This window comes from Amphiura filiformis, chromosome 10 (genome assembly GCF_039555335.1).
Source record: "Amphiura filiformis chromosome 10, Afil_fr2py, whole genome shotgun sequence".
Classification (NCBI taxonomy): Eukaryota; Metazoa; Echinodermata; class Ophiuroidea; order Amphilepidida; family Amphiuridae; genus Amphiura; species Amphiura filiformis.
Genome location: NC_092637.1, coordinates 39514842 through 39578112, shown reverse-complemented (window position 1 = coordinate 39578112; position 63271 = coordinate 39514842). Strand labels below are relative to the sequence as shown.

The 63271-nt window shown below is 38.5% G+C and overlaps 1 protein-coding gene across 1 annotated transcript; it reads right to left on the bottom strand.

Moving 5' to 3' along the window:
- Positions 1-37262: 37262 nt before the first annotated feature.
- Positions 37263-54296, bottom strand: LOC140162833 (monocarboxylate transporter 12-B-like). Its single transcript, XM_072186144.1, has 7 exons — positions 53900-54296; positions 48514-48690; positions 47733-47855; positions 46815-47230; positions 45662-45884; positions 42505-42648; positions 37263-41319 (listed from the first exon to the last, which is right to left on the bottom strand). The coding sequence occupies exons 1-7, from the start codon at positions 54237-54239 to the stop codon at positions 40988-40990; spliced, it is 1755 nt and encodes a 584-aa protein (XP_072042245.1). The 5' UTR covers positions 54240-54296; the 3' UTR covers positions 37263-40987.
- Between the last annotated feature and the right edge of the window lie 8975 nt (positions 54297-63271).

The following is a 63271-nucleotide window of genomic DNA, read 5'->3' as shown; positions in this document are numbered from 1 at the left end:
GTGTAAAGGAGGCGCGCGGAGCGTGTAAAAATTTTGCATAGATTGTACGCACATTTCGACTGCGAAGTTAAAGAATGCGCGCGCAGCGCGCGAAAATTTTAAGTCACCAGCCCTAAATAATTCTATAACCCCCTATTTTGGGTGTTAACAAAATTATAACCCCCTATTTTTGGTCTGAAAATTCTATGATCCCCAGTATATTTGTGACCCCCCCCCCCCTTCCGAAGAAAATGCCAGCCCCCTAATATCGCTTTAAACTTTCAGATCGGAACTAATGACATGTATTAGGCCGTATAAAATTAATGTTTTGGTTCTCGTCCAGAGGATTTTCATGAATTGATGAGGGAGGGAGGTGTTTTTTTTTTTGTTTTTTTTTTTCAATGTAAAATTAATAGCATTGTCAGTAGTTTTCGGTCTTCTCCAACAGTGCTCGAGGAAACGATGAGGCCCTTTTTTTTTTTTTTTTTTTTTTTTTTAGGGATAAACCCTCCTAGATTACCACAAAAAGACTTGGAAGTGATGCTTGTTCTCTAATTAACTTATTTATATGTATGAAGATTTCATAAATCATTCCAAAGTCTAAAAAAATTGAAAAATCTAAAAAAAAAAAAAAAAATCGGACAAATCCCAGAAATTGAGGAGGGAGGGGACGAGAACCAAAATATTAATTTTACACGGCCTTAGAAAGAAAAAATTCGCCGCTACATGATGAAGTAAAAATTTAGAGAAAATAATGTAAAACATTCTAGAGTAGAAAGATGCAATGAATCGGGATGAGATTCTAAATGCTATCTTCAGTAGATAGGCCTATAGCGAAAAAATCCTAAAACGCGCACGTTACTCTGCCCGAATTAAAAATCGGCATTCGGCCTATAGGCCTATGCCGCGTTATTTAAAAAAAAAAGGAGAAAAAAAAGAGGTAAAAATAGAGAAACAGGCATATGATAATCTCTGCTTAATAAGTGCCGTTTTAAATTTTGGTCAGCTTCGTCATTTTTACATTTCTTTATAGTAGTCCAGTCAACGTGGGTTTTGACTCACCACTAATTGCAACAGAATTTTTTTCACTCCTATGAATGTCAGAGATGTCCCCTGAACAGCATACAAAAAGTATACTAAAATAGGCCTATACTTGGTGGAAAGGTAGCTTTTGGCGGGAAAAGGTCATACAGGGGTCAAATTTTTAAATTGTTCCAACCATTTTAAAAACTATACCACATTATTCCTCTAGTCATAAGGATTCAGAAAAAATATAGTTTGCCATAGGGCCTACCTGTGATGTACGGTTCTTGAGTTATAGTCGAAAAGGTCAAAGGTCAAATGTTGGGTTCAACAGAGGTCAAAAAACTAAAAATTGTCTGATTTAAACCAAAATGGTCTCAAATTGTTCGGCTTGCAAACATAATTCATTTAAATAATATTTGCACTGTTTAGGTTGTTTAATTACATGCGTAACATCGAAAACTAGGTCGGGGTCAATAGAGTTCAATGGTCAATGACCTCTTTTACCCTGCTACCTAGGTAACGAAGCATCCAAGATATGGCAAACTATTCTTATTTTGGAGTGTTTTTAAAGGACGAACACATTGAGACCATTTTTAAGGAAATCGGAGCATTTTTTCGAAGTTGACCCACATGGAGCCCAAAATTTGACCTTTGACCTTTTTGCTTATAAATTGAGAATGGTACATCACAGATATGACAAACTATACTTTTTCTGAATCCCTAAGACTAGAGGAATGCTTTGGTATAGTTTTTAAAAAGATTAAAGCAATTTTGAAATTTGACCCCTGTATGACATTTTCCCGACAAAAACTACCTTTCCACCAAGTATATTTTAGTATATTTTTGGTATGATGTTCAGGGGACATCTCTAAAATGTATAAAAGTGAAAAAAATTCTGTTGCAATTTGTGGTGGGTGACACCACTAATTTGTTTAGATTGACTGGACTATAGCTCTGCAGTCGGCCCAATGCCGATTTTTCTCTGAGCGCGCAACCCCGTTCAATGCAGTTTTGCCATTTCGCGCCGTACTGAATCATCATCTACAACGCGTGCTAGACAATGTTTTTTTTTTTGGTTTTTTTAAATATTATTATTATTATTTTTTTTTTTTTTTTTTTTGCTTGCTTTCTTCTGAAGATAGCAATTTTGGTCAGCTTCGTCATTTTAACATTTCTTTATAGCTTTGCATTCGGCCTAGTGCCGATTTTTATAGGCCTACTAAAAGAAAATGTGGCGAGACATGCCGTAATTTGCTCGTTTCTGGTGCCGGTGTCTATAGAGCTCCTGCATTGACTTTTACATTGGTAATATTAAAATCGAAATATCTCAAGAACCGAATACTGTATGACACTGAAACAAACTTTGAAATAAAGCTTTTACATTTCTCTATCTGTTTTATGTCATTTTGGTGTTTGTCGGAGTGTGATCAACTGCAGATAGCTCACCCGGGATAGCTCAAATTTAAATGCCCGTTGGTTGTCGTTTTTGTCTGCTGAACGAGTCTATTTTGTACATACCACAGAAAAGCTTTCCAGAGACTTTACGTGCTAAATAGGGGGTCACGCGTTTTGGCCATAAGACGAGTTACGTCCAACTTTGATGAACGTTTGGACAGTATTTATTTTGGGACATTAGAGCACATCAGACATATCGAATTGCATTCTGAATACGAAGAATGTCCTTCTGATATCAAATAATTTTGATTTTTTTGAAATTCGCAGGCGGATTTAGTGGTAGGCCTATAGGCCTATATGAACCCAAAAGCGATATTTTATAGAATCATGTAACTGCTATCTTCTGAAGATCAAATTAAAATGTCAAATGTTGCTACATTTTGTTTTGCTTTATAATTTTAATTGCATGTGGTTTTTTCTTCTAGGCCTACCTACTGAATACTAGTAGGCTATAATAGGCCTATAGCTGAAATAAAATGCAGGCCTATATTTTCATTGTCCCCTGCGCGAGATATAGGGCCTATGTTTTCGAATCGAATTAGGCCTACTGGTGATGATCTACTGAGAATCAAATTAAAATTGCAAATGTTGCGACATTTTGTTTTGGTTTAATTTGGGACTAGGCCTATAGCCTATGCGTTAATTTGGGACTATATGAGATTCTAAATGCTAGGCCTATCAGTAGATATAGCGAAAAAAATCCTAAAACGCGCACGGTTACTCTGCGCGAATAACAAAAATCGGCATTCGGCCTATATGCCGCGCTATTTAAAATTTTTTTTTTTAAGGGGGGAGGTAAAAATAGAGAAACAGGCAGATGCGGAAAGTGATGAGTCTGTAATTATCGCTTTAAACTTTCTGATCGGGACTGATGTATTAGAAAGAAAAAACTCGCCGCTGAAGTAAAAATTTAGAGAAAATAATGTAAAACATTACTTCTAGAGTAGAAAGATGCAATGAATCGGGATGAGATTCTAAATGCTATCTATTTATTAGGCCTGCAATGCTATCTTCAGAAGATAGCCGTTTGCGGGGGCGTTCCGAGAAAATGATGCAGATCGTAAATGATGCATGCCGTAGGCCTAATATCGCTTTAAACTTTCAGATCGGAACTAATGACATGTATTAGAAAGAAAAAATTCGCCGCTACATGATGAAGTAAAAATTTAGAGAAAATAATGTAAAACATTCTAGAGTAGAAAGATGCAATGAATCGGGATGAGATTCTAAATGCTATCTTCAGTAGATAGGCCCTATAGCGAAAAAATCCTAAAACTCGCACGGTTACTCTGCCCGAATTTAAAAATCGGCATTCGGCCTATATGCCGCGCTATTTAAAAAAAAAGGGAGAAAAAAAGAGGTAAAAATAGAGAAACAGGCAGATGATAATCTCTGCTTTATAGGCCCTAAGTGCCGTTTAAAATTTTGGTCAGCTTCGTTAATTTTACATTTCTTTATAGCTCGGCAGTCGACATGCCGATTTTTCTCTGAGCGCGTAACCCCGTTCAATGCAGTTTTACCGTTTCGCGCCGTACTGAATCATCATCTACAACGCGTGCTAGGCAATGTTTTTTTTTTTTTTTGATTTTAATATTATTATTTTTTTTTTTTTTTGCTTGCTTTCTTCTGAAGATAGCAATTTTGGTCAGCTTCGTCATTTTAATATTTCTTTATAGCTTTGCATTCGGCCTGGTGCCGATTTTTATACTAAAAGAAAATGTGGCGGCGAGACATCTGGTGCCGGTGTCTATAGACCCTCCCTCGGGTCCGTGGAGAACGACTGGTAATGTAGATTACATAGCATGGAATCAGCGCTCAATGGACTTTCGCGTTCACTTATAATACGAGTATATTTCTATATTGCTGCATGGTTGACTGTGGTGGGTGTAATTTAGTGGCGTCGATTTGTGGATGAAGAGGAATGGGTTTTGGCATTGAAGAAAATAAGGGGGGGAGTTGGCATTTTTTTCATAGGGCATTACGTAATTATTTATTGTTACATTATCCAGAGATGGAACCGAACCGAGACTGGGGGCCAGTCTAGTGTCTATAGAGCTCCTGCATTGATTTACATGGGTAATTAAAATTGAAATATCTCAAGAACCGAATACTGTATGACACTGAAACAAACTTTGAAATAAAGCTTTTACATTTCTCTATCTGTTTTATGTCATTTTGGTGTTTGTCGGATAAGTGTGATTTTGCTATCAACTGCAGATAGCTCAAATTTAAATGCCCGTTGGTTGTCGTTTTTGTCTGCTGAACGAGATAAAGGGTGATACCACAGAAAAGCTTTCCAGAGACTTTACGTGCTAAATAGGGGTCACGCGTTTTGGCCATAAGACGAGTTACGTCCAACTTTGAAATATATATTTGATATCATCTTAACTAGAACAAAATTCTGCATAACATTTCTGAAAATGACTACACATTTTAGGTACGACTAATTTTTCAGAAAATTAGTGCTAGCCTATATTAAAAGGTCACATTTTCCTGTGTTTACATCCGATGGCTAACCGCTTTCTGACCTCGTTTGTTCATGCGCATATAATCGTAAATATCACTCAAATTTTCGCATTTTCTTTACAAATTTGTAGAGATCACATTCACAAGTTCTATAGTAAAACACGATTTTCAACACTAAAATTGTTAATATTGTACCGATTTTCTAGAATTTTTATGCCGAGTTTGGGACTATAGGCGTGATAAACTTTTACCGGAAACCGCTTCGCAGGCGGATTTAGTGGTAGGGCCTATATGAACCCAAAAGCGATATTTTATAGAATCATGTAACTGCTATCTTCTGAAGATCAAATTAAAATGTCAAATGTTGCTACATTTTGTTTTGCTTTATAATTTTAATTGCATGTGGTTTTTTCTTCTACCTACTGAATACTAGTAGGCTATAGGCCTATAGCTGAAATAAAATGCAGGCCTATGTTTTCATTGTCCCCTGCGCGAGATATATGTTTTCGAATCGAATTAGGCCTACTGGTGATGATCTACTGAGAATCAAATTAAAATTGCAAATGTTGCGATATTTTGTTTTGGTTTAATTTGGGACTAGGCCTATATATTTGGGACTAGGCCTATATGAGATTCTAAATGCTAGGCCTATATCAGTAGATATAGCGAAAAAATCCTAAAACGCGCACGGTTACTCTGCGCGAATAACAAAAATCGGCATTCGGCCTATATGCCGCGCTATTAAAAAAAAAAAAAAAGGGGGAGGTAAAATAGAGAAACAGGCAGATGCGGAAAGTGATGAGTCTGTAATTATCGCTTTAAACTTTCTGATCGGGACTGATGTATTAGAAAGAAAAAACTCGCCGCTACATGATGAAGTAAAAATTTAGAGAAAATAATGTAAAACATTAGGCCTACTTCTAGAGTAGAAAGATGCAATGAATCGGGATGAGATTCTAAATGCTATTTATTTATTAGGCCTGCAATGCTATCTTCAGAAGATAGCCGTTTGCGGGGGCGTTCCGAGAAAATGATGCAGATCGTAAATGATGCATGCCGTAGGCCTAAGCTTGCACAGGCTCGCGCGTGTTCACAGAAGATGATGCATGTCGCAACGGGTGATTTGCAAATCGCACCGTAAATGGTATCTTGGGTAGATAAAAAAACAAAAAAAACAATCAAACAGACAGACAAACAAACATGAAATATAAAAAATACACCAAATGATCTTTCTCGGCATTCGGCCTATATGCCAAGCTATAAGAAAAAAGGGGGCAAAAAAAGAGGTAAAAATTCGCCGCTAGGCCTACATAATGAAGTAAAAATTTAGAGAAAATAATGTAAAACATTGCTTCTAGAGTAGAAAGATGCAATGAATCGGGATGAGATTCTAAATGCTATTTATTAGGCCTGCAATGCTATCTTCAGAAGATAGCCTTTTACGGGCGCGTTCCGAGAAAATGATGCAGATCGTAAATGATGCATGCCGTAAGCACAGGCTCGCGCGTGTTCACAGAAGATGCAAAGATGCATGTCGCAACGGGTGATTTGCAAATCGCACCGTAAATGGTATCTTGCGTAGATAAAAACAAACAAACAAACAAACAAACAGACAACAAACAAAAAAACAAACATGAAATATAAAAAAAAATATACCAAATGATCTTTCTCGGCATTCGGCCTATATGCCAAACTATAAGAAAAAAGGGGGCAAAAAAGAGGCAAAAATAGAGAAACAGTCAGATGCGGAAAGTGATGAGTCTGTAATATCGCTTTAAACTTTCAGATCGGAACTAATGTATTACAAAGAAAAAATTCGCTGCTACATGATGAAGTAAAAATTTAGAGAAAATAATGTAAAACATTACTTCTAGAGTAGAAAGATGCAATGAATCGTGATGAGATTCTAAATGCTATCTTCAGTAGATATAGCGAAAAATTCCTAAAACTCGCGCGGTTACTCTGCCCGAATTAAAAATCGGCATTCGGCCTATATGCAACGATATATAAAAAAAAGGAGAAAAAAAGAGGTAAAAATAGAGAAACAGGCAGATGATAATCTCTGCTTTATAAGTGCCGTTTAAAATTTTGGTCAGCTTCGCTATTTTTACATTTCTTTATAGCTCGGCAGTCGGCATGCCGATTTTTCTCTGAGCGCGTAACCCCGTTCAATGCAGTTTTACCGTTTCGCGCCGTACTGAATCATCATCTACAACGCGTGCTAGGCAATGTTTTTTTAATGTTTTTTTAAATATTATTATTTTTATTTTTTTGCTTGCTTTCTTTTGAAGATAGCAATTTTGGTCAGCTTCGTCATTTTAATATTTCTTTATAGCTTTGCATTCGGCCTAGTGCCGATTTTTATACTAAAAGAAAATGTGGCGGCGAGACATGCCGTAATTTGCTCGATTCTGGTGCCGGTGTCTATAGAGCTCCTGCATTGATTTACAAGGGTAATATTAAAATTGAAATATCTCAAGAACCGAATACTGTATGACACTGAAACAAACTTTGAAATAAAGCTTTTACATTTCTCTATCTGTTTTATGTCATTTTGGTGTTTGTCGGATAAGTGTGATTTTGCTATCAACTGCAGATAGCTCAAATTTAAATGCCCGTTGGTTGTCGTTTTTGTTTGCTGAACGAGATAAAGGGTACATACCACAGAAAAGCTTTCCAGAGACTTTACGTGCTAAATAGGGGTCACGCGTTTTGGCCATAAGACGAGTTACGTCCAACTTTGAAATATATATTTGATATCATCTTAACTAGAACAAAATTCTGCATAACATTTCTGAAAATGACTACACATTTTAGGTACGACTAATTTTTCAGAAAATTAGTGCTATGAAAATTAGTGCTATATAAAAAGGTCACATTTTCCTGTGTTTACATCCGACGGCTAACCGCTTTCTGACCTCGTTTGTTCATGCGCATATAATCGTAAATATCACTCAAATTTTCGCATTTTCTTTACAAATTTGTAGAGATCACATTCACAAGTTCTATAGTAAAACACGATTTTCAACACTAAAATTGTTAATATTGTACCGATTTTCTAGAATTTTTATGCAAAGTTTGGGACTAGGCCTATAGGCGTGATAAACTTTTACCGGAAACCGCTTCGCAGGCGGATTTAGTGGTATATGAACCCAAAAGCGATATTTTAGAGAATCATGTTACTGCTTGCTATCTTCTGAAGATCAAATTAAAATGTCAAATGTTGCTACATTTTGTTTTGCTTTATAATTTTAATTGCATGTGGTTTTTTCTTCTACCCAGCAAACACAAAAACGTTTTAAAAACGTTTTAAATAAGTTATATTTTGGCTTTTGGTTTAGGTAAAAACGTTTTAATAACATTAAAATGTCGGGTTATATAAAGGTCATGATAACATTTTAAAACGTTTTGTATGAAAACACACTACAACAATATTTTTAAATGTTTTCAAAAAATGTTATTGTAAACTATTTTTGCAAACATTTTTGCCAAATATTGTGTCAATACTTAAATAACATTATGTTAAAATATTTGAACCAAGTAAACACAGAAATGTTCTTAAAATGGTTTTTTCAAAACCTTTTAATAACATTTAAATGTCGGGTTATATAAAGGTCATGAAAACGTTTTTAAAACGTTATTGAAAATATTTTGGGCAAACATTTTTCGCAAAATATTTTTTCAACCCCAAAATAACATTCTGTTTATAATGTTTTGTATCAAGTTTTCAAGAATGTTTTTGGAATGTTATTAAAACGTTTTTATACCCTTTATATTACCCGACATTTAAACGTTTTCTGTAAAACATTTTGTTTGCTGAGCAGTAGATTATCAAAAAAATGTTTTTTAAGGTTATGAAAACGTTTAATACTCTTAATATACCCTTTATATAACCCGACATTTAAACGTTTTCTGACAACCTTTTATAACCTTTTGCGAATGATGTCGAAAACGTTTTGTGTTTGCTGGGAGGCTATATAGCCGAAATAAAATGCAGGCCTATGTTTTCATTGTCCCCTGCGCGAGATATATGTTTTCGAATCGAATTAGGCCTACTGGTGATGATCTACTGAGAATCAAATTAAAATTGCAAATGTTGCGACATTTTGTTTTGGTTTAATTTGGGACTATATGCGTTAATTTGGGACTATATGAGATTCTAAATGCTAGGCCTATATCAGTAGATATAGCGAAAAAATCCTAAAACGCGCACGGTTACTCTGCGCGAATAACAAAAATCGGCATTCGGCCTATATGCCGCGCTATTTAAAAAAAAAAAAAAGGGGGAGGAGGTAAAAAATAGAGAAACAGGCAGATGCGGAAAGTGATGAGTCTGTAATATCGCTTTAAACTTTCTGATCGGGACTGATGTATTAGAAAGAAAAACTCGCCGCTACATGATGAAGTAAAAATTTAGAGAAAATAATGTAAAACATTTATTTATTAGGCCTGCAATGCTATCTTCAGAAGATAGCCGTTTGCGGGCGCGTTCCGAGAAAATGATGCAGATCGTAAATGATGCATGCCGTAAGCACAGGCTCGCGCGTGTTCACAGAAGATGATGCATGTCGCAACGGGTGATTTGCAAATCGCACCGTAAATGGTATCTTGGGTAGATAAAAAAAACCCAAAAAAACAGACAGACAGACAAACAAACATGAAATATAAAAAAAATATACCAAATGATCTTTCTCGGCATTCGGCCTATATGCCAAGCTATAAGAAAAAAAAAAAAAAAAAGAGGTAAAAATTCGCCGCTACATAATGAAGTAAAAATTTAGAGAAAATAATGTAAAACATTACTTCTAGAGTAGAAAGATGCAATGAATCGGGATGAGATTCTAAATGCTATTTATTTATTAGGCCTGCAATGCTATCTTCAGAAGATAGCCGTTTGCGGGCGCGTTCCGAGAAAATGATGCAGATCGTAAATGATGCATGCCGTAAGCACAGGCTCGCGCGTGTTCACAGAAGATGATGCATGTCGCAACGGGTGATTTGCAAATCACACCGTAAATGGTATCTTGGGTAGATAAAAAACAACAACAAAACAAACAAACAAACAAACAAACAAACAAACAAACAATAAATAAATAAATAAATAAATACATTTAAAATAGACTTGGTGATTTATTAAAGCATTATTTACAATATTGTTTCATGCAAGCCAGCCGAAGCCGACCTACACTCGTCAGAATATGCTTATCACTGGAAACTGATTTCTATTTCTAGCGCGGAATGCTCACGCCGCGAAGTGGCGACGGCGAGCGCGAAGCGCGATCACCGAGCGTAAAACGCGCGGAGCTAGTGCTAGATCTTTAGACAGTTTAATTGGCATACATTTACAGTCAAAAAATGGTTACATAACATAATATAAGCAATTCAAGTTCATGAAGACAGTCAATACTTGATATATTGATCAGTTGTAGTTGATCAAGAGATGCTTCTTCCTGTGTCTACAAGTGTTTATTAGCTCATTCCTTTTGTTCAGTGAAGAGAGATGGGGTTTAAATATGATGCAGTATTTTTCCTCTAGACAAAGTCTGCATAGTTTGTTGGTAGTTGAATAGGCCTTAGCCCGACTGATTAATTTCCATTCAGTTGAATAAGGTATTTTCTTATCCTTTAATTTCCAAATGTACTCGCTTAATGTTGTTGAATGCCTTTTGTCACTGTTATTAAAGTCACTCTTATGGCAACTAAAGCGTGTTTTGAACGAGTTAGCGGTTAGTCCAATATATGTTTCATGATGTGAATTGTCAAGTCGAGTTACCGTCGCCTGGTAAATTATACTGGAAGCTAAACAATTGCCTTGGAGGGACAGTCAAGTTTCACTCTACAGTTGCAAGTTTTTCCATCTGGTTCCTTGGGTTCTGCTTTGCGCAAAATTGATCTGTTGTGTGAAGTTATGATTTGTTTTACATTGGTCATGCAACAATAACTCAGTTTGACAGTATTTCTGTTTAAGAGTTTGTGCAGTTTATGTCCAGGGGGGAAACATCTGTAAATAAATAAATAAATAAATAAATAAATAAATAAATAAATAAATAAATAAATAAATAAATAAATAAATATTTAAAAAAATAAAAATAAGTAAATAAATAAATAACTTTAGGAATAAATCACAGAATTACAGGAATAATTAGGAATAAATAAATCAAAATATAAATAAATACATAAATTTAGGAATAGGGATAAATAAATGAGTTAATGAATTAATTATTAATCTTGACTGACATTCACTGATCTTGACAAATCTAAATATTGTGTTATTTCTACATAACACCAAAGGATATGAGCTAGGAAAGTCAAATATTATTGCGGGCCAAAGAGCCTGAAAAATGGTAAAAACAGGCCGTGATTAGCGCCCCCACCCCCATCATATGAATTGGAAGATGCATCAATATGGGTGGCCGTTTAATTTCACACATGGCCAACCCAGTTTTCTTTGTCTCTAAAATTCACAAAATTAATCATATTTCTTCACTTAATTTGTCAATAAATGTTGATGACACATTTTCTGGTATTTTAACATTTTTAAGTTTAAAGGAAGGTGACCTGATATAGGCCTATTTGGAAAATCAAATTCTTTAAAACTGACCTATAACATAAAATGTCGTCCCTTTCAAACATTCATGCATAAAGAACATGTAAATGTTCCTTGTAAATGTGACTAATTCCTTATTGAATTACTAACATTTTATACAGCATGATTTTGGTAGTCTACAGTGTTTTTATTAATGATAATCATCATGATCTGATGATCATGTAATAAATTGATATTAAATGTGAGATCCTATTTTTCTCATTAACATATTGAAATTAGGAGTTCCAAATCGGTGTATTTCAGAAGATATGATTAAAAAACTGTTGAATTAGTTTAAAATATGGTATAGGCCTACCACATTTGAGACTAATTCGACAGTTTTTTGATGATTTCTCCGGAAATATAGGCCTACCAATTTGGAACGCCTAATTTCAGCATATGTTAATGAGAAAAATATGAGCTTTCACCTGATACCAAAATCAGCATTTTGATGGGGTAAAGTGAGGGGATGAGGTTGTCAATCAGGTTACCCACATTTAAATGCCGGACATTTATACGATTGGAATGGATATGTTTGTAACTCTAGCTTATTTTTCTAACTATTTTCAACATCATTTTGTCACCTAGAAATTCTCCAATGCAAAGTTTTAAAATGGCTGCCATTGGATTTAGGTCCTTTTGGAACAAAAAACTAATTTTCTTCATTAGTTCATATTTATTATTTTCTTCTTCGCACGTGGGAGGTTAAAGAGATTTGCAGTTATTTTTTAAAGATAACCAAAATGTTGTTTTTAATTTTCTAGTGGTCCAATGCAAATGTTATCAAATTGGCAAGGTTACTTGCTGCTCTTAGGAATATCTGTAAATGAATTTTACACAGCAGCCTTTGGAGTTATCGCCTTTTTTGGAACCAAACTCTTCATGCTATATACTTGCTGATAAGGATGTGGGTGACATATGTGATGCGATCAAGCAAAATCAGTCGGAACTCGGCAATAATAAATTTTCAGTTTCTTACATGATAGTAAAACGCATTTACACAGCTGTATTTTGCAGAAAACCCCATTGCAATCGAACAACAAGTTCCAAAGATAGGCCTATGAGCAATTAAAGAGTTTCGAAAACAAGAGGAAACAAAAGGAAATGTTGCCTTTGTTTGGCTATATCTCAAAATCAATATTTGTGAGTTCCGACTGATTTTGCTTGATCGCATCACATATGTGTACATCCATATCAAAAGGATGCACTTGTCGGCTGCTACATGATTGTGTCTCATTTCACCTAACAACTGGGAATAAATACCAGACTCAAGTGGAGGTCACTTCAAATCATCCCCAAGTGACATGGTTATGGAATGTTCGCTGTATTAATGAGCCATGTGACTTGGGGATAGTATAAAGTGACCCCCACTTGAAATGAGTCTGGTATTTATTCCCAGTTGTTAGCTGAAATGAGACACATGTAGCAGCCGACAAGTGCATATCCTTTTGATATATGTGGTATCGTATACTAGCCTATCTAAGCCTACTGCTGATAAGGGTGTGGATGACATACGTGGTATTGTGCAATCTATTGCTTTATTAGGGGGTGGATAACAAACGTGGAAATGTACAGTGCTGATGGGAGTCGAGTGTGCAGGATGGTATACGTGACTATACTGCTGATGAGGTTGTGGATGACATTCGTGGTAGACCTATTGTATCAATTTAAAAGACATGATGCAGTCATGTCTACAGTAGAATTCACCATCACGACCTTTGCAGGACTTAAACCCCAAAAGCTATTAAACTAAGATAACACTCATTGAAAACAGCTCAACTGATTAAATCATATCTTCTCTGGTTAAATCCACACAACATATGTATCTGCTTTACATGTAGGCCTACAATGGAGCAATGAGCTGGTATTATAGTTTCAGTTGGGTGAACGATTATAAAGCGAACTCTAGAGAACAATTCTGTGTGGGCTTTTGTTTACGATAACACTCATCTAAGATAACACTCATTGAAAACAGCTCAACTGATTAAATCATATCTTCTCTGGTTAAATCCACACAACATATGTATCTGCTTTACATGTAGGCCTACAATGGAGCAATGAGCTGGTATTATAGTTTCAGTTGGGTGAACGATTATAAAGCGAACTCTAGAGAACAATTCTGTGTGGGCTTTTGTTTACGAAATGAGACAATACTCTGCTTATTGTTAACCAGCGTTCTTGAAAATGAGAAGCATGGTGGTTTGCAGACTTAACACGGTTTGGAAATAATTTCTTCATATTTTTTGGTGTTATCTGTCGTTTATATATCCTTCCTAAAACACCAAAGTACGAATATTTCCAAACAAAATTTAGGACATGTTACAAAACTATATTTTCTAGAATTTCAGAAGAATACTTTTAATATTGGCCGGTTATTTTTCACACAGCGACGTTAACTAGGCAATGTACTATTACCTATAACATACACTAAAACACCAAAGTACAAATATTTCCAAACATCTAAATTAGCTAAAAATTTAGGACATGTTACAAATCTATATTTTCTAGAATTTTAGAAGAGTACTTGGCTGGTTATTTTTCACACAGCGACGTTAACTAGGCAATTACCCATACTTCTAACATACGCTATTTGTAGAGGTTACGCGTCAATGGTAAGAGCACTGTGTATTGTGTATAGGAAAACGGACACTGCAGTATGAGTGAAAATCATACCTAAAAGGATTCAAACCACTACTAAAAGAGTGGAAACTACTCTTTCATGGTATGATATAAAGGAACATTAGGCCTACTCGCCTCCATTCCAGAAAAATACAGCACTAAATTTTCTAGATTAAAAAAAATATCACCAACTTCTGCCAAATGAAACAGAGCTCAATCCCAGATATTCATTTAGTTCTATAAAAGTTAAATTTCACTATTTGGCCAAATTTATTAATTAAGGGCCAAAAACACGTGATTTTAGGGTTTTTTTCACATGCTGTGACAATCAAATCTAAACACTTGTACGAAGTCTAATTTCAATTTATGCATTCTATTAGTAATTTTTGGAAAAGGCAATAATCATAAAAGGTGAAATTAGAGCAAAATTGTGTAAAGATTTTGAATATTTAGACTTGTTCCAAGTCTTGATTTTTTGACTCGATCGTGAGAAAACATCATCGAAAATGCGTGTTTTTTTTTGCTCTTTTTTCACAAAATTAGTAAAATATTTAACTTTCTACTGCTCACGAGTGTGTTGATGACATACGTGGCATCATGCTAGCTATCTACTGCTGACGAGAGTGTGGATGACATACGTGGCATCATGCTAGCTATCTACTGATGACGAGTGTGTTGATGACATACGTGGTATCATGCTAGCTATCTACTGTTGACGAGAGTGTGGATGACATACTTGGTATCATGTTAGCTATCTACTGCTGACGAGAGTGTGGATGGCATACTTGGTATCATGCTAGCTATCTACTGTTGACGAGAGTGTTGATGACATACGTGGTATCATGCTAGCTATCTACTGCTGACGAGAGTGTGGATGACATGCGTGGCATCATGCTAGCTATCTACTAATGACGAGTGTGTTGATGACATACGTGGTATCATGCTAGCTATCTACTGTTGACGAGAGTGTGGATGACATACTTGGTATCATGTTAGCTATCTACTGCTGACGAGAGTGTGGATGACATACGTTGTATCATGATATATCTACTGCTGACGAGAGTGTGGATGACATACGTGGTATCATGCTAGCTATCTACTGCTGACGAAAGTGTGGATGACATACGTGGTATCGTGATAGCTATCTACTGCTGACGAGAGTGTGGATGACATACGTGGTATCATGCTCACTATCTACTGCTGACGAGAGTGTTGATCACATACGTGGTATCATGATAGCTATTTACTGTTGACGAGAGTGTGGATGACATACGTGGTATCATGCTCGCTATATCTACTACTGACGAGAGTGTTGATGACATACGTGGTATCATGATAGCTATCTACTGCATGCTGACGAGAGTGTTGATGACATACGTGGTATCATGCTCGCTATCTACTGCTGACGTGAATGTGGATGACATACGTGGTATATCATGTCAGCTATCTACTGCTGACGAGAGTGTTGATGACATACGTGGTATCATGCTAGCTATCTACTGCTGACGAGAGTGTGGATGACATGTGTGGTATCATGCTAGCTATCTACTGCTGACGAGAGTGTTGATGACATACGTGGTATCATGATAGCTATCTACTGTTGACGAGAGTGTGGATGACATACTTTGTATCATGTTAGCTATCTACTGCGGACGAGAGTGTGGATGACATAGTGGTATCATGATAGCTATATACTGCTGACGAGAGTGTGGATGACATACGTGATATCGTGCTCGCTATCTACTGCTGACGAGAGTGTTGATGACATACGTGGTATCATGCTCGCTATCTACTGCTGAAGTGAGTGTGGATGACATACGTGGTATCATGTCAGCTATCTACTGCTGACGAGAGTGTTGATGACATACGTGGTATCATGCTAGCTATATACTGCTGACGAGAGTGTTGATGACATACGTAGTATCATGCTCGCTATCTACTGCTGACGTGAGTGTGGATGACATACGTGGTATCATGTTAGCTATCTACTGCTGACGCGAGTGTGGATGACATACTTGGTATCATGCTCGCTATCTACTGCTGACGAGAGTGTTGATGACATACGTAGTATCATGCTCGCTATCTACTGCTGACGTGAGTGTGGATGACATACGTGGCATCATGCTAGCTATCTACTGCTGACGAGTCTGTAAATGACATATGTGGTATCATGCTAGCTATCTACTGCTGACGAGAGTGTGAATGACATGCGTGGTATCATGCTCGCTATCTACTGCTGACGAGAGTGTGGATGACATACGTGGTATCATGCTCGCTATCTACTGCTGACGAGAGTGTGGATGACATACGTGGTATCATGCTCGGTATCTACTGCTGGCGAGAGTGTGGATGACATACGTGGTATCATGCTCGTTATCTACTGTTGACGAGAGTGTGGATGACATACGTGGTATCATGCTCGCTATCTACTGCTGGCGAGAGTGTGGATGACATACGTGGTATCATGCTCGTTATCTACTGTTGACGAGAGTGTGGATAACATACGTGGTATCATGTCAGCTATCTACTGTTGACGAGAGTGTAGATGACATACGTGGTATCATATTAGCTATCTACTTCTGACGAGAGTGTGGATGACATACGTGGTATCATGCTAGCTATCTACTGCTGACGAGAGTGTTGATGACATTCGTGGTATCATGCTAGCTATCTACTGCTGACGAGAGTGTGGATGACATACGTGGTATCTACTGCTCACGAGAGTGTAGATGACATACGTTGTATCATGCTAGCTATCTACTGTTGACGAGAGTGTGGATGACATACGTGGCATTATGTTAGCTATCTACTGCTGACGAGAGTGTGGATAACATACGTGGTATCATATCAGCTATCTTCTGCTGACGAGAGTGTTGATGACATACGTGATACAGGGTGTCCCAGTGGAAACTACTCTTACATGGTATGATATAAAGGAACATTAGGCCTACTCGCCTCCATTCCAGAAAAATACAGCACTAAATTTTCTAGATTAAAAAAAAATATCACCAACTTCTGCCAAATGAAACAGAGCTCAATCCCAGCTAGTTATTCATTTAGGCCTAGTTCTATAAAAGTTAAATTTCACTATTTGGCTAAATTTATGAATTAAGGGCCAAAAACACGTGATTTTAGGTTTTTTTTCACATTCTGTGACAATCAAATTTAAACACTTGTACGAAGTCTAATTTCAATTTATGCATTCTAATTTTTGGAAAAGGCAATAATCATAAAAGGTGAAATTAGAGCAAAATTGCGTAAAGATTTTGAATATTTAGACTTGTTCCAAGTCTTGATTTTTTGACTCGATCGTGAGAAAACATCATCGAAAATGCGTGTGTTTTTTTTTGGCTCTTTTTTCACGAAATTAGTAAAAATATTTAACTTTCTACTGCTCACGAGTGTGTTGATGACATACGTGGCATCATGCTAACTATCTACTGCTGACGAGAGTGTGGATGACATACGTGGCATCATGCTAGCTATCTACTGATGACGAGTGTGTTGATGACATACGTGGTATCATGCTAGCTATCTACTGTTGACGAGAGTGTGGATGACATACTTGGTATCATGTTAGCTATCTACTGCTGACGAGAGTGTGGATGACATATACTTGGTATCATGCTAGCTATCTACTGTTGACGAGAGTGTTGATGACATACGTGGTATCATGCTAGCTATCTACTGCTGACGAGAGTGTGGATGACATACGTGTCATCATGCTAGCTATCTACTGATGACGAGTGTGTTGATGACATACGTGGTATCATGCTAGCTATCTACTGTTGACGAGAGTGTGGATGACATACTTGTATCATGTTAGCTATCTACTGCTGACGAGAGTGTGGATGACATACGTTGTATCATGCTATATCTACTGCTGACGAGAGTGTGGATGACATACGTGGTATCATGCTAGCTATCTACTGCTGACGAGAGTGTTGATGACATACGTGGTATCATGCTCGCTATCCGACTGCTGACGTGAATGTGGATGACATACGTGGTATATCATGTCAGCTATCTACTGCTGACGAGAGTGTTGATGACATACGTGATATCATGCTCGCTATCTACTGCTGACGAGAGTGTTGATGACATACGTGGTATCATGCTAGCTATCTACTGCTGCCGAGAGTGTGGATGACATAGGTGGCATCATGCTAGCTATCTACTGATGACGAGTGTGTTGATGACATACGTGGTATCATGCTAGCTATCTACTGCTGACGAGAGTGTGGATGACATACTTGGTATCATGTTAGCTATCTACTGCTGACGAGAGTGTGGATGACATACGTTGTATCATGCTATATCTACTGCTGACGAGAGTGTGGATGACATACGTGGTATCATGCTAGCTATCTACTGCTGACGAGAGTGTGGATGACATATGTGGTATCGTGATAGCTATCTAGGGCCTACTGCTGACGAGAGTGTGGATGACATACGTGGTATCATGCTCACTATCTATTGCTGACGAGAGTGTTGATGACATACGTGGTATCATGATAGCTATTTACTGTTGACGAGAGTGTGGATGACATACGTGGTATTGTAAAAGGAACGGGGGGTGGGGCTGGCTGACCCTTTTTGTTGAATGGCCGAGCGGATTTGCCACAATTTTTGGAGCAGCGCCACCCCTCCTTTTAGGGTAAAATAAATAAAAGTAGCGAAGGCTGGTTTCTAAAAGCGCAGATTTATGCGAACAGAAATATTGCCACCATCAGGGTAAGTTGGCGTGGCAGAACACACCGAGGTATCCGTCAAAGGAATCCTGGTCAGGTTTATAAAGACAATAAACAATGAATGTTATTATTTGTTAACAAGTTTTATTAAAGTTCTTACTCTACAAAATGCATCTTACTCTACTACATGAATAACAGTTTATGTCACAAATGGCTTACCATACCTGGCTGAAAGGAATGATTTGATTTTAAAATGCACAGCTGTTTAATTGAACAATTAGCAACAGTGTGTTTTTATCTGCTGTTATGACGCAAATGGCCTGTCATACTTTATGTTGTTTAACACATTACATCATTTTACATAAAGTTTCACAATTTACATTACAAAGAATACTTTTTATATGGTTCATCAAAGCATCCTACACAATGACAAGTAATACATGGTACTTTTTTTAGGATTCATCAAAGCACCTGACACATGTAAATACATTATAAACAAAGGTCACTGCACTATTAACTTCATGCACAAACTATTTCAAATGCCAAACCTTACAACAATTGACTTTTACCTTACTCCTGAATCCTATTTGTCTGCTACAACTGTACACTATTTCTTTCTACTGGTATCACCTGAGCACCTTTTTACCATGAACTCGCCAATTCTCTAACTATTTTAATCTCACACAATCCTGAACCATACACGACTCTAACATTGTACACAAATGTTAACTCGCAATTTAAGCGCCTCAAACCTTCGCGTCCCTAAACTCTCACAAAAGCTCTCTCACAACTCGCCTAATCTGCAACTCCTAAATGCATAAACCACAAAAGCGCAATTGCCAACATTAATATTACATTTACAATTATTACACAAAATGACATTATGAATGCACACTGCAAGCATTATTTTTGAAACCATATTACGCCTACACACTGAACACATGTTTAACGAATGTCCTCATGGAGATCTATGTTGCGCACAACCTTCGGGAGTTGATGCTGGGAGCCACATCAACACATTCTGCACCACTGCGCAGATTTCCACTTGAAAGACAATCTTTTTATATAAAAACAAGCTTTTTATACAATGACACATTATGGCCACCACAGACTTCAAAGTGCACGAGGAGTCTGCATAGCTCTAAATAGAAGTCAGTGAAACTTCCGGTATAGCAGTAATACGCCGTAGCCACTCGTCAGTGTCACTACTATCGGGTTTCTTCTGTTTTCTGCGTGCCTTTAATGAAATACAACCTGTTTACTCATCAACACACATTTTGTGTTGGTACACAAATCCCGTGTAATTTTATCCAATACTCAACTTGACAGATTTCAACACACATAAATACAAGGTTTCAACAATGGCTGTATCATTTATCACATAATGTAAAATGATCTATTTTTGTCACACAATAACCATCAATTTCAATGCTAATTTTGTCAACAATGGCTTGCCATAACCAAGTTATATCTTTATGAAAATAGCTTACTATACATTTCACAAATTGAGCATTTTACATAAACCAAGGACTTTAATTCACAAAATGCACACAGAAATACAATTGGATATTAAGGGGTGCTTTACTGGGCTTAAAGGTAACTACTAAGTTGACAATTTTACTGTACTTTCCAACTAATTAAAGCAAGAGAGACCCAGAAGCACAAGAGTCTCCACCACAACCATTTAAGGTAAGGGAAGGCCTAAAATATGACACCATCACATATCCAATATAACAGTGATAGATTATGCAAATCTTGAATCAAATGATGCACTACATATTTTAATATACACAGAGCATTTAGCCCAAATCAAAATATGATTACGCAATCAGCATGCACAAATCTGGTAAATTATGCAACTACATGTTATTTAAAGTCACACACTATCTTACCCTGGTCTACTTTTTCGCAAAGTGCACAATATCTGAACCATGTTCACAATCGCAATTATGACGCTTTTGGCGCACCATACTTTTGCCACAAAATGTCAATAACATAATGAAATAGCTTCAAATATTTATTTACACCAAGTTTGACTTTCTGTACACAAAATGTCATGACAATTTCCAATCATCTGTGCTGCTTGTTTTACAAAACATAATATTTTAACCCATTTTACTTTCCACAAGGTTTTGTCCCAATCCCTGCCAAACAATGACCTGAACTTGAACTCTGACCCAATTTCAGATATTTTGACTCTCAAAACAATGTTCAAAACAAATAAAACCCAAACATTGCTCAAAACACATCCCAATTTGGCAAACATTTATTTTACTCATCCCCCCACACAAGAAGCACAAATTGTTTGTTTACATTTAAATATGCATATCAAAATCATAAACTCACATTAAAAATATACACACAATGTCCCATGTCATCGCCTGTCGATCTTGCTTGTCTGTCGTTCTCGCGAAGTGCACTGAATTAAAATCCGACATTTTGCTGGCCAGCTTTTTAATTGCGAAATGTCCATTGCAGAAATACATACGATGGAAGAAAATGGCGTCTTCGCTAAATCACTTGAAAATATCATGTCCATTGCGTGCGCCATGAGCTGCCAAAACTCCATTGAAGATATAACTCCAATCCAGGCGATAATATCCACTCAAATATAAAGGGAAAATGTGAATCTTTCTCATACTACGAAGTGAATGTCGTCACAATTAAAACTCGTCAACTTGTAAATTTGTATCGTCCATTCGCTGCTGTCAATTTACTTGGTCTTTTCCAATTCCACACGAAAATATTGTCACGGTAATCTCCATCTCTTCCAAACTCTCGTCTTACTCCTCCAGAAAAACACACAAGTAATATTATCTGTCCATTTGTCAAAATTGCCTTCTCTCGTCGCTTTCTACTCGCCTATCCATCACGTAACACGGTCTGCAGTCTCTCCGTCTCCTGAATCAGTCTTGGTCGTCCTGCATCAGTCCCCTGGTCTAGTCTAGTCTGACAAGTTTCTCAAATCGCGCACCCCAAACCCACGCCAAAGTTTGGATCAGCTGACTTTCAACCAATCAGCGTCCGCGATTGCTAAATCTTCACAAAGGCGATGCCGCTTCCTGTACAACAGCTTACAACGTTACCAGTACGCGCTGAATACAATGCAAACTTCTAAAAATAAAATAAGTACCGTACATGAGCAGGGGTTGTACACAACAGAAATACCTTGATGTAGCCGCAAAACACGTGATTATTTGGCTTGCAAAATAATGGAAAAACACGCTATTTATAGAGGGGAAATCCCGTTACAGTATCATGCTCGCTATGTACTACTGACGAGAGTGTTGATGACATACGTGGTATCATGATAGCTATCTACTGCTGACGAGAGTGTTGATGACATACGTGGTATCATGCTTGCTATCTACTGCTGACGTGAATGTGGATGACATACGTGGTATATCATGTCAGCTATCTACTGCTGACGAGAGTGTTGATGACATACGTGGTATCATGCTAGCTATCTACTGCTGACAAGAGTGTGGATGACATGTGTGGTATCATGCTAGCTATCTACTGCTGACGAGAGTGTTGATGACATACGTGCTATGCTAGCTATCTACTGTTGACGAGAGTGTGGATGACATACTTTGTATCATGTTAGCTATCTACTGCTGACGAGAGTGTGGATGACATAGTGGTATCATGATAGCTATATACTGCTGACGAGAGTGTGGATGACATACGTGATATCATGCTCGCTATCTACTGCTGACGAGAGTGTTGATGACATACGTGGTATCATGCTCGCTATCTACTGCTGAAGTGAGTGTGGATGACATACGTGGTATCATGTCAGCTATCTACTGCTGACGAGAGTGTTGATGACATACGTGGTATCATGATAGCTATATACTGCTGACGAGAGTGTGGATGACATACGTGATATCATGCTCGCTATCTACTGCTGACGTGAGTGTGGATGACATACGTGGTATCATGTTAGCTATCTACTGCTGACGCGAGTGTGGATGACATACCTGGCATCATGCTAGCTATCTACTGCTGACGAGTCTGTAAATGACATACGTGGTATCATGCTAGCTATCTACTGCTGACCAGAGTGTGGATGACATACGTGGTATCATGCTCGCTATCTACTGCTGACGAGAGTGTGGATGACATACGTGGTATCATGCTCGCTATCTACTGCTGACGAAAGTGTGGATGACATACGTGGTATCATGCTCGCTATCTACTGCTGACGAGAGTGTGGATGACATACGTGGTATCATGCTCGTTATCTACTGTTGACGAGAGTGTGGATAACATACGTGGTATCATGTCAGCTATCTACTGCTGACGAGAGTGTAGATGACATACGTGGTATCATATTAGCTATCTACTTCTGACGAGAGTGTTGATGACATACGTGGTATCATGCTAGCTATCTACTGCTGACGAGAGTGTGGATGACATGTGTGGTATCATGCTAGCTATCTACTGCTGACGAGAGTGTTGATGACATACGTGGTATCATGCTAGCTATCTACTGCTGACGAGAGTGTGGATGACATACGTGGTATCTACTGCTCACGAGAGTGTAGATGACATTCATGCTAGCTATCTACTGCTGACGAGAGTGTGGATGACATACGTGGCATCATGTTAGCTATCTACTGCTGACGAGAGTGTGGATAACATACGTGGTATCATATCAGCTATCTACTGCTGACGAGAGTGTGGATGACATACGTGGTATCATGCTCGCTATCTACTGCTGGCGAGAGTGTGGATGACATGTGTGGTATCATGCTCGTTATCTACTGTTGACGAGAGTGTGGATAACATACGTGGTATCATGTCAGCTATCTACTGCTGACGAGAGTGTAGATGACATACGTGGTATCATATTAGCTATCTACTTCTGACGAGAGTGTTGATGACATACGTGGCATCATGCTAGCTATCTACTGCTGACGAGAGTGTGGATGACATGTGTGGTATCATGCTAGCTATCTACTGCTGACGAGAGTGTGGATGACATGTGTGGTATCATGCTAGCTATCTACTGCTGACGAGAGTGTTGATGACATACGTGGTATCATGCTAGCTATCTACTGTTGACGAGAGTGTGGATGACATACTTTGTATCATGTTAGCTATCTACTGCTGACGTGAGTGTGGATGACATAGTGGTATCATGATAGCTATATACTGCTGACGAGAGTGTGGATGACATACGTGATATCATGCTCGCTATCTACTGCTGACGAGAGTGTTGATGACATACGTGGTATCATGCTCGCTATCTACTACTGACGAGAGTGTTGATGACATACGTGGTATCATGATAGCTATCTACTGCTGACGAGAGTGTTGATGACATACGTAGTATCATCATAGGGCCTGCACTTTGGCTCGACATTTGAAAGGGGCGTGAATTCATTTTTGGATACGCCCCTATTATAATTAGGTAATACTCGCACACATTCCCTATATGTATATACATGTACCACATGTAGTAAATCTGTCTGCTTTGTCTGCATTGTGCCGTTCTTAAGCAAATAGTTAAACACGATTTGTGTGGTATCATGCAAGCTATCTACTGCTGACGAGAGTGTGGATGACATGTGTGGTATCATGCTAGCTATCTACTGCTGACGAGAGTGTTGATGACATACGTGGTATCATGCTAGCTATCTACTGCTGACGAGAGTGTGGATGACATACGTGGTATCTACTGCTCACGAGAGTGTAGATGACATTCATGCTAGCTATCTACTGCTGACGAGAGTGTTGATGACATACGTGGTATCATGCTAGCTATCTACTGCTGACGAGAGTGTGGATGACATGTGTGGTATCATGCTAGCTATCTACTGCTGACGAGAGTGTTGATGACATACGTGGTATCATGCTAGCTATCTACTGCTGACGAGAGTGTGGATGACATACGTGGTATCTACTGCTCACGAGAGTGTAGATGACATTCATGCTAGCTATCTACTGCTGACGAGAGTGTGGATGACATACGTGGCATCATGTTAGCTATCTACTGCTGACGAGAGTGTGGATAACATACGTGGTATCATATCAGCTATCTACTGCTGACGAGAGTGTGGATGACATACGTGGTATCATGCTCGCTATCTACTGCTGGCGAGAGTGTGGATGACATGTGTGGTATCATGCTCGTTATCTACTGTTGACGAGAGTGTGGATAACATACGTGGTATCATGTCAGCTATCTACTGCTGACGAGAGTGTAGATGACATACGTGGTATCATATTAGCTATCTACTTCTGACGAGAGTGTTGATGACATACGTGGCATCATGCTAGCTATCTACTGCTGACGAGAGTGTGGATGACATGTGTGGTATCATGCTAGCTATCTACTGCTGACGAGAGTGTGGATGACATGTGTGGTATCATGCTAGCTATCTACTGCTGACGAGAGTGTTGATGACATACGTGGTATCATGCTAGCTATCTACTGTTGACGAGAGTGTGGATGACATACTTTGTATCATGTTAGCTATCTACTGCTGACGTGAGTGTGGATGACATAGTGGTATCATGATAGCTATATACTGCTGACGAGAGTGTGGATGACATACGTGATATCATGCTCGCTATCTACTGCTGACGAGAGTGTTGATGACATACGTGGTATCATGCTCGCTATCTACTACTGACGAGAGTGTTGATGACATACGTGGTATCATGATAGCTATCTACTGCTGACGAGAGTGTTGATGACATACGTAGTATCATCATAGGGCCTGCACTTTGGCTCGACATTTGAAAGGGGCGTGAATTCATTTTGGATACGCCCTATTATAATTAGGTAATACTCGCACACATTCCCTATATGTATATACATGTACCACATGTAGTAAATCTGTCTGCTTTGTCTGCATTGTGCCGTTCTTAAGCAAATAGTTAAACACGATTTGTGTGGTATCATGCAAGCTATCTACTGCTGACGAGAGTGTGGATGACATGTGTGGTATCATGCTAGCTATCTACTGCTGACGAGAGTGTTGATGACATACGTGGTATCATGCTAGCTATCTACTGCTGACGAGAGTGTGGATGACATACGTGGTATCTACTGCTCACGAGAGTGTAGATGACATTCATGCTAGCTATCTACTGCTGACGAGAGTGTGGATGACATACGTGGCATTATGTTAGCTATCTACTGCTGACGAGAGTGTGGATAACATACGTGGTATCATATCAGCTATCTACTGCTGACGAGAGTGTGGATGACATACGTGGTATCATGCTCGCTATCTACTGCTGGCGAGAGTGTGGATGACATACGTGGTATCATGCTCGTTATCTACTGTTGACGAGAGTGTGGATAACATACGTGATATCATGTCAGCTATCTACTGCTGACGAGAGTGTAGATGACATACGTGGTATCATATTAGCTATCTACTTCTGACGAGAGTGTTGATGACATACGTGGTATCATGCTAGCTATCTACTGCTGACGAGAGTGTGGATGACATGTGTGGTATCATGCTAGCTATCTACTGCTGACGAGAGTGTGGATGACATGTGTGGTATCATGCTAGCTATCTACTGCTGACGAGAGTGTGGATGACATGTGTGGTATCATGCTAGCTATCTACTGCTGACGAGAGTGTGGATGACATGTGTGGTATCATGCTAGCTATCTACTGCTGACGAGAGTGTTGATGACATACGTGGTATCATGCTAGCTTTCTACTGTTGACGAGAGTGTGGATGACATACTTTTTATCATGTTAGCTATCTACTGCTGACGAGAGTGTGGATGACATAGTGGTATCATGATAGCTATATACTGCTGACGAGAGTGTGGATGACATACGTGATATCATGCTCGCTATCTACTGCTGACGAGAGTGTTGATGACATACGTGGTATCATGCTCGCTATCTACTGCTGACGAGAGTGTGGTATCATGATAGCTATATACTGCTGACGAGAGTGTGGATGACATACGTGATATCATGCTCGCTATCTACTGCTGACGTGAGTGTGGATGACATACGTGGTATCATGTTAGCTATCTACTGCTGACGCGAGTGTGGATGACATACCTGGCATCATGCTAGCTATCTACTGCTGACGAGTCTGTAAATGACATACGTGGTATCATGCTAGCTATCTACTGCTGACGAAAGTGTGGATGACATACGTGGTATCATGCTCGCGCTCGCTATCTACTGCTGACGAGAGTGTGGATGACATACGTGGTATCATGCTCGCTATCTACTGCTGACGAGAGTGTGGATGACATACGTGGTATCATGCTCGCTATCTACTGCTGGCGAGAGTGTGGATGACATACGTGGTATCATGCTCGTTATCTACTGTTGACGAGAGTGTGGATAACATACGTGGTATCATGTCAGCTATCTACTGCTGACGAGAGTGTAGATGACATACGTGGTATCATATTAGCTATATATACTTCTGACGAGAGTGTTGATGACATACGTGGTATCATGCTAGCTATCTACTGCTGACGAGAGTGTGGATGACATGTGTGGTATCATGCTAGCTATCTACTGCTGACGAGAGTGTGGATGACATGTGTGGTATCATGCTAGCTATCTACTGCTGACGAGAGTGTTGATGACATACGTGGTATCATGCTAGCTATCTACTGCTGACGAGAGTGTGGATGACATACGTGGTATCTACTGCTCACGAGAGTGTAGATGACATTCATGCTAGCTATCTACTGCTGACGAGAGTGTGGATGACATACGTGGCATCATGTTAGCTATCTACTGCTGACGAGAGTGTGGATAACATACGTGGTATCATATCAGCTATCTACTGCTGACGAGAGTGTTGATGACATACGTGATACAGGATGTCCCAAAAAATGAGGCCCCTCATTGCGTCCTCTTTTTCTCCTATTTTAGAGTGTGGATGACATACGTGATATCATGCTCGCTATCTACTGCTGACGAGAGTGTTGATGACATACGTGGTATCATGCTCGCTATCTACTACTGACGAGAGTGTTGATGACATACGTGGTATCATGATAGCTATCTACTGCTGACGAGAGTGTTGATGACATACGTAGTATCATCATAGGGCCTGCACTTTGGCTCGACATTTGAAAGGGGCGTGAATTCATTTTTGGATACGCCCCTATTATAATTAGGTAATACTCGCACACATTCCCTATATGTATATACATGTACCACATGTAGTAAATCTGTCTGCTTTGTCTGCATTGTGCCGTTCTTAAGCAAATAGTTAAACACGATTTGTGTGGTATCATGCAAGCTATCTACTGCTGACGAGAGTGTGGATGACATGTGTGGTATCATGCTAGCTATCTACTGCTGACGAGAGTGTTGATGACATACGTGGTATCATGCTAGCTATCTACTGCTGACGAGAGTGTGGATGACATACGTGGTATCTACTGCTCACGAGAGTGTAGATGACATTCATGCTAGCTATCTACTGCTGACGAGAGTGTGGATGACATACGTGGCATTATGTTAGCTATCTACTGCTGACGAGAGTGTGGATAACATACGTGGTATCATATCAGCTATCTACTGCTGACGAGAGTGTGGATGACATACGTGGTATCATGCTCGCTATCTACTGCTGGCGAGAGTGTGGATGACATACGTGGTATCATGCTCGTTATCTACTGTTGACGAGAGTGTGGATAACATACGTGATATCATGTCAGCTATCTACTGCTGACGAGAGTGTAGATGACATACGTGGTATCATATTAGCTATCTACTTCTGACGAGAGTGTTGATGACATACGTGGTATCATGCTAGCTATCTACTGCTGACGAGAGTGTGGATGACATGTGTGGTATCATGCTAGCTATCTACTGCTGACGAGAGTGTGGATGACATGTGTGGTATCATGCTAGCTATCTACTGCTGACGAGAGTGTGGATGACATGTGTGGTATCATGCTAGCTATCTACTGCTGACGAGAGTGTGGATGACATGTGTGGTATCATGCTAGCTATCTACTGCTGACGAGAGTGTTGATGACATACGTGGTATCATGCTAGCTTTCTACTGTTGACGAGAGTGTGGATGACATACTTTTTATCATGTTAGCTATCTACTGCTGACGAGAGTGTGGATGACATAGTGGTATCATGATAGCTATATACTGCTGACGAGAGTGTGGATGACATACGTGATATCATGCTCGCTATCTACTGCTGACGAGAGTGTTGATGACATACGTGGTATCATGCTCGCTATCTACTGCTGACGAGAGTGTGGTATCATGATAGCTATATACTGCTGACGAGAGTGTGGATGACATACGTGATATCATGCTCGCTATCTACTGCTGACGTGAGTGTGGATGACATACGTGGTATCATGTTAGCTATCTACTGCTGACGCGAGTGTGGATGACATACCTGGCATCATGCTAGCTATCTACTGCTGACGAGTCTGTAAATGACATACGTGGTATCATGCTAGCTATCTACTGCTGACGAAAGTGTGGATGACATACGTGGTATCATGCTCGCGCTCGCTATCTACTGCTGACGAGAGTGTGGATGACATACGTGGTATCATGCTCGCTATCTACTGCTGACGAGAGTGTGGATGACATACGTGGTATCATGCTCGCTATCTACTGCTGGCGAGAGTGTGGATGACATACGTGGTATCATGCTCGTTATCTACTGTTGACGAGAGTGTGGATAACATACGTGGTATCATGTCAGCTATCTACTGCTGACGAGAGTGTAGATGACATACGTGGTATCATATTAGCTATATATACTTCTGACGAGAGTGTTGATGACATACGTGGTATCATGCTAGCTATCTACTGCTGACGAGAGTGTGGATGACATGTGTGGTATCATGCTAGCTATCTACTGCTGACGAGAGTGTGGATGACATGTGTGGTATCATGCTAGCTATCTACTGCTGACGAGAGTGTTGATGACATACGTGGTATCATGCTAGCTATCTACTGCTGACGAGAGTGTGGATGACATACGTGGTATCTACTGCTCACGAGAGTGTAGATGACATTCATGCTAGCTATCTACTGCTGACGAGAGTGTGGATGACATACGTGGCATCATGTTAGCTATCTACTGCTGACGAGAGTGTGGATAACATACGTGGTATCATATCAGCTATCTACTGCTGACGAGAGTGTTGATGACATACGTGATACAGGATGTCCCAAAAAATGAGGCCCCTCATTGCGTCCTCTTTTTCTCCTATTTTAGAAAAGGTGATCAAGCATATGTTGGTATGTGAAGAAGCCTTTACCCGTTAGCTTTAATAAACCGAAACAATTATTTCAATCGGCTCATAACTTTTGAAGATATGCCCTTTTAAAGAAATGTATCCGTTTTTCACTCTGTCCACGGAGGAGGTTTGGCTACTTCAAAGATTGAAAAGTGCATATACCATGCATGAATATAAAACATTCCTCGATGATAACTTTATAAAATAACAACTTTATTTTAGGGAATGGGCTTTACCCGTGGGTTTATGGGTTATGGATTTTGTTAAGTGTCATTAATTTGGGCGAAATTGATGTGGGATGGGACTTTTTTTGCTATGCTTGCAATTACTTATGTTTTTCTCGGTTATTTTATGCCTTTTTGTTTTATTATGTTTCTTACTTTCTTACTTTATTGTTTCTTGCTTTCTTTTTATTGACAACATAAGTCATTTCTCTTTTTGGAATAAAAGGTAGCCCTGAAAAGGGCTGTTTAGTTTGTCTTTGGTTCTTTTGAAGTGAGTTTACATGCTGCTCTGCCCTCTACCTGATTGCCTCCTTGACGAATACAGGTTTCAGCCCTAGTCCTCATTGCATCAATTGCGTTGCGTACCAGCCTTGTGCGCCGGATATTTAAATAAAAAAATAAAATAAATTTTGGATTTATAAAGCGCCTTTCTCCAGATCTTAGAGGACTCAAAGCGCTGTAATTTCGCTGCAATGGTGAATCATCACAATCAGATCGCATCAACTAGGTTGCTGCCGAACGGCGCACACCTATCCGCATTTAGATTGTAACATCCACCAATTATCTGTGCAGTTCCCCAAATTCCATTGGGTGAAGGAAGTTTTTGATAACTAAACAACTAATCACCGATTTTTGCGAAACAGGAGGAAACCGGAGATCCCGGAGAAAACCTGCGAGAGCGAGCATGGAATCGGGATAAACCAAGTGCACATGAGTCCTTGGGCCGCGCCGGGGCTTGAACCCGGGACCTCAGTGGTGCAAAGCGAGGGAATTACCGCTGCGCTAACTCGCCCTAAATTACCGCTGCGCTAACTTGCGCTATAGCGAGGGAATTACCGCTGCGCTAACTCGCCCTCCCGTAATTGCGAATATAGCAGTAATATGTTTGCAAAGATCTTGGATTTTGCCACAAATGAAGAAATCAAGTGGTGTGAGGTCTGGTGATCTTGCAGGCCACACCACAGCATGACCCATCCCAACCAAGTAAAAAACGGGTACTTGTCTTTAAAAGGGCATATCTTCAAAAGTTTTGAGCCGATTGAAATAATTGTTTTGGTTTATTAAAGCTAACAATTAAAGGTTTCTTTACATACCCCAATATATTTGATCAACTTTTCAGAAATAGGCGAAAAAGAGGGCACAATGAGGGGCCTCTTTTTTTGGGACACCCTGTATCATGTTAGCTATCTACTGCTGACGAGAGTGTGGATGACATACGTGATATCATGTTAGCTATCTACTGCTGACGAGAGTGTGGATGACATACGTGGTATCATGCTAGCTATCTACTGCTGACGAGAGTGTGGATGACATACGTGATATCATGCTCACTATCTACTGCTGACGAGAGTGTGGATGACATACGTGGTATCATGCTAGCTATCTACTGCTGACGAGAGTGTTGATGACATACGTGGTATCATGCTAGCTATCTACTGCTGACGAGAGTGTGGATGACATACGTGATATCATGCTAGCTATCTACTGTTGACGAGAGTGTTGATGACATACGTGGTATCATGCTAGCTATCTACTGCTGACGAGAGTGTGGATGACATACGTGATATCATGCTCACTATCTACTGCTGACGAGAGTGTGGATGACATACGTGGTATCATGCTAGCTATCTACTGCTGACGAGAGTGTGGATGACATACGTGATATCATGCTCGCTATCTACTGCTGACGAGAGTGTGGATGACATACGTGGTATCATGCTCGCTATCTACTGCTGACGAGAGTGTGGATGACATACGTGGTATCATGCTCGCTATCTACTGCTGACGAGAATGATGATGACATACGTGGTATCATGCTCGCTATCTACTGCTAACGAGAGTGTTGATGACATACGTGATATCATGCTAGCTATCTATACTGTTGACGAGAGTGTGGATGACATACTTGGTATCATGTTAGCTATCTACTGCTGACGAGAGTGTGGATGACATACGTGGTATCATGCTCGCTATCTACTGCTGACGAGAGTGTGGATGACATACGTGGCATCATATTAGCTATCTACTGCTGACGAGAGTGTGGATGACATGCGTGGTACGGTATGATGCTAGCTATCTACTGCTGACGAGAGTGTTGATGACATGTGTGGTATCATGCTAGCTATCTACTGCTGACGAGAGGGTTGATGGCATACGTGGCATAATGCTAGCTATCTACTACTGACGAGAGTGTTGCTGACATATGTGGTATCATGCTAGCTATCTACTGCTAACGAGAGTGTGGATGACATACGTGGTATCATGCTAGCTATCTACTGCTGACGAGAGTGTGGATGACATACGTGGTATCATGCTAGCTATCTACTGCTGACGAGAGTGTGGATGACATACGTGGCATCATATTAGCTATCTACTGCTGACGGGAGTGTGGATGACATACGTGGTATCATGCTAGCTATCTACTGCTGACGAGAGTGTGGATGACATACGTGGCATCATATTAGCTATCTACTGCTGACGAGAGTGTGGATGACATGCGTGCTACGGTATCATGCTAGCTATCTACTGCTGACGAGAGTGTTGATGACATGTGTGGTATCATGCTAGCTATCTACTGCTGACGAGAGGGTTGATGGCATACGTGGCATAATGCTAGCTATCTACTACTGACGAGAGTGTTGCTGACATACGTGGTATCATGCTAGCTATCTACTGCTAACGAGAGTGTGGATGACATACGTGGTATCATGCTAGCTATCTACTGCTGACGAGAGTGTGGATGACATACGTGGTATCATGCTAGCTATCTACTGCTGACGAGAGTGATACGTGGTATCATGCTAGCTATCTAGGCCTACTGTAAATTGAACATTCATCTAATATCTTGTCGATTTCACATTACGTATAATTAGGCTAATCAATTGTGGAATGAAAAGTGTCACCTGCCATGCCTGCGGTGACATGGTGCTCATATCCCAGAGCTTACAATGGCGGAAAGGCGGAAATATGTTTAAATGTAGAGATAAAGAAGCTTTAGTCCACAAAATGTATCATGCTCAGTTAAAATTTCAAACGTATAGGCCCCCTATATACGATATGCAATATTTCGTTGACATGATTTTAAATTTTATAACAGAGTATGTAATAGTTGTCTTTTAACATATTTAACATGTCATGAATGACAAAGGGAACAGTATTTACCATGATAAAATCATTGACATGTAATGCATTTAATTTTACAGCACTAAAAATGTGAAATATTTATTTAACCTGTTTCAAGACTTTCAGTGGAAAAAGCGAATCAATATACCTGTATCATGATAAAACAGTAAAAACAATATTTTTTGTATTGTTGTGTAATCGATGCATTCAGTTGAGTTCACGAAGGAACTGTTGATAAACTTGATGCTATTGATTTACATGTACAGCTCTTCGTCTTAGTAAATGTGGCACAATTGTGATTTTACCCTTTCGTTGTTAACGGAAGGGGTATGAACGTTTGAACAGTATTTATTGTGGAACATTAGAGCACATCAGACATATCGAATTGCATTCTGAAGACGAAGAATGTCCTTCTGATATCAAATAATTTTGATTTTTTAAATTCGCAATGTAATACACATTTTATGGCAAATCATTAAAAATTGATATTTTTGATATTTAACAGTACTCGAAGTAAACTTTATAAATCTGATGATTTATACTTAAAGTGTATGTAGGTGGGATGAAAAGCCGACGATCAATTGACAATTTTGACCTTTCGTATTGAAGATATGGATTTTTTTTCCCAAAACACCAAAAAAAATTAGGTCTTTTGGGGGAAAAAGTCCATATCTTCAATATAAAAGGTCAAAATTTTCAATTGATCGTCGGCTTTTCCTCCCAGCTACATACACTTTAAGAATATATCATTAGATTTATAAAATTTACTTCGAGGGCTGTTATATATCAAAAATTTGAAAAATATCAAATTTTAATAATTTGTCATAAAATTTGTATTATATCGTGAATTTCAAAAAATGAAAATTATTTGATACCAGAAAGACATGCTTCGTATTCAGAATGCAATTCGATACGTCTGAGGTGCTCTCATGTCCCACAAAAAAATACTGTCGAAATGCAATAAACGCTCATTCTAGATCCCTTAACCAAACAGATCTCGAGATTAAAACAAGCAAATTGAACAGAACAAACATGGGCTATTTTATGAGAAAAAAGTCACTGCACGTTAGCAAACGTAAAATCTAAAAGATCATCTATCGGAGACAAACTTGTGGGGAAGGGGATGCTGGCAGAGGGGTTGTCTACCCTCGAGTTCTGTAAACCTTTACAAATCACGCGTTAAAATCACGCATTTTACTGACTCATTTTTGACGTTAAAGGCTCGGATGGGACCTGAGAGCATATCACTCAGACATACCAAATTGTATTTTGAATATACGAGGAATATCCTTCTGATATCAAATAATTTTGAATTTTTGAAATTCGCGATATAATACAAATTTTATGACAAATTATTAAAAAATGATATTTTTGACATATGAAAAATTAATTGCCAAAAGGATCCGAATTGCAAATCCCCGCTGACCTACTATCAAAATAGTTTTACTGAGATAAATGCGCAGGAAACGCAAGAAATTTTCTATTCGCATTTTAATGCTAAAATTCGGGTAAAAAACAGACCAAATTAAAAGCTACTTGCAAATGTTTGTAAATTTTTTCTCGGTATTTGAAGCCGAGGACGCATATTCCCCCTTCCCACAGCCACAGTATGATTGTTACTGTAGGTCACTGACGAAATGAATGGTGCGTTGAGCATTTGTTGAGTGTTGACATACTAGCATTTAGCTCTTTGTTGATTTCATACAACCATGATTGCCATCCACACCCTTCTTTGAATAGATACTAACATCACTTTTCTTCTTCATCTGATTCATTAGCTCAGTTGGTAGAGCCGAAGGTCCCAGGTCCTGGTCAAATCCTGGATGGTCAGTGAAATTGTCTCACCAGCTGCCATTATGTAGGCCCTATGTGGAGACTTGTGTTAAAAAACCTTCTCCAAATTGAATATAATATAATTTGCTGTGTAATCAGCAGAGAGAATAAATGGGAATCTTTTTGATGTATTTATTATCGTTAATATATAATATAAATAATAGGGGTCCAAGAATTTACCCTTGTGGTACACCTGAGCTTATACTTTAAAACCTAAAATTTAATAACATAATTCATATAGGCCTACAATGTTTCCAAATGTTGACGTAATATCATCGTACGGACCTTGAACTTGTTGCTGTTTCTTGGTAGGTTTCACATAAAATGTCAATCCACTTCTTGAAAGTACACGTACATGTCTGGTTCACTAATGTATTTCACTAATTCATTTAATTGACTTGTTATTAGATTTAATCATCTACAGCTTCATGAAAGTACACACTAGGATCACTAATGTCATTAAGATTAGGGTATTATGTTCAAACAATGCTAATCAGAATGCAAAAACGAATACAATCTCTGCAAAAATGCATAAAATGCACACAGGTGCCTACAATTGCACGACATTAATATCTGTAAAATGTATTAATAAAAAACCAACAACAACGTTTTGATTTACTTAAGGGTATGTTTCATTTAAAATGTCATTCCATTAAATTGAATTATCATTTTAATGTTGAATGAAATGCACACGTGTCCCTACCATCTCTTATAACATATCGCACAGTAGCGTAAAATTCTCAAAATGTAATAAGATTTCTGCAACTTTAAGCATGTTAAGTGATGAAAAGGTGCATAACTCAGTGAACGTCTCCCACACCATCAGAATCAGCGGCGTAGCTATTCTCTCGGTCGGGGCCACGTCACATCCATTCACTGATACATTGGAGTGAAAACAACTGACCGCATATTTTTATTTGCAGAAAGTTGAACCTGGCACAATAGTGTGATAGCTTGTGATATACTCCAGAGTTCAGTGAATGCGAATGTTGTTTTCACTCCAATCCTATTGTCAGCCGGTTCATGCCCGGATGTCCGACCGACAGAATAGGTAAAATGATTACAAATTGGACCAGAGGATGATTTAAGGAAGCCCCATCATGCACTGCAAAAGTGTTATCACTAGAGTTTCAACTGCCACTTTACTTTTCAAATCCCATTGAATTCTGTGCAAAAGATGTTGTTTAAGAATTGTGTGCGTGTCATTATTACTTGGTCGATTTCAGAACAAAAGTGATGTATGCATAAAAGATAATTCACACCTTCTGTAGATAACATGAAATGTGAAATCGACCAGCATTTTGAATGTTTTTTTATTGTAAATATATCGGTCCAAATTCAAATTTAACCATGCACGTGTGCAAGCAGTGGTGTCATGTTCACTCACACAGCTGTGCTAACCGCAAGTCAACACAGTGGCGTGTTGGGTAGTGCTTTTAATTTCAGAGGATGATTTAAAAATCATCCTCTGAAATTGGACTAAATAGACAAATGGGGACGAAAGTGTGGCTTTGCCCATACACTAAAAGGCTGGCCATAATTAAACGACATGCTGGTATAAACGACACGGCAATAACGTTCTATATTGACAAAAGATTTATTTAAATACGATTTACACAATTGTGAACACTTTTTTTTCAATATCAATCATATATCTTTAATAATATTATTATAATAACTTATATTTCTTATCATATTTATCATATTATTTAACTGTCATAACTGTTGGCAGGATATACTATATTATTTATTTTTGAATAAAACCGCTTCGAGTTTATTCATAAAAAGAAAGAAAAAACCCGAATTTTCACACGTTTCATAATTATATTATTGGCGTGTGCAGTATCAGTAATTATATCTTGTAACTTTACATTTTAAAATGTACATTTGGAACCTACGACTATTGTATCATTAACATGAATATGATGTATATTGTTAGCGCTCGATCTACAATTTTACACGAATCAAGAAACTATCAAAGCTCAGATATTTTTGTGTTATTAGTTTTTTTGTTTCAATATATCGTCTATTTCAATATAATGAATAGGCTAGGTCTAACCTGTTTTGGGGAAATCGATTATTATCATGATATTTATCGTAAAACTACCGTAATAAATTATTATATCAAAACTAAAAACACAAGGCAACGATGGCATTATATATCGCCTTTTGTATCTAAACTCTATAATAATAGCTATCAGTGAATCTGTTAATAAACTCTCTACTTAATTTAACACAAAACACAATTTACTGTATCAATGTCACTATATTTATATGTACTGTGATTTGCATGTATACAAGATCTATTGTTCATAATAATCAATAATTTTTAAACATAACGAGTAATGACACCGCTGACTTTAAAAAAATTTCAAAACTTTACTACCATGTTTTAGACTGAACAATTCTGTGAACGTTTATAAAAATATGAAAGCGCACGTACAATATTACAAGAAAACGTCACATATAATTTGGTAATGCATTTTGCATGAAAACGTTAAAACAGAAATAATCTCAGATTCATTCAGATTATGCTTTAGTAAATGTTGATAAAACATTATAATAAAAATAAATATTAACGAACTTTACTCAATGTCACTAATTTAGTGTAATTTCAAATGCTCTGACTGATATTACATACTGGTTTATATCTGTATCAATACAAATATCTTTGCAATAGCGGGTTCATGTCATAAAAACCTTATACTATCCGTTTTAAAACGTTGCAAACATGCGAAGTGAAAAAAAATACGAATGTGCATGTACAATATTACAAGAAAATTATTTCATGACCATTCTGATTATGTTTTAATCAATGTTGACAAAATGTTATTATAAAATATTGAAGCAAACCCATCTGCAAGCAATATGGACATGTTTAAGCACATGTTTAAAACCGTGTTTACAGATCGAACACTTTTTTGTCCTCGATTTCACTTCACGTTTAAAACTTAATCACCAATGTCAAATTCAAAATATCCTTTTGTTTAATATCTAAACACAAGGCATCAAAATCCAAAACATGTTTAGCATATAAACATGTTTACAAATCGAGGATAATGTGATGTTTAGAATAGCGTTTACACTGTTTTTGATGTGTATAGAAATTACAGCAAATAATCATAGTACGAAAATGATCACTTCAATACTATTCCACATTCTTATCAAAAACCGTGGAATAGTATAGGCCTAATAGGACTAATGTCGTATATGATTTCCGCAAGATGAATGGCTTCTTAATTAAGGTGGTACTACACCCCTTGATAAATTTGTGACTATTTTTGCATTTTTCTCAAAAAATGATAATACACTGACAAAAGTTATGCTTATTATCATGATTATAGGGGCAAGGAATCCAGTTACTACACTGGAATTTCAGTGACTCAAGACAAGCGGTACGTTATTTATGATAAGAATTAAGAGGTGCCGCTAGAATGTACCAAATTTCTTAACATATATAATGAACCACTTGTCTTGAATCACTGAAATTTCAGTGAAGTAACTGGATTCCTTGCCCCTATAATATACATAACTTTTGTTACCAGTGTGTAGTTATTTTTTGAGAAAAATGCAAAATTAGTCACACAATTTATCAGGGGGTGTAGTACCACCATAACACGCGAAGTGCCTTTGATTCACCGCATCGTACTCTATAGAGTTTTATAATGTCCATAATACAAAGGGAATGTAGTTTTCTGTGATTCGTCAATATGAGAAACCACAACAACAGAAACATAATAGCATAAAAGTCACACGCTGTAAAAAATACCTGGATATGTGTTCAAATAAATAACAAAACCAATGGCACAACAGAACTATACAGTTATATCTATTCGAAAATAATTTATATACAAGATATACAAAAAAAAAACTTTGGTCTTTAAGCCTTGGTGACTTTTGGTATATAGCTTGGTATATAACTTGGCTGGTTTTTTTTCTCTGTTCATTTGCGCATTAGTTTCGAAAATGTATAAATACATTGTATACTTAACTTTCTACGCAAAAATTGAAAAACAATGTTGCAGTTCAAATCAACTGCCTGAAGTTAGGGAGAGTAAATCACAACGTCGCAAATCAAAATTCCAAACGGTTTTCGTGGACTTAACATTTTTATCTGCTTTGAGGCTATATAGCCTACTACAAATAACCGACTGAATTTGGAAGGGGCCCCTATACTTTGACATATCATAATATAGGGAAGAACACTTATCGGATACGGTATCTGTAACTGTTTTTTGGCACACATATGGCTATTATAGGTATAATACATTTTGGCAATTTTAACAACTGGCCTATTGTTTAAGATACGCTAACACTACATTAAATCTATATAGGCCTACTCTTTGGAAAAAGTTAGCTAACATGCAAAAGACATGGCTCGATCATAATTCTTCATTATGATCTTACTTTTTGCCAACGTTATCACCATGGAGGTTGATTAAAAGCCGCGAAGCAGACTGAATAGAGCGTTTTTAGATCCCAGAATAACTTTCCTCACTGCAATAACAGCAGGGCAACACTTAATAAACACTCGAAAACTTAATAAACACTTGTTTGTACAGTGAAGGTAAACACTAAAAAAAACACTAAAACACGTAAAAAATGTGAAGCTTTTTAGGTGTTCATAAATTAACATCCCAATTATGTGCGCAAGGCTTTATACCATTTCGAAGCTAAAATGCTCAAATATGACACGAAACTGGAACAAACGCGCGCGAAAATTGCAATTTTAAAGGTAGAATAGACAGGTCTATGAGGTTAATTTGGTCAAAACATTGGGCGGGGTGCATGATGGCATATGCCACCCCCCGTCGAATTTGGGGGAGATTTATCCCCTCATCCCATGGTTATCACACACATAATTTTTAGTGCCAAATCGGCTTGAAATGGGGGGGGGGGGGGGTGCAATCAGTCTGAATTGTCAAAAAGTGGCTGAAAATAAGAGTTAGAGAAAGCACATGAGGATTGAGAACCCATAAGTTTACCCGTTTCAAACAAAATGCCAATATACATGATATAAGAGGACTATACTGCAGAATAAAAACTCGTGTCTAATGCCTCAATAAGGTGAATTTGAGTGAAAGTCTTATAATATACAGTAAGCCAAAGAATTAAGGTATCAGTTATGATCACCCCCTGTATATCCTAAACAAAGACAAATATGTCATAATTGGAACCAGAAGCCAACAGCTGAATCTTTTAGCTCGAATTTAAGACCTCATTTGTTGAAATTGTTCATGAAATAAATACATGACGATACAAAAACCCAAAGAAGATTCCAATTTCGAAGTTGCAGTTTGCTCCATTGCATGCCATATTGATTTGTACACAAAGCGTTCCCTAAAGAGAGAACAAGCGCCGTGCTTCCATTGATAAGCAAGTTAAAACTAGCGTCGTGCTTTCATTGATTAGAACACAAAAGTGCAACTTTTGATTTCGTTTCTTCATTAGGTTTTAGATCACCGTTTCTTTAATTCTCAACCAATTTCACCAAATAAGGTCTTAAATCAGAGCTAATAAGTACAGGTACAGGTATTGGCTGCTGGTTTTAATTTTGACATATTTGTCTTTATTTAGGATATACAGGGGTAAACACAACTGGTACCTTAATTTTTGGCTTAATGTACTGTATTTATCAAACGAGTAATCTTGGTAATGCTGATTTTAACACAGAGGAAACTTTTCCTTCAATAGCATGAGATGAACTTTATAGGCCTATAATATCCATAAATCCTAGGTCCATCCAACTAAACCTGTGTTGGTGATTCGACTTCCACATCCACAACTGTAACTGCATCTCCGACATGGACGATGAATGTACTCCCATTATGTTCTGGGTCATCTGTGTGGTCAAGCTGAAGTACGGATGGCCATGGCATAATCTGCTGGGCCGATGGATCCATCCCTACCACTTGAGCAATTTCCATTTCTTGCTCGAGTTCCGCTTGTTCCTTCCGCCCAGCTCGGGTACACTTGTGGCGAAGTTCTGTTGACAGAAATAGAGCCCCGGCGATGGTGAATAGACACATGGCCAGGATTATTGATATCAGGTAGCTGCCGAAGTAGTCATAGCTCATTCCTGTGTAAAAAAAAGTGCAGTGAGAAGTTATCATTTAAGTGCTCGGATAGCAACGTTTGCACAGTATTTTTTGTGGGACGTGAGAGCACATCAGGCATATTGAATTGCATTCTGAATAAGAGGAATGTCCTTCTGATATCAAATAATAAAGCGATATACGGTAATACAAATTTTATGGCTAATTATTAAATATTGATATTTTTTAATTTTTGACTTTTAACAGTCCTCGAAGTAAACTTTATAAATCTAAATTAAATGATATGTACTTAAAAGTGTTTGTAGCTGGGAGAAAAAACCGTTCATCATTTGAAAAATATATTGAAGATACACATTTTTTTCACCAAAAGACCTGAATTTTTAGTGCTGGTTCGGTCCTAATCCCATTACGGTTTCGTCATCCCAACCACTGCAAGACCATTTCTACTCCTTGCATGTTATAGAAAATCAGTAACCTTACAACTACAAAACACAACTTGGTGGGGGGGTGGTTACTAGGGGAAACGTCCCTTACGCTTGTCCTTCAGTCGCCCGGGGGGAATTAACCCCATGAGAACTACCTGCCGATTGGCCAAAATGAATATTGTGAATAATATTTTTAACCAATCAAGGAGGGCATTAATAATATCATCTGCAAATGCATGTTTGACCATAAATAGTTAAAAGCCTAATCATAATTGGCAATTGAAATGATCATTTCAAGTGATCAACCAATCAGAAATGCTGTTAGATGAGTAGTGTCCAGGAGGTTAAGGTTATTCACGTCATTTGCTTTTTAGTTTGTAGGCTTCAATTAAGATATTACTTGCTGAAATTGGGGACCGTTCTCAAACACTTGTTTGCCTGATGCAAAAAAAGGGGACCTGAACATTTTTGACTCTCCAAAGGGCGGGGTGGGGGGGGCCTGAAAAAAATTGAGTTTATATGCTTTTCTATGGGGTTGACCCATAATTTTCATGTAAAAAAGGGGGGGCCTGAAAGTTTTGAGGTCTGTAAAAGGGGGGCCCTGAAAAATTTTCGCGATGAAATTTTTGGGAATCAGCCCCCCCCGCCTTACAAGTGTTTGTGAACGGTCCCTTAGGGATCCTGTGCACATATATACTGCTCATCTGAACCAAAAAGAACCCCCTCCACGCAGCTAGGGCTATACTAATTCCAAAAACTGTTAAGGTTAAGAACATGACTCACCCATTGCAAGAGAGCCTACAAGAAAGCCAACCCCATTTGCAAGCATCATAGAAGTGGCTGCATCATAAATACGTGTGATGCCATAAGTCTCTACCAGCACCGGTGTTCCCAAAGTTTGATATCCAGATCGCAAATATCCAAGCACTGAAAGAAACAAAACATTTTACACAAAAATATTAGAAAGTGATAAACATAATCATATAATCACGCGTGGGTCATCCGCTCAGATATGCACAATTTTTCGGCAATTTTCCAGTATGATTTGAAATACAAAAGACTCTGAAAATGTGACTGAGTATCCGCTCGGAAAAAGTGACTCATGCTGGCCTGATATCTCTGCATGTTTTCATTTTGTTCAGATCATTATGCCTCAAATCACTAGTGTCAAATCAGTGCAGAGTAGGTTATGATATGAAAATTGAGAGTTGAACAAATACACCCGATCCGTGAACTTTGTCTTTTTTTAAAGACAATTCTTGTTTACATGTGCCACCTGACCGACAAGTGGCTCACAACACTTTGCTCATTTCAACTTGACCAAATATTTAATATTTGTGCATAAGCAATTCCAAATTTATTTCTGTTTGTCTTTCAATATTTACGGTGTTTTTATTAATAGGCCTAATTAAGAACAAGAACAAAAACAAATCAACAATTACAGTAATTATAATACACACACACACACACACAAAAGACAAAACTTTGGTGTATAAATATACCAATACAAAGGACACTAAACCGCCATAAAACAAAACAAAATAAAACATGTCACACAAAATCAAATATTAACAATTACACAACATCACGTACAGACAAATTATACTTGAATTTAAATGTAAATCTCCATTTACGGAAGCGACAAAAGTTTAGATTTCTTTTTGGCAATGAAGCACTCTGTTTCTTTGTTAGTACCGGATGAGTTATTGGCTTCTAAGAACTATTTTGATTGGTTACAAAGAAAGCTGTATCATGTATTGAGCCAATCAGAGATGTGGTAAGAATAGGGAAAAAGAAGAAAATTCATATTTTTTTAATGATGTTACTTGTTATTTTTTGTCATAAAATGTTCTGGTATGTATGAACGGGCGAAGCGGCCTCTCGGCATAAACAACCGTTTAGTCATGAAAATAATTATATGAATGAACCCTTAATTCAAGACTGATAAAGTTATGTTTTTTGTTTTGATATTTGCACACATATAATTATGATATTTCACATCAAAACCAATAGGGAATTTATCATCTGGGACACCTATGATCAAATGCCGCAATAAAAAAATAAGATGATCGTATTTCGAAATAATGTTAACCATATATTCCCATAGGTTTCACCATTTTACAATCACAAAACACATTGAGTTATTGATTCAGGTACCGTTTGTTAGTGGCCCGGAAGATTTTCATTAGGGGGAGGTTAAAAACAAATTTTGTTGATAACCTGTCCTGTGGTGCCCGAGGGGGGGGGGGTCCACTCGGGAGTCAGATCAGTAGATGACAGTGTTAGTTCTAAATTGGTAAATTATACCAGTATTTTAGATCGGTAATTGCCTGGTATTTTACACAATTTTTATGTTACTTACCGAAAATTATTAGGTAAAATACCGGTAAGTGTTTTAGATAGATGTATCTTTTGAAAGGGTCAACATTAGCAAACGAATTTGGAGAAAACCTTCTGTAATAAAATACTATGCTGAGCCACCAGCCTGGGTGGCTCACGCACCAATTCAGATGATTGAGCTCAGTAATACATCAAAAAATGTCTTCCAATTCATGAAAACAAATAGATAATCAGCTTATCGGATTAAAAGCTTAGAGGGAAGGTCTTGCTGCTCAGCGAGTGTTTGTAATTATCAGAAGGTTTTCTCCAAATTCATTCTCTAATGAAGTGCTGAATTTTGTAGCTATAGAGTTAACTATGATCTTGATGATTAGGATGAATCGCAATTTGATGTACCTATTGTAAGATGAGCATTGCAAGATGTCTAGTTTACATACATTGTACAAGCACTTTTGAACATTTACTTGCAGACCAAAAGAACTTTTGTAGAGCTAGCAGGCCTATATATGCATATATTATTCAAATGAGATGTTTGAGAATACGCATTTAAAAAATAATAATACATCTGGTATCGTGCATGTCATTACCAAATGTTATATTATTTGCCCAATTTGTTACTTTTAACCTCTGAGGTTTTTTAATATAATGCTTTTTGCTGAGACGAAAATACTTTAGGTATTTTGGCCCCCCCCCCCCCCATCCCAAAATGCCCCAAAAGTCCCATTTGAGAGCGTAGCGAAAAAAACAGGTTTTTTATGAATATATGGTCAAAAAAGGTCCAAATTTTGGTAAAGTCCATTTTTCAAAATCCCCAGTTCAAAAATGTCCAAATTTTGAAAAAGGTCCACTTTTTCAAAATCCTGGTTACAGGCCTGCCTGTGTTTTATGTAACCACAATCTAAAATGTAAAATGCATGCACTGTTATCCCTCTTGTTGTAATAACTGTAATGAACCATTTAGCCTCGCACTGCAAACTATTAATTTTGATCAAAACAAAAGGTGTGGTTCTATATTAAGATATTCTGAATAGTAGTACCAATTAATCTCATTTAGTAAATATGTATTCCAAGTAAAACAGCATGTCTGCAGGAAACCTTTTGATTTTCTAACCACATGCGTCATGCCATAGCTATCAATCTTTTTTTAGTAATACGTATTCCAAGTAAAACAGAATTTGCTGAAGGAAACCTTTCAATTTTCTAGCCATTCAAAAAATCTTTTCCATTGATATCTTTTATTTTACCGAATTTTACGGTAAATTACGGTATTTTACCAGAGGTTTATTTTACATACCGATTTAGAACACTGGACTATCTGATCAGCTATTTTTTTACTTCACCTGGAATTTATAGGGGGTATTGAGCCCCCCACCACCACCAAATTATGGGGATATAGCCTCCGGTTTTTACAGAAAGTAGACAACTCCATATTTAGAACATAAAATCACTGAAAGAAAATTTTGTTTATAAGGTGATAATTCACTCACATTTACAACACGACACCGAGCGAGTTACATCCATGTATACCTGTCCGATGGGTTACAACTCTCAACTTCCAGCGGGCGGCAAGTGCCAAATTGAAAAGCTGGTAATTACTCACATGCAGTCACCCCTATGGCTAGAGGGCCTGACGATATCCATGCTAATGCCAACGTGCAAATTCCTGCCGTGATGTTACTGATTGCCAACAGATAAACTTTGGGAAATTTGATCTTGTGACCAACGATCCCTAGGTTCATCTTGCCGACTATCTCACCGATGGCTAATGCAGTGAGGACGCTGGTGCTATGCTTGGAGAGTCCCATTACGTAAAGATGTCCGACCTGGAGGGATGAAGAAGAGCAAGGTTTCAATTTTGTCAAGTTGGTATGGGGGCCATACCCCGGGGCCATACGATGTTCTACCGGAAAGATCTCTGTTTTGGACCACGCAGCAACGAAAGACTCATGAGTTGGAATTGTATGCCAAAACACCCTGCAGTCTAAAAAGACCCTGATGTTGACCGTTCGCAGCCCCTAAAGATCACCTTTTACCGGAACATCGCCAGCTCTCAAAGACCCGTGCATGTAGACCATCTCCAATCTACGGAGGAAGGGTCTATAATATTGAATGTTCATAAGAGATATAGAACGTGACCACATTGACGTTAGGAAAATGCTTGGGCTCTTGGCCAAGCAACCATGATCTGGGCCCCTCTATGTTTGATGGGAGCCTTAAAGGCTGGATTAGAAAGCACCTTTTTTCCTTCGCGCACACCAAACATCCTCTCTACGTCTGTTAACTTATTATGGGACAAATAAACCATCTGGGCCGGGCAGCTGTAGAATTGATCACAATATAAAAGACCCCTTTAAATTTAGCAGATAGGCGAGGTCTGCTTGTTTCTGTAGACAAGGGGCAGTCTTCAGTGAACGGCTCTTTTCAGAGCCACCAAAACATTTATATTTATAGCAGATAGGCGAGATCTGCTTGTTCTCTGTTGACAAGGGGCAGTCTTCAGTGAACGGCTCTTTTCAGAGTCATCAGTAGGCAAGGGGTGGTCTACATGTCTCATTCTTAAGTACTTTGTCCTGAAGAAGTCAGAGCTACTCCTGACGAAAGCTTGACAGTTCTAAACTTGTCCGACGGCGAACCCGCTAAAAACCCACTAATTGATAAAAGACCCTGTTCATGTGTTACGACGATACTGCGCTGCGCAACTTCCCCAAGCTATAGGGAATTTTCGTAATAAAAGCTAAGGATGTAAAACTTACGAAGTTAACGTTGTGGAATGATTGTGCCACAGCAGATAAAAAGAATGCCGCGCTGGTTATCCATGCTGTGGTTAGCATGATGAAAGACTTGAACGTCATCATAGTCGACGCCATTGATACCGTGGAAACCTTTCTGTTTTTCACGGAAAACCCTTTTTGGTCATCTGAACCCGGTAGTGGCGGTTTCTCCAAGAACGTCTCCTTCTGTTCCATATTGTCCTCCGTATCCTCTTCTTCCTCCTGTTTGTCATCTGACGTGTCTTGTGGGAGCTGATAAGCGGTAGGTGGAGCTGGAACTAGAGGTATGCAGAGCAAGGAGCACACGATGAAGAAGACGATGCCACCGTATCGCAGAGTCACACGCCATCCTATGGATGTGAAGGCGATGTCCATAAACTGGCTGAGCACTAGCAAACCTGCGCAATAAAAAGTTAACAGTTATTCACCATTCATATCCTGGTATATAGGCTAATATGTATCTCAGAGGAGAAACAAAATGGCTGGGTAGCGTTGGAGCCATATATAGGCGCAGTTGTGTAGCAATCATGATGAGGGGTGGGGATTTCAAGGTTGGGGTAACTAGTTCTAGTTCCTCGAGGGTGATGGGGGGAGGTGCGCGTGAAGCGGCCAACGAGGCGCTTTAGGACTGGTGGATTTTGTAATGTCAGAGAGGGGTTGTCATGGTCCCATACAGGCACTGAACAAGTGCTAGGTTGGGACAAATGTAACGGAAATCTCAAATATGGGCATAAAAACCGAAAAATACAAAATATTAAGGCAGCCAACAGCTGCGCTACTGCTATGAGGCGTAGTAAAGAGGAGAACATAATAACTAACATCAGGTGGCACAAAATATGATTTTGGACACTTTTATTCTTTATAGGGTATTTTCTTTTTAATAAATATTCATAGTCTTACCGATAGGTGCGCCGAGGGTCATTAGTGATACACAACGTGTGCAACTGTTGCCCGGGAAATACTGCACCAAAAGCACTGCTGAAGAATGACAGATGAAGTTGCCTCCCAAACCGAGTAAGATTCCTGAAATATTCAAATTAATATAGGTTTAAGTTTTACACATACCAAGCTGACTGACACCGTCTGGTGTTTTGACACAGCCCCCTCTTAGGTATAAGTTTTACACATACCATGCTGAATGACACTGTCTGGACTTGTGGCACAGCGCCCTCTCTGATACACTAGTGCCTTCAACGCATAGACGAGGACCTCGGCCGACGGCCTGGCATTCAATGACAAAAATATAAATACCTTACCTATACTTGAAGGAGTGCGAGTATATATAGAAGAGATATAATTATAAGTGGGGAGAGATAGAGAGTGCGAGCTAGTATAGAAGAGATATAATTATAATAGAGAGGGGAGAGATAGAGAGTGAGAGTGAAAGAGGAGGAGGAGGAGGAGAGAGAGAGAGAGAGAGAGAGGAGAGTGAGAGAGGGGAGGGGATGTGATCGAGTGACCGGCGGGGAGGGCGAGCGAGTGAGGGGTGAGTGAGTAATGAGTGAGTGAGTGATTGTGCGAGTGAGTTGTATGAAGGGGGAGAGTGATGAGAGGCAGTATTGATTGACTCGTGGTCAAGGAATTTTACTTGTTGCTTGATGAATTGATTGCATGAGTGAGTGATTACTTGCTCATGAGTCATAAGTATAGTTGAAAAAGCTGGCTGAATTGCTGAACTTACCCATAGTTCCGTATAGATAGTATATGTTCGTTACATAAGACGAACTGACAAGACCTACAGAACACATGACCACACCGATGAACACGACGAGACGTGTAGAACGTAGTTTGAAAATCAGGTAATTAGCGAAGGGTGTGGCCAGGTTGGAAAGGGCCCAGGCCATATTTCCCACCCATCCTGTAAAACGAGAGAAAGAAAAATGTTAGAAATATAGTTGAGTATAAAATCGATTCAAGTAAGTGAATCTGGAGGATTGCTGTTCTGATGGAAATATATGGGTCTAGGTCTTTTGGTGATACAATATGGGGTCTTGGGATGACACAGCATGTGCTGGTAATGGGGTCTTTGGGTGACAGCGATGGTGAAAAAAGGGGTCTTTACAGTCCTACATACGCGTCACATCCAAAGTGGGAGTGCCCCCCCCCCACGGATTTCAGCATATCACATCAAAACTCCCATTGGCGCCCCATTCCCTTTTTAAAGGAATTTTTATTTCAGTTGTCGAAACTTTCTGCAAATGCTTCACTCATCAGTTGTCGCATCTACCGTTTTATTTTTATTGCCTTTCAATCAATCTTTCGTCCACAAAACAAAAGTTCGACGAACGAAAATGCTTTCGTTAGGAGGTTGGAGGCTGACCCCTCCCTGGAATGCAAGGGTGAAAATAATGTTAAAAATTCCAACCCGAAAAGTAAACTTGAAACTGCGACCGATATTTTAAAGCCTTAATGTACGATTTCCGTCAAATTTTGATTTTGTTATTCTTTATTCAAAATGTTGAAATAATATTAGTAATAACTGACGGGAAGGGTTGCTGTCCCATTTAGTTTGAAATAACAAGGTAAAGTGAAAGAAACCGCACTGGTTATTTTGGCCATTTAACATGCAGTTCTAATGTTCTATGGGAGGACATATTATCATAATTTTTAAATTATGATAATATGTCGAACTTTGCTCTGTTGACCTACAAAGACATCAAATTTGGCCGATTCCATTTAGGTGCAAGTTGGGACATGTGTAAACATTACAAAAAAAAAAAAAAAATCAGGTTTGAAAAAAATTAACCAATTTCATATTATAAGATCGTACATTATGGCTTTAAGTATTTTACAAAAGTAATCTGCTTTTGCTCAGTGGTGTAGCAAAAACTGTTTCCCAACAATTTTCCTGTGGGATATTTTTAATTTTCAAATCGATTGGGGATTGATATGACGCTACGTCACTGTAAATTTGGCCCCCTCCCCACCTGTCAAAACGACTTTCGTTTACAGGAGACCATCGAATTACTTTTAGTTTGCTGTCATATACCCCCACCCCCCCAATCAAAAAGGACAACCATGTGAACAACACAATGTTATCCATACATCCCCCGGAAACCTGACTCCCAGTGTACTTTTTGTATACCGTCTGTTTTCATGAACTCTTACCAAATCTGTTTCTATAGTCTTTCCATTGTTTATAGGCCTACTTTCCTTAGTTCGGTGACGTTTAAGGGCTCGGATAGCAACGTTAGCACAATAATTTTTTTTTGGTCGTGATAGCGCATAAGACACCAAATGGCATTCTCAATACGAGCGGTATCCTTTTGATATAAAATAATTTCGATTTTTTTCGAAATTTGTGATATAATAGGCCTACAAAATTATGACCTCGAATTAAACTTCACAAGTGACATGTCCGGTCCTTTATAATGTGTACATGTAGCTGGGATTAAAAACGGTTCATCATAATGATAAAAATGACCTTTTAATATTTGTATTGAAGTTGAACTGAAGATATGCATTTTCCCCTAAAAAGACCTAAATTTTTAGGTCTTTGGGGGGAAAATGTGGAAACAGGGAAATGTATGCCGATTGAAGCGGAATTCATTACAAAATAACCTTTGGTACAGTGCATCTAGAACAAACCCGGGGAACAAACAATACAGGTGAATTATGTGATGGAAGTAAAGGAAGGTCAAATTCAAGCTTAAACAAAGCTTGAAATCAGTTTCAATTGCTGATGGGGAAGGCCGATATGGGCTGGTTTCTCGAAGCATGGCTAGTGGTCAGGCTTTCTAAGCCATCGGGCTTAAGCCCAATTAGTCCTATACAAGTGCTTGCATTTTCACATCGAAAGATAAATCAATAAAATGGATCGACATTGGCCGGGCTAGCCTCCCAGCAAACACAAAACGTTTTCGACATCATTCGCAAAAGGATATAAAAGGTTGTCAGAAAACGTTTAAATGTCGGGTTATATAAAGGGTATATTAAGGGTATAAAACGTTTTCATAACATTAAAAATCATTTTTTGATCATCTACTGCTCAGCAATCAAAAATGTTTTACAGAAAACGTTTAAATGTCGGGTTATATAAAGGGTATAAAAACGTTTTAATAACATTCCAAAAATATTTTTGAAAACTTGATACAAAACATTCTAAACAGAATGTTACTTTGGGGTTGAAAAAATATTTTGCGAAAAATGTTTGCCCAAAATATTTGCAATAACGTTTTAAAAACGTTTTCATGACCTATAACCCGACATTTAAATGTTATTAAAACATTTAGAAAAAAACATTTTAAGAACATATCTGTTTTTGCTGGGTGCAAATATTTTAACATAATGTTATTGAAGTGTTGACAAAATATATGGCAAAAATGTTTGCAAAAATAGTTTACAATAACATTTTTGAAAACATTTTAAAAATATTATTGTAGTGTGTTTTCATACAAAACGTTTTAAAACGTTTTCATGACCTTTATATAACCCGACATTTTAATGTTATTAAAACGTTTTTATGTAAACCAAAAGCCAAAATATAACTTATTATTTTTAAAACGTTTTTGTGTTTGCTGGGCTGCTGGCTTTGGAAGCCTGACCAGTAGCCAAGCTTCGAGAAATCGGACCTAAAGGGTTTAGGCTATGCCTAAATACACATGATATGTAGACCTATCGCTCTAGCTTGACCTGACTAACGGTGTACTTTTTTGGACCATTATTCAACAGAAAAAAAGAAAGAAACTGAACCGAATCTATACCTCCGGCATCCCCTTTACACATGTCAGATTTTTGGATAGAAACCCCAAATAAATAAAAATACCTCCCGCACCCCCTTTACATAATAATGTCAGATTTTTGGATAGAAATACAAAACTAAAGGTCATGTGTCATATATGGTGGGGCACATTTGCGTTACAAGCACTGATTTTGATCATTTGTCCTCCTTTTCACTTAAATTGTTACATCTCTAAAACTATACATCTCACATCAACAAAACTATATACATTTTTGGAAAGCTTATGTTCCAAGCAATCCAACTATGCAAAAATGAAGTTGATATACAGGGTGCGTAAGAAAATATATAGTGATATCATGAAAAAAATTAATTTTACTAGTAAAGTCATAATTTATTGCATTTGCTACTGATATGGAATACCTCAAATGTAATCTAATTTTGTGGCAGGCAACACTATGAGCTAAAATAAAATGTATACTTTTGCCATGTTATTATTGACCAAAGGGTGTGAAAATATACGTAACTTCACGCAGAAAATGTTGATTACATTTTTGAAGATATTTTCTTTAGAGTGTGTCCTACATTTATTTTAACTGCATATTTGGATTCCTGGGGTAAAAAGCTTTCCAAAAATGTATACTTTTCCTATCTTAGGGTGTATAATTCTCAAGACACAACAATTGAAAGCCAAAACGCATGTCGTGACTGAAAATCTTGGCATTTGTGTGTAAGTGAATAGGAAAAAATTGAGGTTCTTGTGACTTGCGGTTCTCAGTGAATACTTGTTAACACGATTAGATAAAATTAATAGCTGAATATGAATAATGAATGATCAAGCTTTCATTTGAGGTATGATTTGCAAGTAGGTATAGCACACAATTTGGCAATGATATAATTTAAAATTCAAAAGGATGCCATGTCTCCCATAGATAGAGAATGCACATACTCCACTACCGCTTATCCACTACCGCTTATCCACCAGGTTTATCTTCGTTAACATTTTGGTATTTTTCACTAATTAAACAAATTGGCATTCCAAATTGAGAAACATATTTGAAAATTAGAATAATCAGGCTGTATAATGATGCAATTGGACAATAATGCAAGTTAAATCTGAAAGAGGAGAGAAAAATGTAACGTGATCAGGTATTTTTGGGTCCCACCATAAGACACATGACCTAAAACTAAAACTAAAACTCCATAGAAAATAGTTTAAAATCATGTCCTACAAGAAAAATTGAGGTGATTTTTAAAGCCCCCCCCTTCAGAGGGATACAAATTTTCTGGCCCTTTTTGCACCAAGCCCCCTTTACAAGTGTTTGTGAACGGCCCCTAATCCCATACCCCCCCCCCCCGGCCTGCCAAAAAACCTTTGCCTCCCCTGCACATGCCCAGCCCAATTGTTGATGGGGTCACAATGTGCAAAATGGTCCAAATATTAGGCCTATTATTCATAAATATTGCCAGCGCATCGAGCAGGTAAATTTGCATATTTAAGAGTTTTCGTACTGTTTTTCTAAGCTTTTTACAGCGTTTTATTTAAAAGGTACACCCCATCATGGCCCCATGAATGTGCCAGAAATCGCTTGCTCCCTCTTGGCTTGCCACCCCCTCTTTTGGATGGCTAAAAATCCCCCCCTCATTAATTTTACTCTCCCACAGGGTTCATATTAGGGACCGATCGTTATTTACGGCAGGGGGAATGGGCGTTTTGGAAAAAATAATTGACAAAAAATTCGCGTTCCCCCCTCGCGTCCCCTCGGATTCCCCCCTTGTTTTCCCTAATTTCTCCATTTAAAACTTAACATTCCCCCTCCTGGTTCAACGAAAAATTCGCGTTCCCCCTCAAGACCCCAAAAATGTCGGATTCCCCCTCAAAACGCCCCCCCGTCGTAAATCATACGAGCACTCCCTTATTATTGCACAGTAGGCCTATATTAAAAAGCGGGAAAAATTAAAAATCTGGTATCGATGCTTATAAATTAGAAACCACAGGGTCGGTGTTAGGTGACGCATTGTATAATTGACAATGGCATTGACTGACGGTGTACCAGTTTAGGTTGCAGCTCTTTGTTCTCTCAGTCAGCCAGTTCATAATTTATTCCTCAGTCAGCTGTATATACAATCATGGTACATTGCGAAATAAAACAATAAGTCACGTCGCCCAACACTACTTTGACAGCGCACAGCCGGCAGCGAATGGAAATTACCAACCACATTATAATTGCTAGCTCGCAGTTTATCCGTCTCAGTGACACTGCTGCGGATATTCTGGTGTAAATGCACGAAGCGTGAAATAAAACAGCAGAGGAATCCTATGAAAATGAAACCGGCATCGAGTGGAAAGTGCCAACCCCATTGTTCATTACGTTAGCTCGCAACTTACCTGTCTCTGTAGCGCTGCTATGGAAATCCTCTTGTAAATGCACAAAGAGTAGCGTAAAACAGCAGAGGAATCCTATGAAAATGAAATAGTAAACAAAATTGCAGAACGTAATCATCCAGCCCCAATTTTTCTTGATCCAAGATTGTTTTTTTTGCGAATTCAGTGAACATGATGATCTTGAATGTTGGCTGCCACTTCGTTCACGATATTGTTCATGTATTTGGTTATATTCAAAATTGTTCGTCGGAGTGTTGTGCAGTGAAGGGCCGTCCGTCGTCTGCTGTGTTACACGAATGTATAACAATCCATCCTCGGTAGTGTTTTCAGTGTTTGGAGCCATTGTTTTTTAACAATAAATACTATCTATATTATATATAGATATATATATATATATATAGATATAGAAGCTTATAGATATATATAGAGAGATACATATATATCCAGCCACAATTTTCAAACGTAATATCAGTTCCAGCACAGCAGATTAATATATTAAAAATCTTTGATATCAAAATATATCAATTGCCAGACACCGTCGATCGTGTACTAGAAATAGAATTCACAAATCCATTCCTGATTCGGTGAAATTCAGGAATTAACCAGGCAATATACGCTGGACCACATCTTCCGAATACATGAATATTAAATACTGGGAAAAATCACATCAAAATAATAACACTCGGTGCATATATTGCTCTGCCCTTTACACGGTGCGCTAGCTAGATGTTTTACACGAGGCGTATTGTGCAATTATGTTAACATTAACATTTTTTGTTATTTTCACCTCTTTTCACCCAGTCTGGCCAGCTGGTTAGAGCCAGATTTTCTTGACTCTAGTCTTGGGCCCAGACCGACTGTAGGTGGATTAAACGATGAGTGTATAGAACGACAGAAACCACCTGTAAAAGAGACTATCTCGAACCCCGTCTCCTGCTGCGCACACCGCTATCGATGAAAGTGATTACTAATTCATAAGCAGCCACCACTTTTCACTTTACGCATGCGTGCATAGACAAACCTGAGAGAAATACTTACGGTATAGCATGAGGGACAACGGCCAACAACAGCGATAAGGCGTACGAGATAGGGACAAACAAATGAAAAATATTTTTTTGCAAACTTAAAATGAATATTTATTTTTTGTAAGATTTAATAAATTATTTTTGCAAGCTTAAACTATTTTTTAACAGATATATTGCTTATATTGACAGTCATAAAATACTTAATGATAATCAATTTGGCTTTCGCAACAATCACTCTATACTTGTATGGCCATTATACATTTAGTGGATAAAATTAATAATGCGATAGAAAAGGACGAAACTACAATTGCAATAATTTTAGACCTTTCAAAGGCTTTTGATACTATTATAGACCATAACATATTAGCCCACAAATTAGAACACTACGGATTCCGAGGCACTGTACTGGATTGGTTTAGGAATTACTTAAGTAAAGTAACAGGAAACAATATGTATATTATAACTAGCGTGAATCCAAAATGAAAGATGTTACATGTTATATGCGGTGTCCCTCAAGGTTCCATATTGGGACCCCTACTATTTCAATACTTTAAATAAATGATATTGTTAACACATCTAACGTATTAAGCTTTATTCTGTTTGCAGACGATACTACAATACTCTTACTCACATAAAGATATAAGAAGCAAATTTTGGTTAATTCACAATGAACTAAAGGAAGTCAGTAATGGGTTCAGAGCAAACACATTATCGGTCAATGCCAGAAACCAATTATATGATACTGGGAACACCATGTAATGACGTCCAAGAATTAGAACAAAACTAATTCAGCAACAACTGACTGTAATGTAAAGATAATTTCCCGGAGATAATTTTAGACGATATCGTTCTAGAGAGGGTAGGTAATACCAAATTTCAGGGAGTACTTATATAGGGTACACAACTTATAAGTTCCTCCTAATGCTTTTTGAAAGAAATCGAAAACTATTTAACGAAATGTAAAATTGTAAAAAGTTATGAGTAACCTTATTTGTTTTATGAACTGAGATTATAATCTGATCTACTGGACTTACGTTTTGATGAGTGGCAATATTTCACATCCTATCTCGGATGCATCATCAGGCCCACTGATGTTATCGCGGGAAAAGTTCGTTGACCTGTGATGAGGATGTTGTGTCACAGGTCAAGATGAGCCGAAACTCTGAGGGATCTTCTTGATCGCTGAACAATAGGCCCCTGCCAAGTTGTGTCGTAGGCCGCCTCCCTTGTTGAGTGAAGGCTCCTCCCGTTTTACATAAATCGCTTCCTTGACACCTCTCTCAAACCATCTACTTTCGCGATCTAATATCTTGACGTCTTTGTTGTCAAATGAGTGATTAGTGCTGTCTAAGTGCGAGTACACTGCCGAGTCTCCGCAACCAGTGCTAGCCCTCCTATGTTGGTATATGCGCTTCGCTTGAGTTTGTTTTGTCTCCCCTATGTACAGGTCGTCGCATCCACTGTCATTACACTGAATTGCATACACAATGTTGCTCTGTTTGTCCTTTGGTTGTTTGTCCTTAGGGTGGACCAGCGATTGCCGCAAAGTGTTCTGAGGTTTGACACTGGGATTCCTTGATCGCGAAAAACTCTGCGAAGCTTCTCCGACAGTCCAGAAACGTATGGTATATAGTGACGTTCTTACCACGCTTATTTTCACCGTCACCTTGTGTCACATGTGAGGTGGGCACTTCATCAGTTGATTTGGTTTGAGAGAGTGCGTTATGAAATGTCCAATCGCGATAGCCGCAAAAGTTCAAGGCCTTACGAAGATGTTCTCGTTCCTTATCCTTTGCGTCCGCTCTATGAAATAGAGTCCGTATTACTCCCAACTTGTGTATCAGCGGATGATGGGAATCGAATAACAAATACTGATCTGTGTGTGTGTCCTTTCTATACACAGATGTTGCTAAGCCGCCATCACTCACTTGCCACAGTAACTGAACAGTCCAAACAGGCGAGTTTGTCTTCCTTTAGTTCTTCCTGGGTGGTGAACTTGATATGTTCGTTAACACTGTTTATATGATCGAAGAAGGGGGCTAATTGATCCTTGCGTATCTTCACCCAAGTGTCGTCGACATATCGAAACCAGTGCGTAGGGGGGGGGTGCCAGTATATGATGTAAGTGCCAACCGTTCAAACTGTTCCATAAACAGGTTTACAACAATCGGTGATACTGGGGAACCCATCGCGCATCCATGGCGTTGTCTGTAAAATTTGCCATCATAGACAAAATAGGTGGTGTTGAGACAAAGTTCCAAAAGTTCACACACTTGGTCTGGACTCAGTTTTGTGCGCTCATTCAAGGTGTTATCCTTCCGTAGAAATTCACGAAAACATTCTATTGCTTCTTTCGGTGGTACGCATGTGAACAACGAACTTTTCCCACGATAACATTAGTGGGCCTGATGATGCATCCGAGATAGGATGTGAAATATTGCCACTCATCAAAACGTAAGTCCAGTAGATCAGATTATAATCTCAGTTCATAGTTGTTATTACCTGGATGAATGATAATCTTCACAATCTTATTTGTTTTACAAATCTGGACCAATTTGTAGTGTCACACATCATTGCGTTCGGTCACAATGGTTCATTATGTAAAAAAAGAGGCAGTTTGAAACGGTTGCACCTTATATAGGAGTCAATTTTCAAACAATACAGTATGTCAGGTCTGTTCATGTGTTTGTAATGGCAATAAAACTTAAAGTCTAGATGTTCAGTAGGAGCTAGTAGGGAATGTGTCCTCCTGCACTGTTAACAAGTGCATTACAACGTCGGCGCATGCTGTTTATTCAAGTCCGGATCCGTTGCTGGTTTCAGCCAAATTCACTATTGGCATGTCTTGAAGAACAGACGTGACACGTCGACGAGGTGTTCTCGGCTGATTTTTCACTTCTCCTTTCACCTGAAATTTTGTTCTCAATTTTCGAATCGCATTGGTACAACTCCCATACGACGAGCAATTTCTTTCACTGGTACATTTTCATCCTGCAAAAAATGCCCAGAAATATTTAAGCTTCCAAAAATATTTAAAGTTTGTGTATGTCCCTCATGGTACACCGTAAGTAGACAAAAATTAATATTTATAAATTTATTTTTAGCGACAGTCAGTGCCTTGTTGAAGACTAGTGGTGGGCGATATCTTCAATAAATAATTATCTGCCAGTAATGCGGCCCATACATACAGGATCAATTTGATTGATCAATATTCGGGACCATGCAGGATTGGATGCAAAATAATATTTCTCTTCAATACTTAGTATTATTGATGAGATCTAATCTAGTTTGATTTTATTTACATGACGGTTGGACAATAAAATCACTATTGATGTTCGTGACAGATTTTGTATCTTCTCTTGTGTCTAAGGTCTTTGGTATTGATTAATCACATCAGTTCGGGGGCACTCATAATTCACGGACGTCTCTGATATCAAATACTCTTGAAGCGTCATGTCATTAACAGTAGGCCCTATCATATTTCAGAGACGTCTCATAAATCACATACTCCCTAGTTTCAAAACCCAGTCGCAAACGATATTAGTAATTTAGGTGAACATGCCTGCGCAGTGGGAATAATTTTGAGCTATTTTGTGAGTAGGCCTTATCAGGGTTGTAGCTAGCCCAAGTTGAGTGCCTGCTAATTTTACTATCCAATTCATGGCTCGGGTACTTCAAAACATTTCATTTTGGCCATTGCAATCTAAGTATGTTCTATGATCATTTGTCAGAATTCGCACAGAATATACTTTTTGCACAGGTAGATTATTTGCTAAACATATGGAAGCTTATTCTAAGGGGCTGTGCAATAATTATGAGCCCCGGGGGGGGTAAATTTCCAAACGGCTCGCCAAAATCGCTTGCCCCCCTCTCGCCTGGCCCTCTCGGCCCGCCAAAAATTCTTTGCCCCCCCCCCTTGAACATGCCAAATTTTTAGGATCCCAAATTGCAAACCTTAATGGTCTAGATGTATGTTGTGAGCGCAGAATATTTTTAAAAGCGTTTCCGTACTGTTTTCCTAAGCCATTTTAGAGCGTTTTATTAAAAAGGCGCCCCATGAATGCGTGCCAAAAATCGCTTGCCCCCCCCCTCTCGGCTTGCCAAAATGTCTTGCTCCCCCCTTTTCGGCTCGCCAAAATGTCTTGCCCCCCCCATTTTACCCTTCCCCAGGGCTCATAATTATTGCACAGCCCCTAATATACCCAGCTTCGTTCCGATGTGCTGCATCGAGTGCCCAGCTGTCAACAAAGCTCGACGTATGTGATATCACAGACTCCATGTGAAACCACTGACCCGTCTTTGAAATCAGAGACGTCCGTGAATTACGAGTGCCCACGAACTGACATAAGAATCGATCAAGTGGCGACGCGTCGTATACGTGTAAACAAGAAGAGTCCCCAAAAAGGACAAAGTTCCGCTGATGGCCACATGTACATGATGTAGGGCCTATTGATGGAAAAAAAAATCTATTCTCTTTCTTGCCTCATAGCAGTGAATTTCAATCATTTTGTAATGTGATATGCATTACTCAAACGGCAATGCCCGGGACAATCACAGTCCTATACAGGGGTCAGTCTTCACACTTCCCTTGATAAGTTTGTGACTATTTTTGCATTTTTCTCATAAAATAATAACACACTCTATAGTAACAAAAGTTATGTATTTTTATAGGGGCAAGCAATCCAGCCGGGGGGGGCACTTAACACAAATGACCATAAGGGTATGTTCCCCCCCCCTCCCCCCGAAAGACCCCGCTTTTTTGTATTTCGCAGCTCCGAAAGACCCCTATGTTTGACCAAAATAGAGCTCCGAAAAACCGAGTTTTGACAATTTCAGCTCTAAAAGAAAGACTCTTGATTTTGACTGTTCACATGCAGCTCCAAAAGTAGGGCCTACCCATTTTTCTTGTTCGCAGCAAAAGACCCCCTTTTACCGGTACGCCGTCAGCGCCCAAAGATTTTTTGATGTGCCCCTCCCCTTGGCCGGCCGGGCACTTAAAGCCATATTATAACCAGGGGGGCCGGCCAAGATTGGCTGAATTTTGACGTTGTCATTGGTTTTACACGTAAACACAAAAATGTCTCAAATTATTCCAAAACTGTACGTATGTTATTAAGCACTATTTTATCAGTCTAAATCCGTTGAGGTTCGCCAGTGAACCTCATTGTAAGTACTGTTTTTTGAATGTTTTGTATGAATAACGCACGGTATGTTTATGATATATACCTAAAATTTCCCCCATTGTGTATCACGGTTCGCTTGGTCTAATGGTAACGGGTCTCGCCTGCGGTGCATACACTGAAAACAAAAGCTTGTTTTTCGTTGTGTTCTACTAATTTAAATTAGTAAAATAAACTGCTTGAGCGCATTCTACCAATTTTTACGATGTCTTACGATATATGTAACTAAGCGGACGTATGCAAGACTCGTAAATGAAGGAATAATAGTTGTTGAGTGGGTCCTACCAATTGGATTTGGAAGTTCTACGACAATGCAACATTTAGTACAGCATCGATAATTCGTAAACCCTGTCATCGCAGCATTTACGAACTCGTTGTACCATTTGGTTTTACAAAGCTCTGGTGGTTTTACGATGTTTTAAACATTCCCGCTGTTTCGATCATGTGTTCTGCACTCGACCACGCTTGCAGACGACTGACCGAGTAGCGGTTGTGCAGCGACAAACTTGAAGGTGAAAAACTATGCTAACAGGTAATATTTCAAGGTATTTCTTTCAAAATGAGCACTAGATATTGTATTGATGGTGTAAGCTTCTTTTCTGTATGATCAGAAATGCTGTGCCACATGTACATTGTGGTCGTAAAGACTAAAAGTCACGATGCTGTGTCACATCGCATGTAAGCTTAAAGCTACATGTATAAGCTTACATGCGATGTGACGCAGTTATGACTTTTAGTCTCTACGACCACAATGTACATGTGCACAGCATTTCTGATCATACAGAAAAGAAGCTTACACCATCAATACAATATCTAGTGCTCATTTTGAGAGAAATAACTTGAAATATTACCTGTAGGGGAGAGCGGGGAGTGTTCGCCCTATTTTTTTCTGAACAGCCTAGCGATGTCAATTTTAAGATTAGGGATGACCTGATTAGCCCATGTGAAAGCCCTATGTCTTAGCTATATACGGCCACAATCCCAGACCTATAGGCCTTACAATAGCAACAGGATAGAGCAAACAAAAAGTTTTGCAAAGTGGCGAACTTGCCCCATATTGGGGCAGGTTCGCCCATATGGTGGGGTAAGTTCACCCTAATCACAAAAAAGGTTTAAACATTGCATGTAACAATAACATATTCAATGCAAACATTTAGCAAGAGTATACAGGGCATTCATTCTTTTCTGGGGAGTCACTAAATTTGTTGCAGGGGTCGGGTCAGGGTAAAATGTAGGGTCCAAAGTGAGCTTAAACGTATCATGTTTACAACTTCGGGGAGAAATGGATTAGGACATAAACTGTGGTATGAGTAATACCGATATCACATAACTTTAAAAAAACATGTTTTTCAGTATAGTTTTACCTTGTTTAATGGTTTAATTATCAATATTTTGCATAATACGCTGATGGGGCAGGTTCGCCCTCCAGTTTGGGGTAAGTCCGCAAGGGGAAGATATAGGGCGAACATGCCCCATACTCAAAAGGGCGAACGAGCCCCTTGTGCACATTTTTGTATTTTCTTCAGGGTATGCAAAACACAAATCGAATAAGGAGATTATAACTGCATTAAATCGTTGACAAATCCCATATGTTCCCAATACAGATTTCCATTAAAACCATCTGTATTTATGTATCAATGATAATACAACATTATGAATGCAAGAAAAAATTACGTTTTGGTGTAATTTTTTTGTTTCGGCTGCAGTTCGATGAACACGTCCCTATATGTCGCGTAGCTAATATGAGAAGTTCATAATGACCTATGTCACCTAATTTTGCCATCACCAAATTCCCTGATAGCCGTAGTGCTGAGAAACAAGGGGTGGGCGAACCTGCCCCTAGGGCGAACACTCCCCGCTCTCCCCTATGCATACTTTTCCACCTTCACAACCATCGTACATCACATTTGTACAACTGATTCGTTCCGCCAGTCAAACGAGTTCTAATCTTTGTTGAGCCTGTCCAACTAACCAATATTAGTTAGTTGAGCCTGTCCAACTAACCAATATTAGTAGGATGAGACAGCGTTTTTACGATCCTATAGGTTAGTACGGCAGGTTTGAAATTCGTAAAACCCATGCCGTACTAATCATTTCGTTGGTAAGGCACGTTAGTTAAGCATGCCTAACCAATAGCATCGCTTGTCATGCCGTACAAATCATTGATTAGTAGAACGAGACATCGTTTTTACTAACTTTTACTTAGTAGAACTTACGACATTATGTTTTCAGTGTAGGGTCCCGAGATCGAGTCTCGCTCACTCCCGGCTATAATTTTTTTTTTCTTCACATTTATTTTGAATCCAAAAATATTAATTTTTATGTGAAAATTTATACATTCACTGAGAAATATATTTTGTGCATTTTTTTTCTGTAACGGGGCCAATAGAGCTAAAAACACAACTCAGCACGGGGCGTCCAATGTCCAGGCAGTGTTGCCGTCATATTGTCTGTTTTGTTTACGATATTGGCTGTTGCCACAGTGAATAATGTAGTCCACCATCGTCTGATTATGGCCAGACTGTGTGTGGCTATCCCGAACAAACATGTTTGTTATAGGAACGGCGGCTTTGTAAGAGACTAGCGCGCGCTGGCTCTAAAAGTAAACACAATTAGCACTTGATAAAGTTTATAATGTTTGCGCTGGGTTAAGGGTGCATGAATGTTAATGGTTTGTGTATACCGATGCTTTTAGAGACCGCTTCAAATGTATTTATTTTTTTTAAATACCTACCAGAAGAATACAAAAACTGCTTCTTCTTTGAGGCCGCTTCAAATTAATTTAATTTTTTTTAAATACCTAAACAATAAAAAGTCCTTTTGCACCTATTTTTCGATGAAACATTAAAATCCTCTTTTGTTTTAAATCCAATATGACCAAACTTGGATATGACTCACACCGTTTGTTATTGTAATAGCATTAGTTGATATGATAAGGCCGAATAAAAAAATAAAACTGTTACTGGTCCCCGTGCGCTTCCTTTTTTGAGGCCGCTTCAAATTAATTTTTATTTATAAAATTCAGTTATAACATTATTTCTATTTATTAAAATTTTGAAAAAAGATGTCGAGGAAGCTGAGATATTTTCTATTAATTAATTAATTTGTATTATTTTTAAATTGAGTCATAACTTTATTAATTTCTATTTTTTAAATTTTGAAAACATTTC

What these genes read in the sequence shown, in the direction of transcription:
- LOC140162833 (XM_072186144.1), bottom strand. Translation starts at nt 54,239, where the DNA reads ATGGCTCCAAACACTGAAAACACTACCGAGGATGGATTGTTATACATT. An exon ending in CATTCCACAACGTTAACTTC is followed by an intron (nt 45,885 to 46,814) that starts GTAAGTTTTACA and finishes TCATCCCTCCAG; the next exon opens with GTCGGACATCTTTACGTAAT. An exon ending in AGCCATAGGGGTGACTGCAT is followed by an intron (nt 42,649 to 45,661) that starts GTGAGTAATTAC and finishes TGTTTCTTTCAG; the next exon opens with TGCTTGGATATTTGCGATCT.